The following is a 58,801-nucleotide window of genomic DNA, read 5'->3' as shown; positions in this document are numbered from 1 at the left end:
CAATGTGCACATAATCTGTCCACTCATTTTCTTTGCTGCACAGCCTGGCATAGGGATTGGTGACTCTGAAGGCCAGCTGAGCTGCTCTTTCCACAATGGCTTGTGGTTCTATGAGGAGCCGTTGTGCGCAGTCTCCGCATAGTAAGACCTGTTGAACATCAGCAGCACTTCAAGTTTCTTGACATTGTGGACCAGGCATTTCCGAAAACCCCTGGGCAGCAGGTGCTTTGTTCTCTTGCTGCTCCCATAACCAGCGTCGGGCATCCAGATCTGGGCCCTTGAATCTTCTCCGTACCCTATTGACGTGTCTCTGGGTTTCAGCCAGTTATGCTTAATTTTGACATATTGGTCTGATTGGTGCTGAATGAACTTCTTGGTCCTCTTCCCCCCCCCCCCCCTTGTGGGAGAGACAGAAAGAGTCAGAGAGAGGGACAGATAGAGACAGACAGACAGGAAGGGAGAGAGATGAGAAACATCAATTCTTCATTGCGGTTCCTTAGTTGTTCATTGATTGATTTCTCATATGTGCCTTGACCGGGGGGCTATAGCAGACCGAGTGACCTCTTGCTCGAGCCAGCAACCTTGGGCTCAAGCTGGCAACCTCATCTTGTTCAAACCAGATGAGTTTGCACTCAAGCTGGTGACCTCGGGGTTTCGAAACTGGGTCCTCCACATCCCAGTCTGACGCTCTATCCACTGCGCCACAGCCTGGTCAGGCTTGGTCCTCTTTTTGACAATCTTAAGTTTCACAAAGGGTCTGAGGATGGCCATAGTGCTGGGTAGGGGATGCCTGCCGCCTCTGTAGGTATCTTCAAGGAAGAGCTATTGTGAAGCTTTGAAAGTAGAAACTGGAGTGTGTGAGTGAGGCGGCTTTTGGCCGACTCAGGGTGCAGGGAAGTCAGGAGCAGCGCGGCATCCAGGTCAGCTGTATTTTTATCAGTCAAGGTCAATAGGAAATGGCAGTGTACCTGGGGGGTTCCTCAAAGGGAATGTAGGCTTGGGCAGTGGAAGAAACCAAAATGGGATGGAGAAGCCCCCACAGGCTGCATCAGGGAGCCATCACAACCCCTAGCCTGAGTTGGCGAGAGGGGAGAATCTACCAGCACTGCAGCATTGGAGAGAGGTTGACCAACAGGAGCTGTGGCCATGACCAGAGAGTGAAGCCACTGCCAAGGCAAGCCCAGGGTGGACAGAGCATAAATACCCTGGCTTCTCTCTCCTCCCAGCCTCTTATCACCTGCTTGTGCTTCCCATTGGCCAAATAAATCTGAGGGAGCCTGAGGGATGAGCTCATGGGCCACAGGGCAGAGAGTGGACTTGGAGAAAAACCAGCATGTCCTTGAATCCCAGATCTGCTGCTTACTAGATGGGTGGTCTTGGGCCAGAGCATTATCATCTCTGAGACTTGCTTTTCATGACTGTTAAGTGGAATGTAAAATAGTACCTTTCCCATAGAGTTATTGTGAACATTAAAAAAGATTATGCAGCCCTGGTTGATTGGCTCAGTGGTCAAGCATCGGCCCAGCGTGTAGCTGTCCTGGGTTCAATTCCCTGTCAGGGCACACAGGAGAAGTGCCCATCTATTTCTCCACCCCTCACCCTCTCACTTTTTTCTCTCTCTTTCTCTCTCTCTCTCTCTCCTTCCCTCTCTCTTCCGCTCCTGCAGCCATGGCTCAATTGGAGTGAGTTGGCCCCAGGTGCTGAAGATAGCTCCATGGCCCCCACCTCAGATGCTAAGAAGAGGTTGGTTGCTGAGCAACAGAGCAATGGCCCAGATGGGCATAGCATCGCCCTCTAGTGGGCTTGCCAGGTGGATCCTGGTTGGGGTGCATGCAGGAGTCTGTCTCTCTGCCTCCCCTCCTCTCACTGAATTAAAAAAAAGATAATGTACATTTATGTCTCAGGAAAGAAGCTTTGGGAAAAGAAAAAAGTTTTCCTTCTGATGTTGAGAGCTTAAGACATAGTGGGCCAGCTGGAAGTGTCAGCAGTCCAAATTGGAGTCCTATTTTTCAAATAAAAAAGATCCCTAATATAGTCCTGACCTAGTCCTGAATCACTACCTCCATGTAGAAGCATAGCAACTATCTATATATTTTGATGGTTTATAAAGGGCAGAGACTATGAAAATGCTACTTTCTGTGGTTTTGGCTATATCTCATTTGATGACTATTGAGGAAATAATCAAATGTTTGCAGTGGACAGGAAACTGAAAAACTATACCTTGTTCCTGTCACTGTGCTCAGTGAAAGACTTCACCACATTCCCAGACGCACAAATCAGAACCTCAGGAAGCGTCCTTGACCCCACTTTTCACCCTTATGTCCAATTCGTCTCCAAGTCCTGTTGACTTTATAAAAGCAGCTCACTTCCATTTCTTGAACTCTAGTCCAAGCCCCCGCCATCCTTCATTAGGGTTCCATTCCTCCTATTGGTTATCCATGTAGCAGCTAGTGTCTCTGGAATTCCAAACTTAGCGTGTCATGTTCTGTTGAAAACTTTTGATGACTTCCCATTGCTCCAGAACGCTTGTCCTTCCAGGCCTCTCCTAAGCTGGTCTTGTTCATGTCTGTGGCCACCTGTCTGAACCTGCTCACTCAACTAACACTTGCTTCCTTTTAATTCCCCAGACCCAGCCCTCTCTTTGCCCTGAGCCTTCCTGCAGCCTGGACTGATTTTCTCTACTATCCATCCTCCTTCCCATCTCTCAGGTTGAATTCCCACTTCCTTATGGAAGCCCCCTGGACTCCCTGACCGGGCCCCATCCTCTGTTACATGTTCTCCTGGGCCTGTTGTGTCTTCCTTTACAGCACTTGTGTTTAAGTGATTGTATGCGTGATACGTGGTTTGGTGGTGTGTGGCCATTTAGAATGTTCTGGTGTCAGTAACTATGCCCACTGTTTGCCACTGCTTAGCATAGTGCCTGACGTATAGTAGGTGCTCCAAGAAACATTTGTTGACTGACTGATTGACTGACTGTGTGAATACACTCATGAATAAGTGAAACAGGCTTTCCAGGTGCCCCTTCAGTCTCCAGCTCCTAAATCTTAAAATTCCTTGTGTCAACCTACGGAAGAGCTGACACTAGTTTTCTCTTTAAGAGAGTTCATATCCAAGGCTTTGGTATTGAAATGGGAGAAATTACTCACAGACACAGTTGTGACTCCTTTATGACTTTTTAAAAAGTCATAACCATAAATCATAGGCCCCTGTGGACCACACATGGACGTTGCTAAGTCAGCTCGGGAGCTCCGGTTCAGGGGCTGCATTATCCCTTGCACATTCACTCCAAGGTGAGGTGGTGGTGCTGGTTTGGTGGGAGTAGCAAATGAGCAGAAAACAGAAATGAAAAACGTTAATTTTTGTTAGCACTTAAGAAGAGCACTGTTCAAAGAGCTCCACTCATTTAACACCCACATTATAAGGTAGGTCTTACCATCCCCATTTTACAGATGAGCAAACTGAGGCCAGGTGAAGACTTAGCCCAGGTCACACAGCTAGTGGATCTGCAGAGCTTGGCTCCTTGCTTTCTCTCCCTCCTTACCCAGAGGCTCTGAGGTCTCTGGTTGAAGGCGTGTGCATCCCCACCAGCTTTTTGATGCCATAGGCCAAGGGGACTTTTGCCCCTAAATTCAGCGAGTTCTGATCCTGGTCATGAGCCAAACCTACTTCTACTTTCTTTGTGTTTCCTTCCTTTTCTCTGTAGCAGAGGGCAGTTATTAAGTACATTGATTCCTGAAGCAAATGCCCAGGTGTAAATCCCAGCTCAGACACCATTGTGTGATTTCGAGCAAGTCGGTCAACCTTCCCATGTTTCGGTTTCCTCAGGTATAATACTTGGATGGTGCCTGAACCTGCCTCGTAGAGTTGTGGATATGATTAAATGAATGAATGCTGGAGAAGGGCTCAGATCAGTGCCCTGCACGGGCTGAATGCAGTTTGTGTGTTTGATATTATTGTATTTTAAAATAACAATAAACATATTTTCCCAAAGAACAGACTCTGGTTTGAAAAATTCTTTTAATGGGTTCCTGGGTGGCCAGACAAGCTGCCTGTTCTCTTTAGGACTAGGAGACCCAAGCTCCAGCCTCAGCCCTGCCCCTGCTGGCTATGTGGCTTTGCATAAACTACTAGCTCTTTTGGAGCACCAGTTCTTACATGTGTGAAATCAGGTGTCCTCCTTTCCCAGGATTCCTCAACATTAAAAAAAAAAGAAATCTCTTTTATAACCAGTTGTTTAAGATTCACACAGGCAAATAAAGCAGCAGAAAAGGAACTGTGTTTGTCTGAGCTTGGCGCATGCCAGCATTGGAAAGCCCTGGGGGTCATTAACAGCACAGTCTCAAAAATCCCAGCCGCTGTCTTTCCAGTTTTCCCCCTCGTGGGCTGGTGGGCTGCCAGGGGCTGGAATTGTCATCTCCGTAGTAAGGCTGACCATTGTATTGAAAAAGCATGCCTGACCTGTGGTGGCGCAGTGGATAAAGCGTACACCTAGAAATGCTGAGGTCGCCGGTTCGAAACCCTGGGCTTGCCTGGTCAAGGCACAGATGGGAGTTGATGCTTCCATCTCCTCCCCCCTTCTCTCTCTCTGTCTCTCTCTCCTCTCTAAAAATGAATGAATGAATAAATAAATAAATAATAAAAGAAAGAAAGAAAGAGCATCAGGACGCTCACTCCTGACAAAGAAAACAATATTCCAGTGGTTCTCCAAGGCCCGTCTAGCCTTCACCACAAATGCACTGGCACTTGGGCCACTTGTCTCCACTCTGGGACGTCCCTGTCCCATGACTTTCCTGAGCTGGAGCTTCGGGCAGATCTGGGTCTTTGCAGGCTGGGCTGGCAGAGGCTGGACTGTGCTTCCTGAGGGGGGGGGGATTTTTCTAAGAGTGTGCTTATGGTCTCAGCTTGGCGCGCGGCTGAACGAAAGATGGAAGCAGAACTGCGGGGCCAGCATGCCTGCCGGGAGGTGAGGAAGGAGGCAGGGAAGAGCAGGAGTGGAGAGAACCCTCCTCCAAGGTTGAGATGCTTCTCTGCACACAAGGCTGGGGCGGGGGCTGTCCACCAGCTGTTGTCTCATTTCCAAGGACAGGCTCAGGAGAGAGGGTGACGGGGACCAGAGCTGATCACGGAATGGGCACTTCTAAGGCAGAGCTCCTGAAAGTATGGTCTGGGGACCACCCAATGGTCAAAAGTTGCCTTCCTTAGGTTTCTGGGCAAATGGTGATCGATTCCCTGGATTTTCATTTTTATGTACATACAAGTGATGCTTAGTAGTAACGTAAACATGACTTATTAAGGACAGGTATTATAATCATTAAGTTTGTGTATATGGGACAGGAAAAAATATTTAAAGACTTTATTTATTCAATTTTTTTTCAGAGAGTAGAGGGGGGGAGGAGCAGGAAGCATCCCCCATCTGTGCCTTGACCAGGCAAGTCCAGGGTTTCGGGTTTCAAATCCATGACCTCAATGATCCAGGTCAATGCTTTATCCTACTGTGCCACCACAGATCAGGAGACAGGGAAAAATATTTTAAAAACACGCATGCCCTTCTCCGCCCTTCCAGGTGGGATTGATGGCAGGATTGCTTGATTGGCCTGCTAGCAGATCTTCGTAGTTCTCATCAGGGTAATGGGTTACTGGGTTACAATTCTTTGAGAAAGAGCACAGTGAGAAGACGCAGGAAAGAGGAGAACAGACCTTCCGGGGAGGGAAGGAGGCGGAGAGGAGAGAGCAAGCGTGTTAGGGAGAGACAGACTGGGTCAGAGGCAGCTTGCCACGGGACTCTGGGGAGAGATCTGAGCACAGAGGACACTTGTCATGCTGTGGCCTCCCGTGTTTCTGGAATCCTGTTCCTGTATGTGGAGGCACACCCACTTGACGAGTCCTGAGCTAGAAGCCACGTTGAACTCTGTGCCAGTTCAGGTCCCACGGGAAACAGATGCCCGTTGGAATTAGATGTGCAGGAGACGTATAGGGTGTGACACCACAGGATGGACCTGCGGAGAACTTTCCGCCCACAGTGCGGGTCTGATCCCTGAGAAAGGAGAAGCGAAAGGAAGGAGGGCTGGTGGTGGGGTGGAGGGTGGGGGGTTCCTCAGCCTACAGGGCAGCAAGGAGGAAGTCTTGGCCAGGCTGATGGGAAAACCCAGGGTAAAGGTGACCCTTTGGAGAAGCCTGACATGGGGCCAGAATGGCTGGCTCCAGCAGCCCTGCCTGCTCTGCCATTGGCTAGGAGCAGAAACACTGCTGGGTCCTTTCTTGAAGGGAGATCTGAGCAGTGCATCCCCACGGCCGCCACAAACCTAAGAGCAAGGTTAGCCCCAAAGGGAGCAGGGCTTGGAGGCCACGTCTGCTCCAGGGCCATGGCTGGAAGGTGGGGAGGGAGTCCCCGGATCAGGGCAGCAGGGGGCTTCATGAGATGAAGACAGAAGTGTAGTTTCAAACAGGCTGCCATGTAGGCCACTGTCTCTGCCTGCAGGTTCTTAAAGATGCCCCGGAGATGACCTGTGGTGGCTCATTGGGTAAAAGCGTCGACCTGGAATGCTGAGGTTGCTGGTTCAAAACCCCAGGCTTCCCTAGTCAAGGCACATATGGGAGTTGATGCCTTCTGCTCCTCCCTCCCTTCTCTCTCTCTCTCTCTCTCTTTCTCTGTCTCCTCTCTCTAAAATGAATAAATAAAAATCTAAAAAAAGAAAATAATTAATTTAAAAAAATAAATAAAGGTGCCCCGGAGCCACAAGGCCAAGTGCCCTCCCACAAAGGCTTAGCTAGCACGGCACCATCAGTTACGCACCAAGGTTCTCAGTGCTGCTGTGCATTGAGATGCCTGAACCCCGCCTCTCAGAGCCTCTCATCGGTCTGGGAGCAGCCTGGGCATCATCAGTTCCCCAGGAGAATCCAACGCACAACCCAGCTGAGAGCCACTACTCTGGTCGACACCAAGAGCAATGGGCAATTTGACCTTTCAGCTCAATTACCTATTGCATCCCCCAGACAGCACATCAGTCCGGGTGTGTCTGTCCGTGCATGGGCCCCAGCTCCAGTGACCCCCAGCACTTGAGCACTGAGGCTTTGGAACACTCACATTCAGGGTGTCTTATCAAATCAAGGTCCTTTACTGTCCAGTGTTCTATGTTTTAAAAAACACTGTCAGATGAATATCCTTTTATTTGGGGCTAGATCATTGCTGGCGGCCTCTCCCGGGTGTTAGCGCCCCAGTTTATTTCATGAAATTTGCAGGTTGGCCTGTGGGGCCACGTCTCAAAGCCCAACCCCCACCTCTGGGGGAGGTGCTGTGTCTGTAGCCACCGGCTGCCCCTCACGGGCCCTCAGTTTCTGGGTGAGGGTGAACAGCTGTGGGTGGTGCTGTGATGGAGGCTGTCAGTGCCTGTTTTGGGAATGAAGGCAGCTTTCCTCCACAGCTTACAGGAGACTGAAATCTCTTAAAGGAAGAAACAGCCTTTCTTCCTCCAAGATGGGAGAGGAGACCTAACAAACACAAAGCCCCTGTGAGAGCAGCGACTCCATTCTCAAGGCCGTGTGAGCCACAAAGCAGACCTGTGGTGGGTTGGATAGTGGCCCCTACAAGATATGTCCAAGGCCTCAGTCCTGGTACCTGTGCACGTGAACTTATTTGGAAACAGAGTCTTTGCAGATATAATTAAGGATCTCAAGATGAGCTCATCCTGGATTAGGGGGCCCTAAATTTAATGATTGGTATCTTATAAGCAACAGAGGAGAAGTCAGAGATTCATTCAGAGAAGGCCAAGTAATGACAGAAGAGAGACTGGGGTGACACAACGACATGTTTAGTAACACCAAGGGTCACCAGCAGCCACCAGGAGCTGGGGAAGAGGCCTGGCATGGATTTTCCCTTGCAGCTCTGAGAGGGAGCCAATTCCACCACCTCCTCCATTTTGGATGCTGGCCTCTGGGACTGTTTGTTTGTTTTCAATCACCCAGTTTGTGGGACTTTGTTATAGCAGCCCCAGGAAATAATACAAGACGCATTCAACACTGGAGAATGCCAGCTCACACCTGTCTTCTGAAGAAGGGGCGGGGCAGGTAGAGGGCTAGGAGGCACCCCACTCATTTACTATGTGCATTGTGCCTTTAGTGAACCCTGGATTGAGGGACAGCCTCGGGCAACGCCTGGTCTCAGAGGATCTTGTTGAAATGCACGTCCTGAGTCCACAGCCTGGGGCAGCCTGAGATCCTGCATCTCTGACAGGCTCCCAGGTGATGTTGGTGGTCCTCTGAGCAGTGAGCCCTCAGGACTGTGTCTCCGTCAGTGCCCTTTGGGTTACGTGTACCAGCACCACCTGGGATGTCATCCCTGACCTGTGGAACCAGACTCTCTGGGACTGAGCCCTGGGCTCTGTGTTTAGCCACCTGCTCAGGACAGCCTCACACCCTGGATTTGTGTGTCCAGGGTGGTCAGGGCTGGGAAGACAGTGGCCCCTGAGGGAGTCTGAGTCCCTTTCCTATTGGAGCAGGGGAAAAAAAAATCCATGTTTCTTAAAGAACCTCTTCCGTGCCCTGCTCTGTTAGAGTAAGCCTTACATTAATTAATATATTTAATCATCAGAACAGCTCCTGGGAGGCGGCTTATATTCTTACCCCCATTTTGCAGATGGGGAGACTGAGGCCTAGAGAGACAAAGCATCTTAATGTCCTATAAACAGATGCAGCACAGTCAGGCCCACAGCCAGCTATCTGATAACACACTGCCCCCCAGTTCACACTGTCTGCCTGCCCAACTCTTTGAGTTGGCACAGCTCTACTTAATTTAGGTCAATGCTTCTCAAGTGTAACGCGCCTTCGAATCACTTGGTGCAAATGCGGGTCCCGGCTCCCAGGTGATGACACTGTTGCCCTCAGAGGCAGCATCCATGCCATGGATTAGGGGCCTTCTGCACATACACGTAAGAGATGAAAGACCAGCCGCCTCCGGAAGGTGGGGCAGGGCCAGACCGCAGGCCGGTGCCATCCTGTTTTCCAGCCATTTTAACACCTGGACACCTGGATAATGGGACCACCAGAGCAATCCAATTACAGAGCAATTGGCACTTAATACAGCTAAGAGTCCACGAACACCAGTTAATGAAGTCTTTGAAAATGAAACCGCTGTCCAGTGGTCTCGTTAATCTCATTAGGCACCTGGTTGGAATGATCTTTTCCCAAGCAACTCAGTGGCCCAACCTAACGAGGACGGAAGGCTCGTTCTACATTAGGAACACCTGGGGCCACAGGGCCCCTCATTAAAAACAGAATGGGGGCAACCTGGTAGAGCCTTTATAAAATAATCCCCTGGGGGACGTGGGTGAGTGAGCGACTGGAGCGGGTGAGGTGCGTGCGTGTTTGATCCTGGCTCCCTGCTTCCCTGGAAGAAGGCTGCTGAGAACCAGTCCACGACGGCATCACTGCAGGTCTGTAGTGACAGAAACACCGGCGTTCTACGAAACCACGCATTCAATTTCTTGCCTTTTAAAAACCCTGTCTTTCTAAGACTTATGTGTTAAAATTATTTTACTTTATGAGACAGAGACGGTGATAAATGCATTACCTTAAAAAAAATTTTTTTTTACATGTCCTTAGTTGATAAAATAAGCGGGCCAGCCTTGTTTCAGCCCCATTGAGGTTTTAAGTATAGTTTGTGAAACCCACAAATCTGGAAACCTCAGCTTTCGGCTGTTGGCGCGAAGGTAGACGTACAAGGTGTTCAAGGCAGCGTCACAAATCAAAGCGAAAGATGGGAAGCAACCCGAATGCTCAGGCGTCGGGGCCTGGCTCAGTGATATGTTCTCAGACAGGGGCCTGTCATGAAGGGAGAGGCGTGTGAGCTCCATAGTATGTTGGTAAATGGAGGGAAAAGACAAGGTGTGAAACCGAGTGGGTTGTGCAGCTCATGTGTGGGTTAGAGACAGGCGTGCATATGGTCTCTGGGAAAAGCCACAGGAAGTTTCTGGCAGTGGCTGCCCCTGGGAACCAGGCTGGAAAGGAGATTTCATTTCTGTGACATCCTCCCTGGACTGTTTCAACTTGTTATTGTGTTCGTGTTTTGACAAACAAGTTAATTAACCAAGTGATTGTCTGGGACCGGAGTGAGGTAGAGATGCTGATTAGGAGGTCCAGGAAGGAAACGCCGGCTTGTGGCTGTTGAGACAGGATTTTGCCGCTTGGTTCCTCAGCACAGAGAGAGCTGGTCACTCTTCCGATCCCCGTGCTGGTTCAATGGAGATTGTTAGGGTGCTTGCGGAGCTTTGGGCCCACATCCCTTTCAGGCTCTGCTTCTCAAACTGGAGGTGTAGCTGAGTTGCTAGGAAATCTCCTTAAAGCGCAGCTTGCCGGGTCCCATCCTGGTCTGATGCAGGAGGCCCGCCCGGGGCATGAGGACCTACAGTTCTCACACACTCTCGGGGGATGCTGACTGGTTGGTTCAGGACCCCACACTGAGAACACAGCTTTGAGGGTTCCAACCCTGGCGCTGAGTATTTCTTTCTCCAGGGAGCTTGCTAGCCCTTCCCCATACGTCAACAAGCAGCAGGTGGGGCTTCATGGGCCTTCTAGGTTATGGTTAATGGGAAGCAGAGCAGGAGTCCAGCCCGGCTGCAGCTGGGGTCCCCAGGGAGCATTAAGAGCACCCACGCCTGAGCTCCACCCCAAACCAGTTAAGTCAGACCGTCTCAGTGTGGGCTCGGCTGTGGGTCATTTAAAACACACTGCAGGTGAACTCTGAGTACAGACCGCGCATGAGTGTCCTGTGAGTGCCTTTGCAAAGTAACCACCAACTGTGCGGCTTACACAAAAACATATTGTCTCCCAACTCTGGAGACCAGGAGTCCAAGGTAGCTCTCTCAGCAGGGTTGGGGCCTCCTAGAGACTGAGGAAAGCGCCTGCTCCAGTCCTCTCCTGTCTCTTCCTTCCTCTCTCCGGACGTGTCTGTGATCAATATTTTTAAATAAGGACACAAGTCATCTTGGATTTAGGGCCACCCTCATTGGGTCTGATCTCATCTGAATTAATTACACCTGCAGTGGCCTTATTAATTACACCCGCAGTGACCCTATTTCCAAATGAGGTTACATTCTGAGGTCCTGGAGATAGAATTTTAACCTGTGAATTTTTTTTTTTTGGGGGGGGGGGGAGGGCACACAATTCAACAAATACCAAATTGTGTATAAACTTTTGCTTCTCAAACTGTAGTGTGCACATGAATTACATGGGACCTTGGTAAGACTCAGAGTCTGACTCAGTCGGTCTGGGGCAAGGCTTGGCCCTGCGTTTCTAACTGGAGTCCAGACTGTGGGTCCGATTATCGGAAGCAGCTATTAGTTTCGTTGGGTGTGATCAAATAGGTGTGACCTATTGTAGTTGGGTAAGAGTGTGTCATGTTTTACGAGATGCAGACAGACATATTAGGGCTAAAATGTCAGGATGACCATCGTGTTCTGTCAAACACTCCTACAAACAATGGGAAATACGGTGAAGTGTTAACCCTTTGAGTAGTACAAACATTTCATGTACGTCCTCGTGCCTCTTGACTATCCAGAGTACGATTGTACATGTGTAAGGCAACATTAAAAAAAAGGCAAATGTATGTTCTTCTTGCTTCCGTAAATTGATTAGCAAACAAACATAATTTTTTTTTTTTTTTTTTTTTTTTTTTTTACAGAGACAGTGAGTCAGAGAGAGGGATAGACAAGGACAGACAGACAGGAACGAAGAGATATGAGAAGCATCAATCATTAGTTGTTCATTGCACATTGCAACACCTTAGTTGTTCATTGATTGCTTTCTCATATGTGCCTTGACCGTGGGCCTTCAGTAGACCGAGTAACCCCTTGCTTGAGCCAGCGACCTTAGGTTCAAGCTGGTGGGCTTTTCCTCAAACCAGATGAGCCCGCACTTAAGCTGGCGACCTCGGGGTCTTGAACCCAGGTCCTCTGCATCCCAGTCCGACACTCTATCCACTGCGCTACCGCCTGGTCAGGCTAATTTTATTTTTTGAAGAAAAAAAAACAAACCTTGCTCCCGGGGTCAGCAAGCACGAAAAAAACTAAAAGTGTTAATGATTGTTAAATCAACATGTTGGGCAAAAGGAGGTTTGTTTTGTTAGTGTGCTTTTCCTCATGTTAGAAATTTTTTATTAAGAAAAGCAAAGCGCCTGACCAGGCGGTGGCGCAGTGGATAGAACGTCAGACTGGGATGTGGAAGACCCAGGTTTGAGACCCTGAGGTCGCCAGCTTGAGCGTGGGCTCATCTGGTTTGAGCAAAAAAATTCAACAGCTTGGACCCAAGGTCCTTGGCTCCAGCAAGGGGTTACTCGGTCTGCTGAAGGCCCACGGTCAAGGCACGTATGAGAAAGCAATCAATGAACAACTAAGGTGTCACAATGCGCAACAAAAAAACTAATGATTTGATGCTTCTCATCTCTCCGATCCTGTCTGTCTGTCCCTGTCTATCCCTCACTCTGACTCTCTCTGTCTCTGTAAAAAAATAAAATAAAATAAATAAAAATAATTTAATTAAAAAATTAAAAAATTAAAAAAAAAAAAAAAAGCAAAGCTCTGCCTGACCTGTGTTGGGGCAGGGGATAGGGCATCGACCTGAAATGCTGAAGTTGCTGGTTTAAAACCCTGGACTTGCCCGGTCAAGGCACATGAGAGAGGCAACTACTATGAGTTGATGCTTCTCGTTCCTCCCCCTCTTTCTCTCTCCTCTCTCTAAAATCAATAAATTAAAAAAATATATATTTTAAAAAAAAGGAAAAGTTTTTCAGGTGACTCTAGAGGTAGTGGGGGCTAGGTAGCTCTGGGAGGGACGGAGAGACGGACGAACAGACAGGGCACGCTGAGCATCGGCTCCACGGCCACTCCTGAGCTGTCCCCTGGGAACAATAGCTGTGAGCACTAGTGCCTCTGTGTGCCAGCACTTTATTTTTATGGCTCTACCTCTATTACTTTTGTTTGCCTCTGAGTGTGTTCTGGGAGGTATCAGGAAGAGGATGGGATTCGGGGAAACCCCTGCCCAGTTTACCCACTCTGGGGGGCTCAGGGCAACTTAGGTTTCTGACGGCAATCTTTGTTTTTCTGTCCCCAGCCCTGAGCATAATGCCCAGCACATGGTAGGTACTCAGTAAATTCACCGAATGAATGAACAATTGCACTCACCCTAAAGGCCTGGCCTTGTCCAGAGGAGCCAGGCTCGGGGTCAGGCGACATGTTCCTAATGGCTGAGCTGGGTCTGAACTTCTAAGACAGTGCTGGAAATAGGATGCAAGCTCATCCATGATTCTAAATTTTCTAGGAGCCATATTTTAAAAGTGAAAAGAAATAGCAACATAGTCTCAATGATACATTTTATTTAACCCAATATAGCCAAGATATTATTTCCACATATCATTTCTATTAAAATTATGGAATGATACACTCTGGCTGGGTAGCTTAGTTGGTTAGAGGATCCTCCCAATACAGCAAGGTTACGGGTTTGCTTCTTAGGGCACATACCAGAATCAACAATGAATGCAAAAGTAAGTGCATTCTCTCTCTCATCCTCCCTCTCCCACCCCTTTTTCTCTAAAACAATAAATAAAAGTTTTAAAAATTATTAAAATTATGGAGCGGTGGCAGGGGAAAGATCTGTGGCAAGGGAGTAATTCTGTCTTGACTGTAGTGATATTTATACAACCCTATGTGTGTGACAAAAAAGACATGGAATTCTACACACACATATGTCAGTTTCCTGGAGTTTTTTGTTTGTTTGATTTTGTTTTTTGTGGCAGAGACAGAGTCAGAGAGAGGGGCAGATAGGGACAGACAGACAGGAAGGGAGAGAGATGAGAAACATCAATTCTTTGTTGCAGCTCCTTAGTTGTTCATTGATTGATTTCTCATATGTGCCTTGACCGGGGGGCTACAGCAGACCGAGTGACCCATTGCTTGAGCCAGAGACCTTGGGCTCAAGCTGGTGAGCCTTGCTCAAACCCAACACTCAAGCTGGCGACCTTGAGGTCTTGAACCTGGTTCCTCAAATCCCAGTCTGAAGCTCTATGTACTGTGCCACCGCCTGGTCAGGCAGGTTCATGGTTTTGATATCCTACAATAACTTTTTTAAAATGCTTATTTTATTACTTTTAGAGAGAGAAAAAGGAAGGGGGAGGGAGAAAGAGAAACAGAAACATCAATCTGTTCCTGACCAGGGATTGAATCGGTAACCTCTGTGCTTTGGGATGATACTCAAGCCAACCAAACCATCCGGCCAGGTTCATACCGTATACTAATTATGTAAGATGTCACCACAGAGCAAAACTGTGTGAAGGTACATGGGCCCTCCACGTGCTATCTTTGCAACTTCTTGTGGACCTAGAACTATTTCAAAATAAAATTTTAACATTTTTGAAATATTTTACAATTAAATATAATTTTTTAACTTAAAGTAAAACCAAGTCTCTGAGCTCCAGTGTGCATATCTCAGTTCAAGTGCTTGGAAGCCACATGTGGCTGGTGGCTGCTGCCGTGGACAGCACAGCTGTTGCCTTCATCTGTCCCTTCCCACACAGTGTTCTTGGGGGTGGATGCCTAGAAGCCTGCTCTGGTTGTCTGGTGTTGAGCCTCAGTTTTCTTTATCTGTTGAGTGGGACTAATAACAGGTCTTATTCTACCTAGTTGTTGTGAGGTGTGAAATGAGCTACTACTGTGCCCTAGGCAGTGGTGAGAGTCAAATAATTTAACAACTGGTTTTCTGCCCTAATGACTATTTTAAGTTAAAAAAATGATATACCAAAAGTCACTTTATTATTTCATGCATTTAATACTTAAATAAGAACAATAAGAGGTATAAAAAACTAGATAAGAGTTTTAAAATATTAATGAAAAAATGTTAAATAATACCTGACAAAAAACAATAAAACTGTTATTTAAGATATTTTCATATTGCTTCTTGATTAGTGTTCTCACTTGCAAATTTTTTCACCTATGGACGGAGTGAACATTACTACCGATGCTTAGAATACACTGTTGTGCAGAGGAATGTTAAAAAAGAGTAAGGAATATAAATGTGTGATTTCCACATTGGGCAGCTGCACAGGTGCCCACCTTAGAGGGAACCCTGATTACAAGTGCCATTTTAACAACTGGTTTGCGGAACTAAAAAAATATTGGGTACCCCTTCTGCCGAACCGGTGCAAACTGGCTGAATCCCTCCACTGTGCCGGGGCACTTACTAGCAGCCAGCATTTGCAAGTCCTGCCTTAGCTGGAACCCAAGATGGCAGCTTCCTCTGGTTCCCCTCACATTACAATACCTATTGCCTCTGTCTACTGGTCTTCCTCAAACGACACTCCCTCCTGTGTCTCTTCGTTTTAGCTGCTGGGCAGGAAGTAGGATGACATCCCCCGAGTATCTTTGGCACCTTACCCCTGGTGCTGTAGCTACCCTGCCCCTTCCTGAAAGGTAGCGAGCTGGCTGTGGGTTTGGCGGCCAGACCTTCTGCTAAGATCCTTGCAAAGCCGATTTTGAAAGTGAGGACTTCCTTTGTGAGCCTGGGGCTGCACTTCGCACAGGGCGGCTGCCTTTCACCATATATGGCAATCCCTTGACAAGCGGGTGACACAGGTGAGCCAGCCACCACACTGCAGGATCTCGCTCAGCTAAGCTGAAAAGGCGCCTCTGGCTGAGCGTGTGCACAGTGGGCTTAGCAGCTAGAAGATTTTGACGCCTTTTATGGTTTTAGAAGAAGAAAGACCTGTGTACCACAAAAGCAGAAACACAGAGCTTTAACACAGTGAGAAACGGTGGGTTGACCTCATAGCGACATTTACTGCAAAACCAGGATGTACTCTCACCACAGAGCAGGTGCTCACAAAATACCCTGAAGGAGGCTGTCTGCCCCCGGGGTTCCTGCGGGGTGGCAGGGGGCAGGCACAGGAATCAACTGCAAAATCTAACCTGCAGTTTGGGGGTGGAGAAGGGGGACTAATTAGGCAATAAACCTACTACCCCTGCCCCCACCCCTCACCTCTCCTGAACCTCAGGTCTCAACCTTGTGCTCTTCCTGGCCCCTGACCAGATTAGGTTTTATCCCCTCACTGTCCTTGAACCCTGTTATGTCTTCAAAGGACTTCACCTCTCTCTGCCTCCACTTCTTCCTCTGAGTATCTGATGTTGGGGGTGGGGAGAGAAGAGGGAGCAGAAAGGTCTCTGGGAGGTGGAATTTGATCTGAGGCTTGAGGGGTGAGTGCAGAAAGTGGGGACAGTTTTCCAGGTGGAGTGGAGGGGCCTATGTGAAGGCTCTGAACTGGGGAATCGCGTGTTTTCGGAAGTTTACCACCATGTGTGCACGAAGAGATGCACAGGGGGCAGCTGAGGGGCCACCCGGGACAGTGGGAGGTTCCTGGAAGGGTTTTAAGCAGCTGAGAGACGCAGTAATATGACTAACTTGGGAACTCGCTGACCACTACAAGTTGGCTGGCCTAAAGGAGGGAGGAACAACCATTCATTCATTCATTCATTCATTCTCTCATTCCTCTCTTGAGCACCCCCTGCCGGCCAGGCACCAGGACACAGATGCAGTAGTGCCCTGCCCTCAGGGACACTGTATCCTGATGCTGCTTACAGGGCAGGGTGATGTCTTCCCTTCGCCCTCCTCACACTGTTCTTCTCTGGCTGTCCTCCCTGAACTCTCCTTCCTAGGACCCTTTGATGACCCTGAGGAAGTTTTACTCGGATAATTGCAGAGGCAGGAACCCCAAGTAATTGTCTTATGCTCCAAACTTCCAAATCCGTTGGACTGCAAGTCTCCACTTCATTTTCACATCATGTGACTAGAACTCCCTGCCCTTTATACTCTGCTAACTGAATGGGCTGGCGGGGGGGGGCGGGGGGAGTAGGCAATAGTTTTAAAAAAAAGAACAAACTTTCAAAAAAAATTTACATGATCCAAAGAGCACAGTGGAAAAAGGAAGGAGAAAGAGTGACTGGACAGGGGAGAAACCAGACAGCACTTCAGCCAGAGATCAATTAACACCGACAGTAGTAAGTTAGGGGGATGGCGTGCGCCCTTAATATAGAGTGGTGAGAAGGCTGCGCTCCCTCTGGGGTCATCATCTGCCAAACCCATGACCTCAGTCTAATCAAGAGAAAAACATCAGTCAAATCCCAATAGAGTGGCGTCTCACAAAACACCTGACCAGCACTCCCCCAAACTGTCAAGGCCATCAGAAGCACGAAAAGTTTAAGAAACTGTCACAGCGCAGTGATGTCTAAGGAGACATGACAACTAATCGTAAGGCGGGGTCAATATTGGTTCATTAATGGTGTAAAATATGAGCATAAGATGGTAGGGGAAACTGGGGGTGGGATACACAGGAACCTTCTATATCATATTCTCAACAATCTTGTAAATCTAAACCTACTCAAAAATTTGTATTTTGAAAACCATGATCCTAGGCACAGTATTTTACGGTGATCGTGAGCGCCACCTTGTGGGGATACAGCTACATTAGCTGTGACGAGTCTGCAAAACAAACTCAAAGGCAAAACTCTGGGTTTGGGAGATAGAAAAGGCTTGTTTCCTGCCCTGCAGGTGGCTCCTAATCCAGTTGGGCAGGCGTTGTATAGCAAATAAATACAGAACTCCTCATCACAGCTGGCATTTTTCTGCACCGTTACCTTGGGCTGGAGACTGAACTGATCCATCCTACTGTCACTTGTCCAAGACAGACAGCCTGAGGGTTGTGATCATGACATCAGCTTTATTTCCTGTAGCCCCTTGAACTTGCTGGGGGATGGGGGGAGGATACAGCCACGCTCTCCTCCCTGGATAAAGATCCCAGAACTTCCCCATTTTTTTAATGTCCATTCTCAGGAAATTGGGTCAGGAGAGGAGGTGTCTCAATTCATTCATTAAAAATGCCCAGTTCTGGCTAATAAGGCTGGGACGTTGATTTAATATGGACTCTTCTCCCCTCCCCTCTGGAGTCTTCTGTGGACAGCATGAGGAGTATGGTTTTTTCTCTTCATTGTTTCTTTTTTTCCTTTGCAGCTGCTGTTTTTGGCTGAGGTTGCCAGATAAAACCAGGATGCTCAACTAAATTTGTATTTCAGATGGACAATGAATAGATATTTTTTAGTATAAGTATGCCCCAGGCAATATTTGGGGCTATTTATACTAAAATATTATTCATTGTTTCTGAAATTCAAATTTAACGGGGTGTCCCGAGTCTCTGTTGTTCCATCTGGTACCCCTGTTTCTGACCCTTCCAGGTTTATGGAGGAGGGGAAGGAGGCGGGGTGGTGGGCGAAAGGTTTTACTTGATGTTTGGTGCTTTATTGATTTCCCATTGCCATGGTGAGAAATTACCACACATTTTGTGGTAAGTGGCTTAAGGCATTAATTTATTCTCTTAGTATTCTGGAGCTCCGAAGCCTAGAACCAAGGTGTTGGTAGGGCTGCCTCCCCTCTGAAGGTTCTAGAACAGTCTCTTCCCTTTTCAAGTTGGAGGAGTCCTTCCTCCATCTTTGGGCCTGTAGTATAGAATCTCTTGGTGTCCCATCCCATCCCATTCATCCCCCTCCCACCATCACCTCTCCTTCTCTGCCTCTGACCCTCTGACCCTCCTGCCTCCCTCTGGCAAGGACCTATGATGACACCGGGCCCACTCAGATAATCTAGGATCATCCTCCATCTCAAGGTCCTTAACTTAATTACATCGGCAAAGTCCCTTTTGCCATCTAAGGTGACAGTCACATGGTCTGGGAATCAGGACATAGATGTCTTGAGGTGCTGTCATTTGGCCTTCCACAGGTGGCAAGCTGGCTTCCGGGCCTCTGGGCCTGGGCCAGTTTCAAGGTGACTTTGACCTTATGGCCACTTCTGTGCATACTTGGGAGGCCTCCTTGTCCCCCAGATACTCCCCAACTGGGCAGGTGTCAGTGCTCTGGGCTGCAGTTCCCAGGTCGCCCTGGTTGGCTGATGCCCTGCGGCCTGTCCCTGCTGGGCCCCGGAGAGAATCCCCTTCACCATGGCTCCAGGCTGCCGTGCCCATCGGGCATTCTGAATCCTGTCACAGGTCCCGCACCTCTCACCAGCAGCTGGGTGGCAGTTGGGTGATCCTTGACAGGAGCAGACCCCACTCTTCTGCCCCCACACCTCAGCTGAGCTGCTGCATGTGTACGTGGACGTTGGCTGCAGCTCTCAGAGGTGCTATTATTGCCCCCATCTCCACTACCCTGGGGTGAGAGGTGTACTCCTCATTGCTTCTGGGGAAATGGACTCAGCCATCCAGCAAGTCTTTCCCCAGATCCTCCCTCATTTCCACAACGTTAAACCTTTTACACCATCCTTCTTAAAGGGATTAACCCTCCCTGGAGAAGAGATGTGAGCTCATGGGAGGGCAGGTAGTGGAACGGCATGCCAGGCAGTGGGAACAGCATGTGCAAAGGCATGGAGCTGTGAAAGAATTGCTTGGTGGGACTAGAGAAGATGGTGAGTGGGTGAAGGTCCCAAGAGAAAACTGAAAAATGAATGGGACCAGGTGATCAGGGCCCTTGCCCTGGAGGACAACTTGAGAGAAGGGATAAGTTGTGTGTTTCTGGGTCCACGGTGAGCTGTGGGGTGGGAGAAGAGAAGATGAGCAGCCTGGGAGAGGGCCCCCCAAACCGAAGGTGTTCTCATCAACAGTCACTGAGTGGCCCTCTGGTTGTAGGGCCTTGGCACGAGCGCTGGCTCAGCTGTGTTCTAGCTGGTTGACTGCAGCCAGGCCAGTACCCCTCCAGCCCTCAGTCTCCTCATCTGTAAAATGGGGGTGGGAGATGGTGATAAACTTACCTAGTTGTTGTGGGTGTCCATATAGCTAATCAATCATGTAATGACTCTAGCGAGTGCCTGGAATACAGTGAGTGCTGTGGATGGTAAGCTGTCTCATGGCCACTTTCCTGTGGCAGCCCGTGTCGAGTGTGCTGGAGGTAACTGAGCCAGCAGCTGCTGGGTTGTAGCTGGGAGAGCCAGGATTAGCCTGCGGGCGCTCCGGGCAGGGTCCAGCACAGAGAGAGGGTTTGCTGGGGTTTCCTGCTTGGCAGTGGGGATCCTACGGGCCTTGCCCAAGAGCTGGTCCCTGTAGCTCAAACTGTGGGGTTCCCTGCATTGTTCCAGAGAGGGGCGTTTGGAGGACACAAAGTGTGTGGGGGACAAGAGATGGCAAGATCAGTGGGGTGTCAGAATTGGATCTGAAGACCTGGCAGGGTGTCACTGGCAGAGACCACCATGGACAGGACAGTGAGCGTGGTCAGGACTTCTGGGCACTGAAGAGAAATCACCCAAAGTTGACCTCAGAGCAGGAGCTGGCCACCAGGCACAGCTGAAGAGAGTACCAATGCCCGGGAAGTGTGACTGGTTGAATGGATGAAATGCATGGATATCCGATAACAACAAAGTCTCACTTCATGTGTAGAATTTCAAATAATCTAAATCTCCTCCAGTTAAAAACAAAACGAAAATGCTTTCCAAGGCTGGGAGCAGATGGGATCGCCAACTCTTTCTGCTGTGGCTGCAAGACGGTGTCACCGCAGGATCTGTCGAATAGCACCTCTCTCCACCCTAACACCTGTGGCGATATTAGTCTTAAATTACCTGCTGCCTATAGGCCGGGTTGTACTTGGTGCATTTGACACACAAAATGGATCACTTATAATGCTCTCCACTTTATTTAACAAAATTATTTCAGTTATCATCATAAAATGAAATGAATAATTATAATGGTCAGGAAAAAATGCAGAGTTCTTTTTAAAAATTTTTCTAAAAGTTCTGTTTTTAAAAAACTTTTTAAAGACTTTATCCATTTTAGGAGAGAGGGAGGGAGAAAGGGGGAGGAGCAAGAAGCATTAACTCCCATATATGCCTTGCCCTTGACCAGGCAAGCCCAGGGTTTCGAACCAGTGACCTCAGAGTTCCAGGTTGATGCTTTACCCACTGCGCCACCACAGGTCAGGCAAAGTGTTCTTTTATTGAGTTTTATATGTTTAATCATTCCAGCGAAAACCTTATACAATAAAATATTACAGATGATTAATAATTTATAATTACACTCATGTATTTTTTTTTTAAGAAAGGGGAATAAAACTCTAATATTCATATATTTGTGTTGCAGAGTTAATGTGGCAAATTTGAGACTACAGTCCTATCTTTAGAAAGGCCTGCTTACACAGCTGGCCTGTGGCTGACATCTGGGAACTTGGCACATGAACTATTCCCTGCATTTCCTAACTGAGAAGGGTGGTTCACTGTCCCTAGACTGTTTGTACAAACAATATGGCTTACACACAACATGTGCTTGCCTTCCGGGAGTCTGGAATTTGGGTACCTGCCAGGCAGAGGGTGCCTATGTGACCAGCCCCTAATGAAAACCCTGGGCACTGAATCTCTAATGGGCTTTTCAGGGCAGAAACAGTGTGCGTGGTGTTGCATTTTTCATTGCCAGGGGGAGAGGATGCTCTGTGTGGTCCTGCATGGGGAGAGGAGTGTGGGGAAGCCTGGTATGGATTTCCCCAGATGCCACCAGTGTCTTGTTCCTCAGCTGATTTTACGCTTTCATGGTAATAAAATTAGCCGGGAGGTCAACTATATACCGAGTCCCTAAATCCTTCTAATGAATCACTGAGTGTGTGAATGGTCTGAGGTCCAGGAAATACTATTCACTAGCAATAATAAATAATATTTTGGTTTCTGTTTAGAGCCTTAACTGCCAGTTTGTCAATCACTTTGTTGAAACTAACATTCTTGGCATACACACATTCAGCAATATAGCCACACATCGATCTATCTTTGCCAGTAGTTGCTGGAAGAACACATTTTAAACTTTATTTTCACAAAAGTTTAGATTTATAGAAACAAAATTTAAAATAGTATACAGTTCCCATAAACCCCACTCCCAGGGTCCCATAGTGTGAACTGCTTATACGATGATGGTACATTTGTTACCGTGAATGAATCCTTAGTTCTACATTGTTATTAACTGAAGTCCATACTTGATTCAGATTTCCTTGTTACCTGTGATTCTTTTTCTGCTCCAGGACCCCATCCAGGATCCCATTTCACATTTAGTCATCGCGTCTCCTCAGGCTTCTCTTGGTTGTGACAGTTATTTTGACTCTTCTTGTTTTGATGACCTGGACAGTTTTGAGGAGTGCTGTCAGAAATTTTGTAGGGTGCCCCTCAATGGGAATGTGACTGATGTTTTATCTCATGGCGAGACTAGGGTTATGGGTATTGGGGAGACCCCACAGGAAAAGTGCCATTTCTAATTCATCATATCAAGCGTCCAAATGGCCAAAGTACTTTATTACTGCTGATGTTGACCTTGATCACCTGTCTGAGGTAGCATTTGTCAGGTCTGTCCACTGTCCAGTTAATGCCCTCTCCCATTGCATTCTGTCCTCTTTGGAAGGTGGTCACTGTGCACTCCACGCCAGAAGAGAGGGAGTTACACTCAGAGGAGCCACACAATTATTGGGGTTCTTTTGAAAGGGAGATATGCCTCATCTTTCACATTTACTTATTTAGTCAGTTACATATATATGAACATGTATTAACTTGACTCTCCAAATTTCTCTGTGTGAAGCAACAGCTATACACCGAGAAAAAGCCTTAAAAGGAAGGCTATGTGGGACTGAGACTCATACACAGTTCATTCCATAGTACCTTCCAGAAACTGGAGAACTGTTCATGCCTTTGGGATGCATCCTAAAGGCCTTTAGATTGCTCTGTAGTTGAGAATGTTGAACCGTGAAAAGTCCAAGAGGGACGATAATGACAGCATTGAAGTAGCCTGAGGTCTGTTTCTCGGTCTTTACAATCACTGCGCTTCCGGGGTTCACTTCAGATCTATTCTCTGAATGCAGGACGGGTACCGAGGGAGGAGCTGAGGACCCACACTGCACACTGAGCTCGGGAAGTTCTGGATATTTCCAATTTACTCTTGTGATAAATGCTCCTATATCGGGGGCCGAGATCTGTATAATAATAACCCAGTTTTTGTTTTTAATTTATTTTATTTATTCATTTTTAGAGAGGAGAGAGAGAGGGAGAGAGAGAGACAGAGAGAGAGAAAGGGGGAGGAGCTGGAAACATCAACTCCCATATGTGCCTTGACCAGGCAAGCCCAGGGTTTCGAACCGGCGACTTCAGCATTTCCAGGTCGATGCTTTATCCACTGCGCCACCACAGGTCAGGCCGATAATAACCCAGTTTTTAAAGAATAGGTAATAAAAATGTACAAATTTGAAGCTTATATAATTATTGTTAAAACACAGCAGTTAGAGCAATAACTGTTAAGAACAGAAGTCAGCAAACCATGCCTTACAAGTCAGATCCAACTGTCTGCCTGTTTTTGTATAGGCAGTGAGCTAAGAAGGACTTTTACATTTTAAATGGTTGGGGAAAAAATTTTAAAATAATATTCCATAATGTGTGAGGATTATGTGAAATTTAAATTTCGGTGCCCATAAAGTCATAGTGGAGTAGAGCCCCGTTCCGTTGCTTAGATAGTGTGTGTGGTGACGGCGGGACTGAGTTGTGGTGACAGACTGCAGAGCTTGAAAAATCTGAATATCTACTCTGTGGCCTTTCACAGGAGAAGTCTGCCAGCCTCGGGTTTAGTGCTGACACCAGCACAGTTGTCTCCCCTTCATCCACGGTGTCACTTTCTGAGGTTTCAGTTACCTGCAGTCAACCCCACTCTGAAAATATTAAATGGAAAGTTCCAGAAATAAACAATTTGTATGTTTTAAATTGCTTGCCATTCTGGGTGGTGGAGGAAATTCCGTGCCGACATGCTTGGTCCTGCCCTGGATACGAACCAACCCTTTGATCAGAGTCCTCACGTTGTAGACACTCCCCGCCCGTTGCAGCTTCATAGTTCCTGGGTTATCAGATCGACTGTCGTGGTATCGCAGTGCTTGTGTTCAAGTCACCCTTATTTTCCTTAATGATGCCACATTCACATAACTTTGACTACAGTATATCCTTGTAACTGTTCTACTTTATTATTAGTTATTATTGTTAATCAATTACTGTGCCTAACTTATAAACTTGATCATAGGTATATATGTATATATAGGAAGAAACATAATATATGGAGTTCAGTACTATGTGGTTTCAGGCATCCACTGGGGGACTTGGAACGTATGCCTGCTAGGTAAGGGGTGGGGCTACTCAAAGGGCTTTTTTAGGAAAGAGAGTATCACTGATGCTCAGAATTGCCGGGTCTTGGTGATACTAAGCAGATAGATTTTTAGTTGGCTCTATTGTGGTGTTTTTGTTTGTTTGTTTGTTGTTTTTTTTTACAGAGAGAGGGATAGACAGGGACAGACAGACAGAAACGGAGAGATGAGAAGCATCAATCATTAGTTTTTCGTTGCGCGTTGCAACACCTTAGTTGTTCATTGATTGCTTTCTCATATGTGCCTTGACTGTGGGCCTTCAGCAGATCGAGTAACCCCTTGCTCGAGCCAGCAACCTTGGGCTCAAGCTGGTGAGGTTTTGTTCAAACCAGATGAGCCTGCGCTCAAGCTGGCGACCTCGGGGTCTCGAACCTGGGTCTTCCGCATCCCAGTCGGGTGCTCTATCCACTGCGCCACCGCCTGGTCAGGTGGCACTATTGTGTTTTAATTGTAAAACCAGGGCACTTCCTCTCCTCGCCCCCCCTTCCCCAGCCTGTACCTGGATGGTGACTGCTGTTCCCCACCTGTCCTTGGTGTGCTTCAGCCAACGGGAAATCAGAATGCAGCTGTCTCAGGTATTACTGGAAGTATACACAAGGTTGTGTGTGTGAAATCCACACAAGTACACTGATACCTTGGTTGCAGGTGACAGAAACCTAATTCAAAAAAGCTGAGCTGAAGAGCTGGGGTTATTCACTTCTGTCACCGGAGGGTGGGGTTGGCTGGGCTTTGGGACACTTCCTTATGAAGCTGCTTGCCCTTGGCCCTTGGCCTTGGTGCTCAGAACATTTTTTTCCATGAGGGACCATACCTTACAAGCTGTCATCAGCCAGGCACTGTCCTGGGGTAGGAGCAGGTGGGAAGGGGTTCTCTTCTGGTACTTCCAGCTTTGGAAATGGCCAAGAAGCCTCTGATTGGCAGCAGAGTGGGGATGGAGGTGGGTAGAAAGAGCTTGGAAAGGCGGCAGACCCTTGACATAGGCAAGGAGATGTTCAGATGGCCTCTGAGTTCTTCTTAATCCTGGAAATCCCTGTTTATTTCTTCATATCCCTCCTATTTTCCTGTGACAGCCTCTCACCCTCAGCCTCTCACTATCCTTGTTTTTTGTTCCTTTTATCTTTTCCAAACATCTCACCCACAGCTACCCTCCAACCATCCTCTCCCTTTAATTTAATCATCATTGGCCAGCTCATTCAAGGACTGGAGATTGGTATGAACAGGGACTCTGCCAGTCACTGCTGTGTCTCCAGCATCTGGCATGCAGTAGGACAGGGGTCGGGAAACTTTTTGGCTGAGAGAGCCATGAACACCACATATTTTAAAATGTAATTCCGTGAGAGCCATACAATGACCCATGTACGTTCCTTACACATTATCCAATAAAAATTTGGTGTTGTCCCAGAGGACAGCTGTGATTGGCAGCAGCCACCCGCAACCATGAACATGAGTGGTAGGAAATGAATGGATTGTAATACACGAGAATGATATATATATATATATATATATATATATATATATTTTTTTTTTTTTTTTTTTTTTTTTTTTTTTTTGTATTTTTCCGAAGACGGAAATGGGGAGGCAGTCAGACAGACTCCCACATGCGCCCGACCGGGATCCACCCGGTATGCCCACCAGGGGGCGATGCTCTGCCCATCTGAGGCGTTACTCTGTTGCAACCAGAGCCATTCTAGCACCTGAGGCAGAGGCCACAGAGCCATCCTCAGCGCTCGGGCCAACCTTTTGCTCCAATGGAGCCTCAGCCATGGGAGGGGAAGAGACAGACAGAGAGGAAGGAGAGGGGGAGGGGTGGAGAAGCAGATGGGTGCTTCTCCTGTGTGCCCTGGCCAGGAATCGAACCCAGGACTCCTGCATGCCAGGCCGACGCTCTACCACTGAGCCAACCGGCCAGGGCCTGTTTTATATTTTTAATGTTATTATTTTTTTTATTAAAGATTTGTCTGCGAGCCAGAAGCAGCCATCAAAAGAGTCACATCTGGCTCGCGAGCCATAGGTTCCCGACCCCTGCAGTAGGAGCTCAACGTGTATTTGCAAACTGAAGGCACAGCCTGTCCTTGCCCTTTTGGACCCTATTGTTGTCCTAGCCCCACTAGCTCACCACTGTCAGGATCAACCCCATAGTCTGACAAATTAGGTGTTAGCTTCTTGTACCAGGAACCCTGGGCAGCTCACTTGGCAAAGAGCTTTCTTTTTTTTTTTTTTTTTTTTTTACAGAGACAGAGTCAGAGAGAGGGATAGACAGGAACAGACAGACAGGAACAGAAAGAGATGAGAAGCATCAATCATCAGTTTTTTGTTGCAACACCTTAGTTGTTCATTGATTGCTTTCTCATATGTGCCTTGACCGTGGGCCTTCAGCAGACCGAGTAACCCCTTGCTCAAGCTAGCGACCTTGGGTCCAAGCTGGTGAGCTTTGCTCAAACCAGATGAGTCCGCATTCAGGCTGGTGACCTCGGGGTCTCGAGCCTGGGTCCTCCACATCCCTATCCAACACTCTATCCACTGTGCCACCGCCTGGTCAGGCGGCAAAGAGCTTTCATAGGATTTTGTGGAAAGGTGCCATGACGTGAAGCAGTGTTTCAATAGGCTCTGTGCAAAGCAGGGCCCTATGTGAAGGGGCCAGCACCAGGTCTGGGCTGCAAAGTAGACCTGGCTCCCATTCCCTTAGGAACCTTCAAGTCAGAATAGCTGTGGGATGTTGTGTCTAGGATGTTGTGCTCTGCACATGTGCTGGAAATCTAGGCTCTTTATTTATTTTATTTTTTTTACTAAGTGAGAGGCGGGGAGGCAGAGACAGACTCTCACATGCAACCTGACCAGAATCTACCTGGCAAGCCCCCTACTGGGCAATGCTCTACCCACCTGGGCTTGCTGCTCTGTTGCTCAGTCACTGAGCTATTTTAGTGCCTAAGGTGAGGCCATGGAGCCATCCTCAGTGCCCAGGGCCAACTTACTCCAAGCAAGCCATGGCTGTGGGAAGGGAAAGGGCGAGAAGTGTGGAGCAGCAGATGATTGCTTCTCCTGTGTGCCCTGACTGGGAATTGAACCTGGGACTTTCACACGCTGGGCGGCCGCTCTACCGCAGAGCCAACTGGCCAGGGCCGGAAACTTAGTCTCTTTTCTGACAAAGTGACTTATATATACCAAGAGGAAGGTAGAAGTTTCACTCATACCTGGAATTTTAAACAGTAAAGTTTCTGCTAATCTATCATTTTACAGTTCAAAGTTGTTTTTGAGTAAAACAGTCATTACTTTAACACTACTGCTTCTGCTGGTTGTCCTTGAGAAGTGCTATCCCTGTGAACTTTGCAGCTGGTTTTGTCTGCATCTGTCATTTCAGCCTAAGGAGAACGACTGTGACGTTCTCTCAGTCGAGGGGGCCGGGGTGCAGCAAGTCTATATGTTTGGTGTGGGGATGGGTTGGAGGAGGCAGAAGCCAGGAAGGAGGCTGTTACTTTGGTCTAGGTCTAGCCTGGATCTCTATAGGGAAAGTGGGTAGATGCAGGAAATACCCTGGAGGTAAAACAGAGTTAGTAAGAAACAGAACATGGGGACAGAGGGAGGAGGACACATCCTGGTTCCAGGTCTCTGACTCAGGTGTGGAAGGGGGTAACCAGCACTAAGGAGAGAGGTGAACAGAAGAAGCAATTTTTGGAGAAAAGAGGCTGCATTTGACGTACAGCCTTGTAGAGATGTCTGATAATTGGGCATACCTGTCACAGTGCGGGCGTTTAGACAAGCTGGATGTGCAGGTTTGGGGGCCAGCACAGCAGAGAGGTGGTACTTGAAGTCACACGGAAGGATGTTATCTCAGGGAAGATGCACGGGGTGAGAAGAGGAGGTGGCTGTAGGGAGCTGCATGAAGAAAGAAGCCAGGAGGGACTAAGTAAAAACTTTACGGAGAGAGGGAGAGGAAAGCCAGGAACCAAGCAACAGGAGGCCTGGGAAGGAGGATTTAATAGCGAGGCAGGAATGACATCTGGGAGCCACTGCATATCAGGGCTCAAAGTGCTAGTTGAATTTAGTGGCAGGGCCCCTGGGGCCAGGTTTCAATGATTTGGGGACTGAATGGAAGGTGAAGAAATGGAGACAAGAGTCTTGAGGCATTTTGGAGGGGAGGCAGGGTGGGTACTAGCTGGAGAAGGGCATGGGGTCAGGGAAGGTTTATTTAGCACATTTAAAGGCTACTGGGAAGGACTAATAGGAGAGAATGCAGGCAGGACTTGGTTTCCAGTGGGAGGTAAGGTGGGCTGCGAAGCAGATGTCACAGGGGGCCGGTAGGAGCCCAAGCTCTGATTAGTAGGCTGTACTTTCTTCGAGGTGGGAGGGGACTCCTGGCCTAGAACTAGTGGTGAGGAGTGAGGCGTGTCAGAAGACAGTTGTCTAGGTCTTAATCCATGAGGGCCGAAGCAGTGGAGGGTCCTACAGCTGGGTTACTTGCCTATCTTTTCTTTTGCTACATCTCCATTTGGGCCCAATCTCCTCCCCTTATCTTCAACCCCCATGCTCAGCCTGTTTCCCACCTAGATCCTCACCCCTAGCCACACCCCTCCTAGCCACACCCCCTCCTAGCCACACCCTCTTTCAGAAGCATCGTCTTTCCAGCCACACCCCTTTCCAGCCACACCTCCTTCCCTGCCGTACCCCTGCTTCTCCCGCAGCCCAGCTTCTGTTCTCTACTCCAGCCCAGACACCTCATCCCTCCCCAGGGTGGCCTCCCTGGCTTCTCCCCTGAATCACCAGCTTCTATTTTTCACTGTCTTGTCTCCGGGCCCCTCCCAGTTCCTACTCCAGCTGCACCCGCATTAATCCCTTCCCTCCTACCCGCAGCTTCCTGTCTGCAGCAGTCTGCTGGGCCCACCTACATCACCTGCCCCGCCCAGTGCATGGCCCCGCCCCTACCCGACAAGGCCAGCCCACGTCCTATGCAGTGCATTGCCATTGGCTGACTTCTGGCCCTCTCAGCTTCCACTTCTGCGATTGCAGCAGCTAGACGTCCGTCAGCACTGTCGCCTGCCGACGGGGCTGGCCGCTCCAGAGGAAAATCCTTGGCCAGCCCGACTGGAAGGCGAGTCCAATTCGGTGAAGCTGTGGGGGTGAGTCCAGTTTGGTGATGACGGAGGGCAGAGATGGGCTGAGCAGAGGCCTTAGGCCGGTGGCCTGGAAGCCAGGGTAGGGATCGGGGGAGATGGCCCTGGTCTTGGGAGAGAAGGTGCCCAAAGTCGCCTGGGCCCTGCACCTTCCTGGCTATACATGCCTCCGGCCCCTAGGTGGGGGGGGGGGGAGGGCGGGGAAGAGGTTGGGGGCATGAGGGGGGTACAGCTTCAAAGGATGAAGGGTCTATCCATGGGTCAGTCATAGCACAAAGTCACCCCGCAACTTCAGCCTTTCCAGTGCTGGTGTAAGAGGGTCCCAGCAGGTGCCATCCCAGGGGTGAGGCCAGCTGTCCGGCTGTCTGGAAGGGAGAGCAATAAAACTGGTGTAGACGTGTGTGTGTGGGGGCGGTGGGGGAGCAGGGGAGCATCTGCAGGAGAAAGAGTCGAAGGTTATGGTGGAATGTGGGGGGTGAGTGGAAGGAGGGACCTTCCTTCTTGTATTCTGATCACAACCTACTTGCTTTCCCCCAGGTTAGTGGAATCTGATCACTAAATTCAGGGCAGAGGGGAGAGGAAACGAAAGCATTCCTAGGCTGACAGCTCTACAGATGAGTTGGTGGGGTTCTCTGGAGGGAGGAAGCCAGCCTTGGGCAGGACAGGTTGCCTTCAGGGCAAGGGACTCTGCTGCCTGAAGTCTGGTTTAGGCTCAAACTGACCCTTTGCAGAAGGACTGCTGGTTCTGGAACATACACAGCTTGAAATGCTTCTGTCTAGATGAAGCAGTTGCACTCTTCCCAGAAAGGGGGTACTGAGGGCCAGGTCACCACTCTCACGACAGTGGCCCCTTGGAGACTGGGGTTAAAGGTTGACAGGCCAGGGTCAAGAGCACCCCCAAACAGGAGCCTGTTGGAGAGGCTCTGAGAAGCTGTTGACTGAACTATCCTAGCATGCCCATTCAGCAGAAAAGAGCTCGTGGTCCCCTCCCCAGCTCGAGGGGAGTTTGTTCCTTCCAAGCTGGGATGTTTCTCTTGTTCTAAGGCAAGAACTCAACCTTCTGCTGTTGTGGGTTCATCCATTTCTGTCTCTGGCTTCAGAAAGCAGAATTAACTGCCCCATGTTATCTCATTTAATCTTTTTCGCCTCATTACATGGTTGATGGCACTTACCCCATTTTACTAAGGTTCGAAAAGGCTCAGTAACTTGCCCCCAGACATAAAACTAAGAAGTGTCTAGGATTCAGTGAGTTCAGTGTGGACTCTCCCACTCTGCCCCATGGCCCCACATCTGTGGAAGCCAGGGTTTCTCACCCTGTGCTCCACTGACATTTGGGGCCAAGTATTTTTTGTGAGGGAGGCCTCCTGTGCACTGTAGGATATTTAGCAGCACCCCTAGTTGCTACCCACCAGATGCCAGCAGCAACCTCTTCCGCAGCTGCGACAACCAAAATCATTGCCAAATGTCCGCTGGAGCACGAAACTGTCTCCCAGTTGAGACCGCCTGGTGTGAGCAATCTTAGAGTAACATTACGGTGTGTCCTTCTGAAAGAGAACTTGATATAAGTAACCCACAGAAGACTCAGGCCAGCGGAGGGTGGTTGTATGCACAACCTGCCAGGAAAAAGTCTGTCCTACGTGGGGAGGTGCACCTGGAATAGTCCCATAAGAGAGCCACTGCTGGGGACTGAAAGAAAGCTCAGAAACTTGCATTTAGGGCAATGTAAGGATACATCCAAGACCTGCATGTCCTTTCCAAAATTGATGAGAGAGATTTCTGGCATGGTTCAAGCAATCAAGACTAGGGTGGTGAACCAGGCAAACCTTGTACCGTTGCCATTACTTCAGCTGGCCTTGCAGAAGCTCTTTAAAACTATCTTCCGAGCAGTTTTGAGATGCATCCCTTCCCCAGTGCCCTGCAGACTAAGAATGCTGGGGCAGGGGTAGGGGCAAGTTTTTAGAGGCTGCGCCTCCTCTCATAGGCCTGAAGTTCCTACTGGACACGGCTACACGCACTTCTCTCCTCCTAGAAAAGCTGCTCTGGCCTCTGGGTCTCCTTCTGGTGTCTCCTTCTGGAGCTGCCCTGTGTCCACCCCCCCCCCCCACCTTCCACGCTGATGGTTCCCACCTCTCCTGTGCATTACTGCCCTCCTTTGGCTGCTTGCCCAGCCTGCTCCTTTCTCGGTGTTTGGGTGCCAGGCTGTTCCATACTGACTTGTTTTCAGACAACAGTGGAGGAATCCATTTCCAGTGGGACAGAAGAAGAGGTGGGGTAGGCTGGAAGTGAGGGGCAGACAAGACCTCCCTTGCTCTGTAGCCCCTTCTGGTACCTTCCCCACACCAGACCCCACCTCAATGACCTTCGTGTTTAACCGGCACCTTTGTGCGCACTGCCCCCACTTTCCAGGTAAACCACCGGAAGACCCAGCCACAACATGTCTTAACTCCTGTGTTCTTCTCACCCTGATTCCCACAGATCCTGCAGTACTTGTCTGTCTCTCCCTGTTAAACCGGATGTTCCTGAAGGCCCAGGCCTGCCCAAGGCTTCTCTGTCACCTGCTTTCTCTCGGGGGCCATGTTGGGCTATTTTTTGAGGGCATAGATGCGGGTGTCGATGTCAGAAAGTGTCGTGCAGGAAGAGGGACCTGTGGCTCCTTAGTGGTACTGATTCCTCAGTCGTCGAATATGTGGGAACTTCCGAGAAGTGGCATTTAAATGTTGTTGGTGTCTTAGCCCCAGTGACTATGGCAGAGGATGAGAAGCTGGTGTCCCCTAGTAGAGCAAATCCGTGATTTTGAGCAGAGAGGAAGCTTTCTCAGGATTCTGGGGATCTGAGGTGCAGCATTGAGGTGTCTTCATCTGTTAAGGAAAAGCCAGAGGTGTCCTCTTGAGATCCTGTCCTTGCTGTGGGCTCTTCTTGGTGGCCTCTGGGCTTCACGCTAGGGCAAATCACTTTCTTGTGTGTACTGAGTCCCTGCCATGGCCGAGGCTTGGTGGGCCGTGGGGTACAGAGGCGAGGCTCCCTGGGGCTGTCCTATTGTGGAGGGTAGACAGAGCAGCACTGGTCCAAGCAGCACTGGGCCCCTGGAGCGGGTCCCATAGGAGCCGAACGTGGGATGCGTGGGCCTTCTCAGGACGTATGCCAGACCCGCCTCCTGGGATTTGCACATGGAAGCCCTCAAGGTGGTGGGAGAGTGGCCAGCTAGGAATGACGCAGACATTGGACCACACGTCCTGTGCCTGTATGCTCCAGGTTGACTTAGGTGCTGGGCAGGTGACTATAGGGCAGAGTCTTTTTGTGACTTTCAAATTCTAGCCAACCAATTGGGCCTGGACCTGGAAGAGGGGGCTGAGGGGGCAAGCGGAGTGAGCAAGGATAGGCCTGTCTCCGTTTCAGTTAAGGCAACAGTCAGTTCTAGGAAAGTCACAAGTGCCGGGTAGTCTTAGAACCTGAAGGTGCGTGATGGTGAGGAGTGCAAGGTGGGCGGAGAGGGCCCTCTGAGCCAGGCCAGGTGCAGAAGGGAACTGCCCAGAGGGAAAGGTGTCTGGTGCCCCGAGTGGGCCACACACATCTGTGAGGTTGGCCTCAGGAGCCTGCCTGCAAGCGTTCAGCTTTGGTGAAGCTATGCTAACGTCCCCAAAACCTTCCTCTCCCAGGTGTTGGGAAGACCTTCCTCTTCTCCAGTGTTTAGGGAAGTCATGAGCCTCCTTATGTCACAAACCGTAAAGTTTCCTAGAGGAAGTGCATGAGTGTAATCTTTGGTATCAAGACCCTATCTAACAATGAAATGAATTCCCTAGGGTACATTTTTAAGCGTTTACCATTCTCCTAATTTCAGCAGAATAACAAGATAGGATGCAGGGTGACAAATTTCCTGGAGACCTGAGAAATTAACACAGCTGTTGCGTGATCTGAATCTCCCTGGTTGTGGTGTGTGTGGAGGGGAGTATGAATGTAAGAATACTTCTGACTGAAGCTGTTATGATCTACCAGTGATATCCGATATCCCTAAAGCTGTGACTGAAAGGAGCCAAAGCAGAACCATGCTGTGCAGACAGATAAGATCACCGTGCAAGCCCCCAAACAACTCCCAGCCCCCTTTCCTGGTAAACGTGAGCAATGCCGTATCCTTCCTAATGATAACTTGAGCCCCTTGCTGTTCTCCCTGCGTCTTTGTTAAAAATTAGGAAGACACAGTCACAGACTCGCACCTAATCCAGACTGAGCCCTCCCTTCTTTGAGCCTTCCAAGAAGGCAGACCCAAACCCCCTCATGTGCTTCCTCGCTAGAGCAACTCAGAATTGCAGCTTTGACCACATGGGTTCTTGCGTTTCTATTTATAAAGCCAGTGAGCATGGACATATTTTCTATTGTGATTTCCCCTGGGCGTTGCCTTATGACAGTTCATAATGCGTACAGTACATAGCATGTAGGAAATTAACTGCAGAATCCATGATGTGCTCGCCCTCCTTCTCCCTGGGCTGTGCGTTCTTTCCTACTCTCTGCTGGGATCAGTGGTATTTAAAAACCAAGTGATAATGGCTGATCTAATCGAGTCCTAAATGATCAGGTTGTTTCTTGGGGCTTTTGGAAGAATTGACAGAAAAGGATGGCTCTGTCTTGGAGTGGCTGCTTGGACTGCGCCTCTGGAGTTGACCAGGAGCCAGCTGGTGCTGTCCCCCCTCCCCCTGTGTCTTAGAGATAAGGAAAGCCTCATGCAGGCTGGACCTTGAGCCCGGGGCGGGAGGTTTCCTTCTTGGCTCTTACTCGGCTGAGAAACCTGAGGAGTGGAAGCATTTAGATCAGATGGCCTGTGAGTGACAGCTGTGAGCTGGGTTGCATAAGCCCACATTTCCAGCCCGCTATTGTGAGTGCGAGGGCACCGCAGTTTCTCTTCAAGGACCCCTCTGCTGGGGCCTTCCTGTTCAGGGCAGAGGGGTGCCCCTGCCATGATGGAAGTGATTTACAAAAAAGATGGAAAAAATAACAAGAAAGTTGGAGAGGATACAGCAAAATTGGAACACTTGTGCTTTGCTGCTGGGAATGGAAAATGTGAAACAGTTCGGTGGTTCTTCAAAAGTTAAATAGGAGATAGGATCCAGCAATTCTACTCCGAAGTCTATACTCTCAAAATTTGAAAGCAGGGACTCAAATCCATGCTTGTGAATAGTGCTGCTGTGAATATGTGTATACAATACCCAAAAGGTAGAAACAGCTTAAATGCCCATCAGCAGGTGAATGGATAAACTAAATGTGGTATCTCCACACAGCGGAATATTACTCAGCCATGAAAAGGGGTGAAGTGCTGCCACATGCTATAACATGGATGAGCCTTGAAAACATCATGCTAAGTAAAAGAAGCTAGTCATAAAAGAACACATATATATAACTCCATATATGTGAAAAGTCCAGTGTAGACAGATAGATGCCACAGAGACAGCACATTAGTGGCTTTTGGGTGTATTGAAAATGTTTTTGAATTAGGTAGAGGTGGTGTTTGCACAATATTGGGAATGTACTAAATGCATTGAGTTGTATCCTTTAAAGGGGTGCCTTTTATGTTAGGTGAGTCTCACTTCAGAAAAAGATCCTAACTGTACCCCATTTCCCCTTGAGGTTTTGAACATCCAGGACTTGATGGGCCTGTTATTCACACTTCCTGCCCTCTGAGATGGCCTCCCTCTCCCTCACTCTCCTGGTGGGAGACTGTTAACACTTGTGTTGACTTAGTTTATGGAGTACTTGTCTCTCTAGCAATTTCACCAATGTGAGTTTCCAAATTAAGTTTTAGGATGAGAATTAAGAAGTCCCAGCACTTACCTCTTAAGAGAATTTATTATTTTCATTTGACTGTGCTTTTCTGTTTGACCTATGGATCTGTGTGCCCTTGCTGGGTAGCTCAGAGGGTTAGAGTATCATCTTTTTTTTTTTTTTTTTTTACAGAGACAGAGAGTCAGAGGGATAGACAGGGACAGACAGACAGGAATGGAGACAGATGAGAAGCATCAATCATCAGTTTTTCGTTGCGCGTTGCGACTTCTTAGTTGTTCATTGATTGCTTTCTCATATGTGCCTTGACTGCGGGCCTTCAGCAGACCGAGTAACCCCTTGCTGGAGCCAGCGACCCTGGGTCCAAGCTGGTGAGCTTTTGCTAAGCCAGATGAGCCCACGCTCAAGCTGGCGACCTCGGGGTCTCGAACTTGGGTCTTTCCACATCCCAGTCCAACGCTCTATCCACTGCGCCACCACCTGGTCAGGCTAGTATCATCTTAATACGCCAAGGTTGTGAGTTCAACCCCCCATCAGGGCACATACAAGAATCAACCAATGAGTTCATAAAGAAGTGGAATAACAAATGGATGGTTCTCTCTCTCCCCCTTCCTCTCTTTCTAAAAAAAAAAAATAATAATAATCCATGGCTCTCTTGGTGTTTGATCCCTTTCTGTAATGAGGTCTGTGACAATGAACAGAGGTCATCAAAGGTCACCAAAGGTCACCTGCCTTTGGGTACTAGTCTCTGAAGACATTCCTGAGCTCATTGGCTAGATAATATAACTTGTAAATTATGACAGTAATCTCTGTGGTAGGGCTGTTATTATCCCCATTTTAGAAAAGTAGAAATCGAGGCACAAGAGTTTCAGTACCTTACCCAAAGTGGCACAGCCTGTAGGAGGCAGGGCCAGGCTCACAAAGGCACACTTGTCAAATGGCGTGTTCTCTTTTGTCCATGATATTTTCAAGGTGTTGATTTTATTTAAATACATATGATCATCCAGGCAACAAATTTATTTCAACTCAGGTTTAAAAAAAAAAAATTTAGATTCAAATACTGATTTTTCTACCTTTTAGTTGCATTAACTTGGGAATTGTGTTCTTTTTTTTTATTGTTTATTTTATTGATTTTAGGGAGAGGGAGAGGTTGAGACGGAGAAGGAACTGGAACGTCTATCTGTTGTATGTGCCCTGACTGGGTATCGAACTGGCAACCTCTGCACTTCGGGATGATGTGGGAATCATGTTTTCAAATAGAGAAATCTAAACTGTTTGACAATTGTGATGTTTTCAGAGGTCACAGGAATCAGGACTGCGTTTTCATACTTATTTGTATTAAGTTCTACGACATTGAAACGGCAGTATGTGACTGCATTTTGCAGCTGTCAGTATCTATTAATTTGATCACCTTTATAGTGAGAGAAAGACAGAGACAGAAAGGGGGAGAGATGAGAAGTATCAACTATAGTTGCGTCTCTTTAGTTGTTCATTGATTGCTTCTCATTTGTGCCTTGACGGGGGGCGGGGGAGAGTGCTTCAAGCTAAGCCAGTGACCTTGGGCTTCAAGTTAGCAACGTTGGAAACATGTCTGTGATCCCATGCTCAAACTGGATGAGCCCTCACTCAAGCCGACGACCTCAGAGTTTAGAACCTGGAACCTCAGCATTACAGGTTGATGCTCTATCCACTTTGCCACCACTGGTCATGCTACAATTATGATGTTTTACAATATTTTTCCATTGATTTGAGAGGGGGGGGGGGGAGAGAGAGAGAGAAGCATTCACTTAGTTCTTCCATTTAGTTGTACACTCATTGATTCCTTCTTGTATGTGCCCTGACTGGGGGATCCAACCTATGATCTCCGTGTGCTGGGATGACACTTTAATCACTGAGCCACCTGGCCAGGGTCTATGATTATGACATTTTTAATTTTTTCTCTAACCTGGAATCTTTTCTTTTGCAGAGAATCCTGCTCAGAAATAAATAAGATGGGGAACGGCGAAAGCTGCTCGGGCCAGAATGTTCGTTCGCAGTTCCTTCCCGAGGAGCAGGCTGAGGTGGACAGATTGTTTGATGCTCTGTCCTCGGAGAAAAGCGGCTCGAACGCCTTGCCCCGGTCCTTCTCTCTGAAGGCACTAAAGGCAAGAGTAACCATCATCAGTTAATGTTTAGTCCAGAGTAGGAGTCTGTAAACTATGGCCTCCGGGCCAAAATCGGCTCTCCGTTTTTGTAAGACTAAACTTTAAAATGTTTGTTTTCTGTAAAGGGTCAGATAGTACATATTTAGCTTTGTTGGCCACTGTGGTCTCTGTCACAGCTACTCTGCTCTGCCTTCATATCCCTTCTTTCCCTCCCTCCCTCCCTCCCTTCTTTCACAGAAGCAGTGAAAGAGAGGGTGGGGGAAGGGAAACATTCCTTTGCTGTTCCACTCAGTCATGCGTTTGTTGGTAGTTTCCCCATGTGGGCCTGACTAGAGATCAAACCTACAACCTTGTTGTTTTGGGACAACGCTCCTAACTGACTGAGCTAACTGGCCAGGGCTCATGTCCCATTCCTAATTGAGGTTGCACAAGGGGCCTGCCCTGCTTCCCATATCTTGACCATTGTCCCCTGACTTCCCTTTGGGTAACATACCACCTTAGTGGGATTCATATGTAGGTCAAGTAACCACAAAGTTTCAAGTGTTCCTTTGCCTTTAGGATTTGTAAGTGTTCGATGTCCTAGGAATTTTATGGTACTCCAAACAAAATAATGATGTTTCAAAGTCAGGGTTCACCAGACAAGGAGTTAAAACTGCCTGTTTCTCCATCTTTCTGCTGCATTCCATGGAACTTAACTGCCTGTCTGAGTGCTCAGACTGAGGCGAGACATAGGCCAAGAGACAACATCAGCGCATCTCCCTGGGCTGTGGCAGGGAAGGCAATGGGCGAGGGCGTTCCAGCAGCCGCCTCTTATAGAACACGCAGAATGGGAGCTGATGGTGCATTGGGGATCCCCAACATACTCACTTTACAGATGAGGAAACTGGCCAGGGAGGTTATGTGGGTCACAACTGTGTTGTATACATGCATCTGTAGGTGCACACATGTGTGTGCATACATGTATGTACACGAGTATCTCCACTAGAGCAAAATCACCCCCCGTCTGCCTGGTCACCCACCACACTGGAGCCAAAAAGACCAAGAGCTTCACTGCAGAGCAGTTGGCAATGTTCACGAACGTTTATCAAGATAAATGTGGCTAAAGTTGCTCAGAAAACCTTGGTGACTGTATAAAGTTTCCTTTGGGAGGGAATTCAAGATTGCTTTTCTAGTAGAACTTCAAAAACACTGACAGAAATAGATAGAATCTTTGAGTGGTCAGTAGGGACCAGCTTTACAAGAACTGCAGATTACCGATGTCACAGTATAGGTAGAAGTTGTTACAGGAGAATCCACTGTTCAGACCCTACTGTGGTGGAAGTTCATGATTTGCTTTCTCTCGCCATTTATTCTTAATTCCTGGACCAAATCTGACCTGATGTTGGTCCAAAGGAAAGCAATGTTTACAGAATGTTATTGTCAAGACATTACTTAAGAACTAGATTTTAAATTTAACTAAAAATTAATTAAAAATGCATGTTGAGCAAAAAGAGCTTAGGTAAGAAGTGAAAGCTAGCTAGCTAATATATTTGGAAGTCCCTAATATAGAGGAGACCAAATTAGATATAAATAGACACATGCACCATGTGTTAATAAATGCAGACATGCACATGGCAGCTGTCAGATCATCTGAGTGGAGTGAAGAGGTGATGGTGGCCAGATGTAGGAATGACATGGCCAACCAAGGGAAATGGGAGAGCTTGGAGAGATGGGAACAGATTGTGGAAGAATCTGATGGCCAGGATGAGCCACAAGCCAGGACACGTTATGTATGTGGGTCCTTGGGTGATACGATGCCCTTAGGTGGGGGAGAGATGATATGCGTGGGAACATTACATGCTGGTAGAAGGGAGCATCGTGGTGTGGCAGTGGTTGGTCTAGGTCCCCTTGTTACCTCACTTAACTTGTACCCTTTTCTCCTTCTTGTCCTTAACAGAGCCACATTGGGGAAGCTCTTCCCCAAGATATGGTTACCAGACTGTATAATGGCATGTGTAGGGTTGACCTGACGGGACAGGTGAAGGGGCCCAGCGAGAGCATCTCCCGGGGGCAGTTCACAGTGTCAATGTCCCACCTGCTGAAAGGGAACTCCAAGGAGAAGAGTCTCATGATTCTGAAAATGATTTCTGCCACAAATCGTCCTGTGAAAGCAAGAGAAGTCCAAAAGGTAGAGAGGCCACAGGAACCATTGCAACCACCCCAAGTAGCCTTGCTGTCCTTAGGTGGGGGGCTCAGGGCAATCAAACTGCTGGGGAAGCATCATAAAGATGTCCACCATGGGGGAGCCCTAGATCACATAACTGGTTGAGGTCAGAACTCCTGGACAAAGCCAGTGGTGAGATTTAGCCGGTTTGCACCAGTTCGGCAAAATGAATACCGAATTTTTTGTTGCTTTCAGCGAACCAGTTGTTAAAATTGCACTTGTAATCAGGGCTCTTTCTAAGGTGGGCACCTGGGCAGCTGCCCAATGTGGAAATCACAAATTTACACTCCTTTTTTTTAACGTTCATCTGCACAACAGCGTATTCTAAGCATCCGTAGTAATGTTCACTCTGTCCATAGGTGAAAAAAATTTGATGAAGCTATGCTTGTAATATTTATTCATTTCATAAAACTCATTAGACCTTTGTTGAAATAGTAGATTTTAATTTCCTCACATTTCTTACTTCAGTAAACAAACGTAATGTAAAGAGAAAAAGTGTCAAACAACCAGGGGTTGACAAGCTGTCATTGGAAATATCTTAAATAAAAGTTTTATTGTTTTTTTGTCAGGTATTATTTAATATTTTGCATTAATATTTTAAAACTCTTTCTTATCTAGTTTTGTGTACTTCTTATTCTTAAAGTATTAAAAGCATAAAATAATAAACTACCTTTTGGTATAGCGTTTTTTGGTACTTAAAACAGTCATTAGGGCAGAGAACCAGTTGTTAAATTATTTGAATCCCACCACTGGACAAAGGCCTTGGCAAAATTAGACCAGCTATGGGTCATTAGAAAAATGAATAACTACCCACGTGACCTTATCTTTCCTCACATTGTGGCCACTGTAGTTGGTATTAAAGAGATAAAACGCCCTTTGCCTGTTGATATGGTGTAGGTCATTGGTCATGATAGAAATGTTATTAATGGTAAAATTGTAATCTTTTAAGTTTACAGAGGATCTTGTTGGCTCAGTAGTGCATGTGCTAAACCACAGACAGGAGCTGAAAGGCTGGGCTCAGAAGAAAGCTCCAGGTCCCCCACCCAGGGTACAGATTCTGGCTGCTCAGCTGCTCTCTGAGATGAAGCTTGCAGGCAAGTGCCCTGAGTGTGCTCACACCTTGAGACCTTGGAGGCGTAGTCTAGTACTTCACTGTCTCATTTATTATAGCCTTGCAGTAAAGTTTTGAGATCAGAAAGTAGTGTAAGTATCTTGGGAGGAGTATTTAGATTGTCTAATTGGTCGGCATATAACTGTTCATAGTATTTCCTTATAATCCTTATTCTGTAAGGCCAGTAGTGATGTCTCCGTATACATTTCTGATGTTAGTCATTTGAGTCTTTTTTCTTGGTCACTCCAGCTAAAGGTTTGTATTTTGTGTTGATATTTTCAAAGAGCCAACTTTTGGTTTTGTGGATTTTCTCTGTTGTTTGTTTAGTCTCTATTTCATTTATTTTTACCCAAGTCTCTTCTTTCCTTCCTTCTGCTTCTTTTAGGTTTAGTTTGGTTGTCTTTTTAATTTCTTAAACTAGAAGACTAGGTTACTTGTTATTTATCAATATAGGCAGTTATGACTATAAATTTCCCTCTAAGTACTGCTTTAGTTGCATCTCATAAGTTTTGGTATGTTGTGTTTTTTGTTTTCATTCATTCTCAGTTTCTAACTTCCTTATGATTTCTACTCTAGCCTACTGGTCATTTAGAGGTGTGTTATTTAATTTCTACATGTTTGTGTATTTCCTAAGTTACCTCCTGTTACTGATTTCTAATTTTATTATTTTTTGGTTGAAGAAGAACATATGTTACATGGTTTCAATCTTAAAATGTATTGAATCATGTTTTATGATATTACATTTTATTCTGGACAGTGTTTTATGTACAGTTGGGAAAAATGTGAATTATGTTATTGTTAAGTAAGAAACAGTATATGTTTAAATTTACTTGGGATTTAAAAATACTGTTGGAAAGTCTCTGTGCAAAGTAAACATGTTTTATAAAAGTATTAGCATTTTATTATAAAGCTGGATTTTTTTTAGTAAAGATTGAAAATAGGTTATATTTCAAAAATTTATTTAAGTGAGGTATTTGGAACTTAGAAAGAATAACATAATATATGTAAAGTACTAGTAGTTTGTCTTCTGGTATTACCACCCTGTCATCTTCATTCTTAGTAGGTAGGAGCTAGGAAACAGGATCAAAGATGCTGCTTTCAGTCAGCTAAGCACCATTTGTAGTTAATGAAACCTGCTCTTCCGATAAACTAGAGTGGTGCCCAATAAATTACCAACCACTGCCCTGCCTTGCTGGAGAACAACGCACTTCTAAATCCTTTACAAATGACTTTGTTAGGACAGAAGCCCTGGGAGAATGACTGGTGCAGTGCTCCCAGGAACAATTGCTGAGAGTTTCGGGGCTGGCCCTGGGGTGAGGGTATGGCTGTCTCTCCTGGGCCTCTGAAATGCAGCTTGGAGGGGAGAAAAAGATAAGAGTGTTGATGTGGAATTGTTTAGAATCACCCCATCCAACAGATAAAGTTCAAACACCAAAACAAAGACACACAAGAAATTTTAAGTATCCTAGTGGCCATATTAAAATAATAAATAAAAACAAGTGAAATTGACATTAATAATACATCTAAAAGATAACAACATTGGCAATCAGTCAATCCAAAAATGATTGAGGTAGTTTACATTCATTTTTTCATACCAATTTTTGAAACTGGGAGTGCATTTCACACTGTGCATCTCCATTCAGACAAGCCATAGGTTGAGTGCTCAGAAGCCACATAGGACTCCCACGTTGGACAGCACAGGTCTAGAAGCACAGATAGAAGGAGAGGTAATCACCAGCTAATACTGTTTTCCCCTCCCCTAGATGGCAAGAAGCTGGTGGAGCCACAGCAGCTGGACTGTGACTGTGACCAAGCTGTGATTGAGGACTGGGTGTTCAGGGCCCACCTCGTGTCCACATTCCTGAGTGTGGTCATCCACAGAGGCTTTCTCCTGCACTCATCCCTCAATCTAGCCACTCTGGTCCCTGAGCGTCAAGTTGACCAGGGGCAGGAGTTTGAGAGTATCCTGGATATCCTGTCAGTCATCTATGTCAACTCCCACCTGCCCCAGGAGCAGCAACACCGCTGGCATCTGCTCTTCTCGTCCAAGCTCCATGGGCACAGCTTCGCCCAGCTCTGTGGGCGCATCCCACACCGAGGGCCCTGTGTGGTACTCCTCGAGGACCATGATGGCCATGTGTTTGGTGGCTTTGCCTCCTGCTCCTGGGAAATCAAGCCCCAATTTCATGGTAAGACTTGGTCACCAAAACCCAGTGTTAGCATGGTATTTGCTAGGAGTTCTGGTCAGAAGGCTGCGGTGTGCAGACCTTTGGAGCACCGGCAAAGGATGGGAGTGTTAAAAAGGACGTGAGCATTTCTTAATCTCCTTATCCAAGTATTTGTCTAGATGTGTTTGGGAGGAAAGTCAGACATGCTGCTGCTTTATGGTGAGTAAATGCTTCACAGATTCTGACACGGGGTCTGATAAGCAGAACAGGTATCCTCACCTCAAAATTTTAGGTTTATTAAATGGTGCCAGGTCTGTCCAGGCTGTGGGAGAGGCTGGGCTGCGGATGCCTCTTAAGGTAGTGAGTTTCAACGTTTTTACACTTGGGAACCAGTGAAAATGGAATTATTTCAGGGACTACTAAGGCAGAAATCACCCTGAGCATAAGCAAATTCAACTAAGATCATTGGTTCTATAATCTTCATACACCAGCAGGGTGGTTAACTCGTGGATTGGCACAAAATTTCTGGCGGACTGGTCCGTGGACTGGTGGTTGAAAAACACTGTCATAAGGGACCAGGAGATACTGATTCTTTCAAATGGGACATTTTCTTTCATGGACTGTCTTTCCTTTCCCTGTGTGTCCGCTTCGCTGCTTCTACCATGGCTTTTGGCTTTGTGATTTTGTTGGAGTTTGGAAGTTCTTTGAGGGATCTCGATGGCAGCACATGAATGGCTCTAGGTGAATTCTTCCCCCTCCACAAAGAAAAATGCTCTGATAAACATTTTTAAAGGACCATTTTTGAAAGCATTCATCTGCTGGGCATACTCAGGGATGAAACTCCTTCTAGGGGCTGTTATCACTGCATGTCCCCTGATGCCTGGCTGGCTGCCCGAGTCTGTGTTCTCAGTAGGGCTCCTCAGGGCCAGCAGCATTGAAGTGGAGGGCTTTCCTCATGATTCTGAGGGACCAGATGTATCCCAGCTCTCACTCCCATGGACTAAATGAAATCTGAGCAGGGTACCTCCCACTAAGGGGGCAAGCTTGCCTGGCTGGCAGGCTCAGTGGAAGGGAGGATCCAGGGACCTGAGATGCAGAAGGCGGAGCAGAGAGGCCTCTTGGACGGAGGCTGTGCATCCAAACCAGACGGCCATCAGTTCCCAGCCCTTCCACCTGCGGCCCTCCCGCCTCCTCTCTCCATCTCACTCTCAGCAGCGTGTGGAGCTGCCTTCTCACCAGCCCTCTGCTTTTAGTCTCACTCCTCCTGGAAACCCATTAACAGACCCCCACCACCTTCAGGGCAGTACACAGTTTATCTCCACTCTCACGACCCACTCCTGTCCCCTTGCAATTCATGTTCAGTCCCACTGATCTTCCTGCGGTTTCCAGAACACACTGTGCTTCCTCTCATCTTAGGACTTGGCACATGTTGCTTCCTCTCTCTTTCACCTGTTTGCACAGCCAGCTTCTTGTTGGGACTCAGACCAGGGTCACCTCCTTCAGGAAGCCTTCCTAACCACACCAGTGCCGTGTGCTCCCTGTGATCCTCAGTCATACTGCATGCCTCTGGAATTGTTCCTGTCCTTCTTTTGCTGGGCAGAGCTTCTGTGGGCTGGGGCGCTATGTCCAGGTGCAGAGTTGCCATTATTGGAAAGGTTTTAGCAGTGGTGGGTGGCCCTTTTCCTGGGCTGGGTGGAAGGAATCAGGAGATGAAGGCTGGGTACCTCTATTCCAGAGATCTTGTTATTTCTAGGATTTTATTATCTATTTTAGAATGTTCCTGATCTTCAATCCAGATGCTGCTACCAGCTCTTCCCACTATGTCAGGGGTCCCCAAGACCACCCACACATCATTGATTCACTAGCAGCACCCAGGGAGTCTGTATATGGCTGTGCTCACAGCCATGATTTACTACCCTGAGTGGAGGCAGACAGGATCAATGCAGGAAAAGCGTGGGGCGAAGTCCAGGGAACCAGGCGCCAGGTCCCAGAGTCCTCTCCTTGTGCGGTCACACAGGACGTGCTGAACTCCTTTGCCAACGAGCTGTGACAGCGTGTGTGAAGTGCTGTACACCTAGGGAGTTCATTTGGGGATCATCGCCCAGGGTTTTATTGGGGGCTGGTCATGTGAGCACCCTCTGCCCAGCATGTAGCAACATCCCCAACTCCCATGAGAAAAGGGGTTGAGCACCAATCACTCTGTTTGTATAAACAGTGTAGGCATAGGGAGCCACTCCGATCAGTCTGGGAGTGGTGGGGACCTTTCCAAAATCCACGTTCCCAGACATTGGCCAAGCTCCAACCTTGGAAGCGGGACTCTCTGGGGACTGCGGTCTCAGGCCTGCAGCAGCCCCATTCTGCCACCCACCTTTCCCTGTCACAGAGTCACGGGGAGTGGCTCATCCTCCCCTCTGCCCTGTCTCTAGGCTTTGTGCAGAACAAGGAGTTGCTCTGTCTCTGTGTGGTTAGAGGCTGTGCTTTAGGACATGGAAAAAAACCCGAGAATCAATATTGCAGATAAAACATTTTCTTCTTCCAGATCCTTTAATATTACTCCAGGTTAGCACTGCTGGTTCTAATGCATTAACAAGCAGAAGTATTCTTCCTGAAGAACAGCAGGAGAATGCAATTGCAGAGTGCATTCTGTTCTGAAATGAGGATGGACTTCCAGCAGAGGGCAGCCTTGCATCAGTCCCGTCAAATTAAGAGCGCGTGCCGGTCCATTTGTCTTGGGAACCTTCACTTCTATGTCTGAGACTTGAAGTGACAGCCCACGGGGTCGCTTCACTTTTGCTCTGTCTTCTCTGGTGCAGTTGAAGGGCCTGTGGCTTTGGCCTGAGCACAGAACCTCATGAGTATGAATCTGGTCCTGGGCAAGGGGCCTGATTTCTCTGGGCCTTGGTTTCCAGAAGAGGCCTCCCTGCTGAGGGCAGGCCCCCTGGTGGCCTGGAGTGGGGTGGGACCATTGCAAATGAGGGGGCCTCTGCTTTGTGGCCCTGTCATCTTGCTTTAGCATCAGGACCACATAAATGTTTGTCAAAAGGCAGCCTGAAGATTATAAAGCAAAGTGGTACTATACCCAGCACTGGGGTGGCAGAGTGGGAACAGGTAGTTCATCACTTCTAAAACTGTCCCCAATTTGCTGGGGCCACCCAAGGCCATAGATTCAAGCCCGAGTCTTTGTCTGCTGTCATCGGGCTCCAGGTGACTGCTTCAGGCTCATGTCCCTTTTCTCCTTGCCCCAGCGCTCACAAACCCTTAGTGCTTATTCCCTGCATGTCTGGTCCCTGTGGGTGGCGGGTGGAGGGTGTCCTCAGGAGTGGCCCTCGCCCCAGCCATCTCCATCTAGGATGTCCTTCCCAAAACTCTGCCTCCTGAAGCTCCCAACCACCCTGACTAGACCTGTGGGTCCGTCTGGATTGAGCCCAGAACACTGCTTGCCCAGCTCTGCCTATCCTGCCCTTCTCGCTCCGTGAGGCCCCTCGGGGCTTGAACCCCCCTCTGTGTCATCCCTCCATGTCCTCCACGTCCTCCACGTCCTCCACATCTGTGCTCCCACTTACTTCCCGGAACTTTCCTTCCCACCTCATGAATTGCCTGACCGCAACGTACCATGAAGTGGATCTTGTGTTAGCTTGTACAGCTTGTTTTGACATCAGGTGCCCTTCACGCTGTCCCTATGGAGGGGCAGGCCTTTGGGCTGAGTTCTCACAACTGGGGGAGGGGGCATCTCTGGTTTGGCTGCCCCTGAGCTTGCAGCTCCCTGAGGGTGAGGTGTGGTGTCTATCACTCTCCCCAGTGCTGAATGTGATCCCTGGAATGAATGAACCAAGGAAGGAAGGGAGCTGAGACAGGACACTGTTCATGTCCACAGTTTGACTGGTACCATCCTTCAATGGCAGCATGCCCACGTTTGTGCCCTTGGATGAAGTTAGACGGTCACCTTTCACTGCCTGTCCCCTTCCTGCCATGGTGGGCAGCTGTGTATCTGCAGGTTTTGTCTCGCCTCTGGTGATGTGCTTGCTCCGTTAGGCTGCGGGCAGCCCTACAGCCTCAAGTGCAGACCTGAGGAGACTCTGCCAACACCACGCTACTACCTGGAGTGACCGCTGGCCTCCTTGCCCCCGAGTTAAAGGACGCCCGCCTTTTCTGACTTGGATGCCTGCTTCTGAACAGCGGGCAGACTTCCCATTTCTGCTTCCCTAGCACGAGCAGAAGTGCCCCCAGCAAGGAGATGCCACTTTTCTTTTTAGTTGTTACTTTCACTCTCGAACCCTCAGCTCATTCTCTGGGGCCCTGGGCAGCCATAAGGCCTGTCTTTGGAGGGCCTGGAACTGCCCACCAGTCTGTGGTGGCCGAGCCCCTGGGGGTGTGTGAGCTCAGGGCACATCTGAAGACCCATGCGATGGTCCTCACAGTTCTGCCTTCTGAGTGGTAGCTTGTTTGCAACCTCTGCTTGCAGTGCCCAGTTCAGATCTGTAATCCTCTGTGCTCTTGTCACTTTCAGGGGACAACAGCTGCTTCCTGTTCTCCATCTCCCCCAGCATGGCCGTGCACACCTGCACAGGCTACAATGACCACTACATGTACCTGAGTCGCGGGCAGCAGACCATTCCCAATGGACTGGTGAGGACGGGGGAAAGGCCAGAATGTCCCGCCTGAGGGCTGTCCATCCCCGATAGAACCAGTCCCAACACCTCAGGGGTGGCAAGTCCTCTGGGCCCTGGTGGTACGTGCTTTCTGTCCCTGCTGTTAGCCAGTGTAGCCCCCATGAGAAAGCCATGCGGTGGGAGTCCGGACACCTCAGTGATTATTCTAGTAACTTGTAATGGGATATGTAAATGGATGTTTAAATTATACCCATCTATATATTTCAGAGTTAAAAAAAGAAAACTACATTCACTTCTCACCTACCCTCGGCAGACTGGGACCGAAGGCTGGTGTGGGCTTGGTGTCTGATATTCAAACTGAGGAGTCACTGATGGCCTTCCTTCCTTCGCAGGGCATGGGAGGGCAGCATCATTACTTTGGGCTGTGGATCGATTCCGACTTTGGGAAAGGACACAGCAAGGCCAAGCCCACGTGTACCACCTACAACAGCCCTCAGCTGTCAGCGAAGGAGGACTTCCGGTTTGAAAAGCTGGAGGTGTGGGCGGTTGGAGACGCCTCCGGGTCGCGGCTGGTGAGCGTGTGGGCGTTGCTCCGCTTTACCCCTTTTACTAGATGGAAGCCATCTAGAGACAGTTTATAACAAATTTGTTTCCAGTAGCTGTTGCTGGCTGGAGAAATGCCAGTGGGTGTGCGGCAAAGTCCTGTCGGGGTCTGTGGGGTGGGAGTTGGGTGATGTGTGTGTGTGTGGATGACTTGCAGAATGGACCCTCTTCCCTGGGAAGTGGGGCCTGCCCGAGGTGGGAACTGGGGTGCTTGGGTGGCCCCATCTGCAAGATGAGGAGGGTCAGGGTGCCTCCTAGTTCTGTGGTTTTGCGATGAGTCATTGTTGCGATGAGTCATTGCGATGGCCCCTGCATCTTGTCACCTGCTAACAATGGCATTGCCAGGGTAGGGGGACATCAGCGAGGGAAGCAGAGACCACCACATTTCCTTGTGGCAACAGTGGGATATTGTTCTACTCTGATAAGCTTGAAACCAGCAGAACATCACTGCCTGTCCTGGGCTGCACAGCGTGGTCATGAACACACCCACTTCTCTTTTTCCCAAGGCCAACGGCAACAAGAGCATTCTGGATGTGGACCCGGAGGCCCAGGTCCTGCTGGAGATCAGTGGGCGGAGTCGCCACAGTGAAGGGCTCCGGGAAGTCCCTGAGGAGGAGTGAGAAGGACCCCGGAGCAGGTCGTCCTGGAGCTGGTCCTCCTGGAGCTGGAGCCTGACCCCCTCCCCCCTGGACAGAGCACACAGCCTGCAGACCTCTCCCTGTCCTGTGCGTGCTTAACTTTAACATAGAGCTGCATTGGTCTTGTCCGGGTTGTGCTGGACCTGCTTAATCAGAATAGAGTAAAATTCCTGTGATGTCATATACTCATTAGTGGGTGTATCTCCTGGAAATCCTGAGTGTCATGTTAGCCACTTAACTCATACTTTGCTAATCTTGTATCACAGAAATGCAAAGACACTGAGACATTTAAGACTTATGTTGGAATCAACATTTGATGGGCATGTAAGGTTTTTGTTTGTTTGTTTGTTTGTTTGGTTTTTTTTTTTTTTGTATTTTTCTGAAGCTGGAAACGGGGAGAGACAGTCAGACAGACTCCCCCATGCACCCACCAGGGGCGACGCTCCGCCCACCAGGGGGCGATGCTCTGCCCCTCCGGGGCATTGCTCTGTTGTGACCAGAGCCACTCTAGCGCTTGGGGCAGAGGCCAAGGAGCCATCCTCAGCGCCCGGGCCATCTTTGCTCCAATGGAGCCTCGCTGCGGGAGGGGAAGAGAGAGACAGAGAGGAAGGAGAGGGGGAGGGGTGGAGAAGCAGATGGGCGCTTCTCCTGTGCCTGGTCGGGAATTGAACCCGGGACTTCTGCACGCCAGGCTGACGCTCTACCACTGAGCCAACTGGCCAGGGCCAAGTTCTTGTCTTCAGGAAATTCCCTCTGCTGGGGGTCACTTGGCCTCTGCCCAGGCAGTCCCAGTTCAAAGTCCCTTGGCATTCCGTTTCGATTGGTTAAGGACGGAGGCCTTTGGATGGGAATATCGATGCTTTTTGATGTATTAATGGAGGCAAATAGCTGAAGATTTTGGAGGTAACAGCAGCATGGGTCTTTAATAGGTGTTTATAATAAGGGTCCACATCTGCCTTCTCAACTGTTTTGAAGAGACCCTGTACCATGTGCCCTGAGCAAATGGGAAAACGAGGAGAGCGACAGAAAAGCAAAGTTGTATTTCTGTTACTAATCTAAGGTTGGGGACATTTGGAGGCCCTAATACGGCCTGTTGCATAAATCAGTACTGAGTAGCTTGGCAGCAGTGGCCTGGGTTCCTGGCCTGACACGCACCTGTCAGTATCACATCCCTGCCCAGTGCTGCTTCCAAAGGAGAGGGCTGGTCATTTCGGGCTTGCTTTACACAAAACCTTGTGATAGATACTGAAATGCTAAGGTGGCCCACTTAGGTGGGCTGGGCTTCTAAGCAGAGCTGAAAATACTCTGTAACCACACTGTACGAATTCCCTCCTTCAAGGAGCTGTGGTCGATTCTCTCAGACAAATACCTTGTTTTCTTGTCTTTTGCTGTAAACTGACATTTTCTTAATAGAGTTTGCCCTGATTATAAGCCATAGCAAACTGAGCTGTTTGCATTTTGCAGGTTCTGCCTTTTCTACCAGGAAGCTCATCAACTCTGCACTTAGCAGTGCCCTTGACTGAGCAGAAGGCCTTGCAAATTAGCCTTCAAAAGAAAAATGCACACTCAGACGGTACACAAATTCAGTCATCATTGATTTTCCTTATAAAAAGCTAGTTTTAATAGCTTCTCAGGTATATCATGTGACTTCCAAACTGATGGGGTATCAGTTATAGGATATTGGGATCCTGAGATATCCTTACCGTGAATGCAAAGAATTAGGTCTTAAATCTTCAGTTTGTTGTGTTATGTTTTTTTTTAAAAATCAAGTGCAATTTAAATACCTCACTAATAAAAGGTCCATTGGTGTCCATACCTTGAGTACCATTTACTGCTGCCTCTGTGGCTGTCAGGGAGGCTTAGATTTTATCTGTCTGCATGCTCTGCCTTGTGCTCGTTCTAACGAGAGTACAGGTCACAAATAGGGCTGTTTCTGAAGACTGCACACTTACAGGAGGGAAGGAGGGAGCCCAGACGGGGTGCTTGGTAACCCGGAGGATGCTGCCCTCTTGTGGTTTTGAACACACAAACCTCTAGGGCAGTGGTTCTCAAACTTTTTGAAGTCGGGGTGCATTTAAAATCCTACAAATAATTGTAGGCACACTATATACAAATTTCTGAGAAATATGTTATAATAATTCAGATATTAAAGAAAAAATATAAAGTTCAGGCATGCTTTTATGGTAAGTAAATGAAATAAATACAACAAAATTAAATTTATTCTGACATTATAAAACACTTTTATGTTAGTTTTTGAGTTATGCTTTTTAGAATTTGTTAAAAAGGGGTTAAAAAACGACAAAAAGTTATCTTTATATATATATAGATACATTCTTTTTTTTTTTTTTCCAAAAGGTAAATTTCTGTGTATTCACGCCTAATCTTTAAAAGTCGTGTAAACAATTTTTCTCCCTTCCTCCATCATTTGCACAATTTTTGTCAAGGCCAAACGTAATTTAAAATGAGGTAGGTAGTTTCTCTCTATTCGTGCCTTCGTCTTTGTGGTGACTGTTGAGGCCTGTACTAGTCTCCCATTTACGGGAGTGCCAAGGGTGGGCACCACTGACGGGTGGAGCTTCTCAGTTAGCTATTTTCTCAATCTCGTCCAAATCATCCGTGTCCAGTCTCTTTTCTTATTAAAATGCTCCTGGATTCTGTTGAGGATGTTCACTGCCAGGCCCCTCTTGCCAAAGCGGCCAGTGCGCCCGATCCGGTGCAGGTAGGTCTCGTTGTCCGGGTTCCCATCCTTGTCCACAGGAAGGTCAAAGTTGATGACAACAGACACCTGTTCGACATCGATACCATGGGCACACACGTTGGTGGTCACCAGAACCTTCTCTTTGCCCTCTCAGAAGCGCTCAATCACCGCAGCCCTCTGTTCCACCGTCATCTCACCACTCAGCAGAGCCACCTGGTGGCCTTCTTTTGAGAGCTCTGCTGCCGGCCAACTGGCCGTTTTGCTGGTATGGCAGAAGATCATGGCTTGAGCAATGGTGATGGCCCCATAGAGGTTACACAAGGCCTGGAACTTCGTCTCTGTTATTCCACAGGACGTAATACTGCTTAATGGTGTCCAATGTCTCCTCCTCATGCTTCAGTTTGATAATGTTTGGGTCTGGGACCACTTTCTGGGCAAATTTCCATCCAGAGTCTTCAAAGGTGGCAGAGAAAAGCAGCATCTGGCAGTTCCTGGGCAGCATCCTTTGGATGCGGATGCTCTGATCTTGGTAGCCCTGAGTAGCTATCATCACGTCAGCCTCATCTAGAACAAACACCTTGATCTTCTTGGGGTCAATGAACTTGAGCTTGGCACACCAGTCTAAGACATTCCCAGGGGTGTCAGTGACAATGTGCTCACTGATCTTCTGACCTCTGTCCAATTTATTGCCTCGAACAGCATAAGCAAGCTTTAGTTCTGGATGAGATTTGCCCATTTGTTCAATCACTTTTCCTGTTTGAAGCGCCAACTCGTGTTGGGGAGAGGCACAGGCACTGGGGGTATCTCTCTGCTGGTTCCACTCGGCTGAGCATGGCCAGGACGAAGGCAGCTACTTTACCAGTACCAGACTGAGACTGGGCACTCAGGTTCTGTGGGCGTTCAGCAAGCATCATAGGCAATGCGTTCTCTTGTATCTTGGACGGCCGGTTGAAGCCCATGGCATAGACTCCCAGGAGAAGCTGTTGTTTCCTAATAAGAAATGTTCCTGATATCCAGAAATCACCTGTCAGCCAATATTTTATTGAAAGTTAGCCGAAGCTCTTCGAAGGACTTCACTGAGTAGAGAGGGGACTTTGGATCTCGCTGCAGGACTTCCACTTGGTTTGTGTTAATCGACGAGGTTGCTTCTGATCAGCTTGTTGAGTAAGGACAGGGCAGCTCTGTCCTCATTGGTATCTGGTTTAACTTTCTCTTCCTTGATCTGCAAATTACTGATCGACTACAATGGTCCCTCATCTAGCGTGGGGGTTAGGTTCCAGAACCCCCTGCGATAGGTCACGGAGTAGCCTATAGAGATACATTCTTAGTAAGATTTAGTAAATTCGGCAGGTCCCGGTGTGAATGTGTTAAGTGTTTTCATTCTTGTGTTTATGAGAAACATGAGCCCAATGTGTCCTAGCGATTTCTTCAATGTTTGGGCATATATTTGAAAAGCAAACTCTCATTTCTTCGTCAATACATTGAAGAATTCCTCTTTTTACTCTTAACTCTGTTGAGTGCAGAAAACCCCCACCATACATATCATCTTACCTTTACACCAAACAAAGGATAGAAGAAACTTGCCTCCAGTCTTTCTGGGGAACATGGGGGGTAGTGTAAACAATCCAGCGCCACAGTTTAACAGCCTTTTGCAACCTAATCAGGGAAGTGAGGTGGGGGGTTGGGCAGACTGTCAGCTTACAGCCAATTCCCCACACCTCTGTCCCCCCAAAACCCTGTTGGTATTTTGGTCCCCAACAGGCACATATTTCTCTGGAATACCATAGGGCGCACCTGGAAATCTTCTAGGGCTCACCAGTGCACCCTGGGGCACACTTTGAGAACCACTGCTCTAGAGTGTCAGCCATGGCCCAGCCACTGGTCTGAGGCACAAGCTCGTGCTGGGACCAGGAAATCTGCGATGCTAGTTTTAACAAATGATGAGTTTGTTTTTTTGTGAAATGGGGATAACAACTCAGGTTATAAGGACCAGTGGTCTCCCTATAGGTGAAAATTGATCAGTGAACAAAAAGGTGCTAGAAGGAAGAGGTGAAAAAATGCAGACTATTCTTTCTCCAACAGAAGGCCTTGCAAATTAGCCTTCAAAAGAAAAATGCACTCTCAGACGGTACACAAATTCAGTCATCATTGATTTTCCTTATAAAAAGCTAGTTTTAATAGCTTCTCAGGTATATCATGTGACTTCCAAACTGATGGGGTATCAGTTATAGGATATTGGGATCCTGAGATATCCTTACCGTGAATGCAAAGAATTAGGTCTTAAATCTTCAGTTTGTTGTGTTATGTTTTTTTAAAAAAATCAAGTGCAATTTAAATACCTCACTAATAAAAGGTCCATTGGTGTCCATACCTTGAGTACCATTTACTGCTGCCTCTGTGGCTGTCAGGGAGGCTTAGATTTTATCTGTCTGCATGCTCTGCCTTGTGCTTGTTCTAACGAGAGTACAGGTCACAAATAGGGCTGTTTCTGAAGACTGCACACTTACAGGAGGGAAGGAGGGAGCCCAGACCGGGTGCTTGGTAACCCGGAGGATGCTGCCCTCTTGTGGTTTTGAACACACAAACCTCTAGGGCAGTGGTTTTCAAACTTTTTGAAGCCGGTGTGCATTTAAAATCCTACAAATAATTGTAGGCGCACTATATACAAATTTCTGAGAAATATGTTATAATAATTCAGATATTAAAAAATATAAAGTTCAAGCATGCTTTTATGGTAAGTAAATGAAATAAATACAACAAAATTAAATTTATTCTGACATTATAAAACACTTTTATGTTACATTTTTTGAGTTAGCTTTTTAGAATTTGTTAAAAAGGGGTTAAAAAACGACAAAAAGTTATCTTTTTATATATATAGATACATTCTTTTTTTTTTTTTCCGAAAAGGTAAATTTCTGTGTATTCACGCCTAATCTTTAAAAGACGTGTAAACACTTTTTCTCCCTTCCTCCATCATTTGCACAATTTTTGTCAAGGCCAAACGTAATTTAAAATGAGGTAGGTAGTTTCTCTCTATTCGTGCCTTCGTCTTTGTGGCGACTGTTGAGGCCTGTACTAGTCTCCCATTTACGGGAGTGCCAAGGGTGGGCACCACTGATGGGTGGAGCTTCTCAGTTAGCTATTTTCTCAATCTCGACCAAATCATCCGTGTCCAGTCTCTCTCTTTTCTTATTAAAATGCTCCTGGATTCTGTTGAGGATGTTCATGCTGTGCTTGCTGTCGACCACGTTCACTGCCAGGCCCCTCTTGCCAAAGCGGCCAGTGCGCCCGATCCGGTGCAGGTAGGTCTCGTTGTCCGGGTTCCCATCCTTGTCCACAGGAAGGTCAAAGTTGATGACAACAGACACCTGTTCGACATCGATACCATAGGCACACACGTTGGTGGTCACCAGAACCTTCTCTTTGCCCTCTCAGAAGCGCTCAATCACCGCAGCCCTCTGCTCCACCGTCATCTCACCACTCAGCAGAGCCACCTGGTGGCCTTCTTTTGAGAGCTCTGGTGCCGGCCAACTGGCCGTTTTGCAGGTATGGCAGAAGATCATGGCTTGAGCAATGGTGATGGCCCCATAGAGGTTACACAAGGCCTGGAACTTCTCGTCTCTGTTATTGCACAGGACGTAATACTTACTGCTTGATGGTGTCCAATGTCTCCTCCTCATGCTTCAGTTTGATCATGTTTGGGTCTGGGACCACTTTCTGGGCAAATTTCCATCCAGAGTCTTCAAAGGTGGCAGAGAAAAGCAGCATCTGGCAGTTCCTGGGCAGCATCCTTTGGATGCGGATGCTCTGATCTTGGTAGCCCTGAGTAGCTATCATCACGTCAGCCTCATCTAGAACAAACACCTTGATCTTCTTGGGGTCAATGAACTTGAGCTTGGCACACCAGTCTAAGACAGTCCCAGGGGTGCCAGTGACAATGTGCTCACTGATCTTCTGACCTCTGTCCAATTTATTGCCTCGAACAGCATAAGCAAGCTTTAGTTCTGGATGAGATTTGCCCATCTGCTCAATCACTTTTCCTGTTTGAAGCGCCAACTCATATGTTGGGGAGAGGCACAGGCACTGGGGGTATCGCTCTGCTGGTTCCACTCGGCTGAGCATGGCCAGGACGAAGGCAGCTGCTTTACCAGTACCAGACTGAGACTGGGCAGTCAGGTTCTGTGGGGGTTCAGCAAGCATCATAGGCAATGCGTTCTCTTGTATCTTGGACGGCCGGTTGAAGCCCATGGCATAGACTCCCAGGAGAAGCTGTTGTTTCCTAATAAGAAATGTTCCTGATATCCAGAAATCACCTGTCAGCCAATATTTTATTGAAAGTTAGCCGAAGCTCTTCGAAGGACTTCACTGAGTAGAGAGGGGACTTTGGATCTCGCTGCAGGACTTCCACTTGGTTTGTGTTAATCGACCAGGTTGCTTCTGATCAGCTTGTTGAGTAAGGACTGGGCAGCTCTGTCCTCATTGGTATCTGGTTTAACTTTCTCTTCCTTGATCTGCAAATTACTGATCGACTACAATGGTCCCTCATCTAGCGTGGGGGTTAGGTTCCAGAACCCCCTGCGATAGGTCACGGAGTAGCCTATAGAGATACATTCTTAGTAAGATTTAGTAAATTCGGCAGGTCCCGGTGTGAATGTGTTAAGTGTTTTCATTCTTGTGTTTATGAGAAACATGAGCCCAATGTGTCCTAGCGATTTCTTCAATGTTTGGGCATATATTTGAAAAGCAAACTCTCATTTCCTCGTCAATACATTGAAGAATTCCTCTTTTTACTCTTAATTGTGTTGAGTGCAGAAAACCCCCACCATACATATCATCTTAACTTTACACCAAACAAAGGATAGAAGAAACTTGCCTCCAGTCTTTCTGGGGAACATGGGGGGTAGTGTAAACAATCCAGCGCCACAGTTTAACAGCCTTTTGCAACCTAATCAGGCAAGTGAGGTGGGGGATGGGCAGACTGTCAGCTTACAGCCAATTCCCCACACCTCTGTCCCCCCAAAACCCTGTTGGTATTTTGGTCCCCAACAGGCACATATTTCTCTGGAATACCATAGGGCGCACCTGGAAATCTTCTAGGGCTCACCAGTGCACCCTGGGGCACACTTTGAGAACCATTGCTCTAGAGTGTCAGCCATGGCCCAGCCACTGGTCTGAGGCACAAGCTCGTGCTGGGACCAGGAAATCTGCGATTCTAGTTTTAACAAATGATGAGTTTGTTTTTTTTGTGAAATGGGGATAACAACTCAGGTTATAAGGACCAGTGGTCTCCGTATAAGTGAAAATTGATCAGTGAACTAAAAGGTGGTAGAAGGAAGAGGTGAAAAAATGCAGACTATTTTTTCTCCCCACCATGTTTTTGAATTTGAAAAATTCCCATGTGTGTACATGGTAAAAAGGTCAAAGTACAAGGATATAACTTGAAATGGAAGTCTTCCTTCTGTGCCTTCCTCACATTTCCTTCCTAAGAGGCAAAAGCCCTCCTGATAAAGCCACTTAGGCCTTCTTCCAGAGTTGACTCCTTGCATACTCAGCGTAATTGTGTTTTACAGTGTGGTATGTCCCTCCCTTTTTATCGGGTGGAGACGCTCCATGCTTACCCATCCCTTGCCCCCTTTGTTTGGCTATGGGACGGCTTGTAGCTAACCGTGGCTGCAGTGAACATCCTTTGTGTGTCTATGTGGTTTTTTTCTGGAGGCTAACCTCTTAGAAGTTGAATTGTTGGATCAAAAGGTACGTGAATTTTTATTTAGATATTGACAAATTAACCTTTTGAGCTCAATTTATACTTTTAACCTATGAGAGTGCTTGTTTAAGGTATTTTTACCAACCCCATATTAATATTTAGTTTCTGTTTACCTGATACATGAAAACTGCAACTTATTTTTGTTTTTTTTTATGCAGGACAGTGAACAACTGCCTTTTTCAAAAGCCATCTGTATTATGTCCTTATCTGGTGTTCTAGGGTGTCAGTCTTTTCTAACTGATTTGCAAGAGTGTGTTTTAAATGAGGCAAATTAGCATTTGAGGTATGGCAAATATTTTTTCAACTTTGTTTTTCCTTTACATAAATTTTGCATTTTATATATTATATTTGCCAGCATTTTCTCCTAAAGCTTCTGAGATTTGAAGTTTTTCCTGACTTTGAGATTAAAAAAAAATCCACGTTTTCTGCTATTCTGTGCTTTCCATTTTTACACCTACATATTTGAACCATTCAAAATGTATTTTAATAATAGACTGCTATCTTATCCCAAAGTAAATAATGAAATTACTTTCCCACTGACTTAAAATGCTATTTTCTCATGATCTGAATTTATGAATGAACTTAAGATTTTTGTCTCATATTTTTAATTACTTAAGTTTTATGATAAAAGAGCTATTCTGCTATGACTAGTTTTTTTGAATTTTCCTTCGTATGCTTGCCTGCTTATTTTCTGTCACCTTTGGGAGCATATTGACGACTTCTAAACAGTTTGATAGCATTTCCGAGATTACATTAAATACAGATTAATGTAGGAAGAACTGACATTTGTGATTCCTGTTATCCAAGGACAGGAGTACATAAGTTTGCTACATAAATCTTGTCATTGCCGGCATTGTAAATGGACTTTATTTTTACCCTCAGATGATTGTTTGAACATAGAAAAGCTCTTAATTTCCTGCATAGTTGTGCACCCAGTTGCCTTGCTGAAGACGTTTACCCAGTGGTTCTCATGCCCGAGCCTGTATCAGAATCATCTAGCGGCTTCTTCATGCAGATGGGGGGGTTCCACTCTTTTTTTTTTTTTTTACAGAGGCATTGATAGGAACAGACAGACAGGAATGGAGAGAGATGAGAAGCATCAATCATCAGTTTCTCGTTGCGCGTTGCGACTTCTTAGTTGTTCATTGATTGCTTTCTCACATGTGCCTTGACCATGGGCCTTCAGCAGACCGAGTAACCCCCTGCTGGAGCCAGCGACCTTGGGTCTAAGCTGGTGAGCTCTTTGCTCAAGCCAGATGAGCCCGCACTCAAGCTGGTGACCTCGGGTTCGAACCTGGGTCCTTCTGCATCCCAGTCCGACGCTCTATCCACTGGTTCCACTCTTAGCGTTCGATTCCATGGGTCTGGGAGGGAAGGACCCAAGAATTTACATTTCTAATAAAATCTCCAGGTCATGTTGTCGTCTCTGTTCCTGGGACCTCACATTGAGAACCATGGTTGTTCATTGTTCTTGATTGTTTATGAAATCTGGGAGTTTGTAGGTGTTATGATTTTTTTGATCTAAAATCTTTATTTTGCCTTCATTTTTTTTTAATATTTTATTTATTGATTTTTAGAGAGAGAGGAGAGAGAGAGAGAGAGAGAGAGAGAGAGAGAGAGAGAAGGGGGAGGAGCAGGAAGCATCAACTCCCATATGTGCCTTGACCAGGCAAGCCCAGGGTTTCGAACCGGCAACCTCAGTGTTCCAGGTCGACGCTTTATCCACTGCGCCACCACAGGTCAGGCTTGCCTTCATTTTTGAAGGATTGT

The 58,801-nt window shown here is 47.6% G+C and overlaps 2 protein-coding genes and 2 pseudogenes across 3 annotated transcripts in view; 1 reads left to right on the top strand and 3 right to left on the bottom strand.

Moving 5' to 3' along the window:
- The window catches only part of LOC136381459 (large ribosomal subunit protein eL32-like), a 2,085-nt gene extending 1,293 nt beyond the window's left edge, over nt 1-792 (bottom strand). Inside the window, 3 exon segments of the mRNA XM_066350202.1 lie at nt 1-105; nt 108-372; nt 706-792. The exon segment at nt 1-105 is cut by the window's left edge and continues 19 nt beyond it. Coding sequence (XP_066206299.1) covers nt 1-105; nt 108-372; nt 706-771 — 436 coding nt within the window. The 5' untranslated portion in view covers nt 772-792.
- A 28,431-nt stretch (nt 793-29,223) lies between these two features.
- Nucleotides 29,224-49,444, top strand: MEAK7 (MTOR associated protein, eak-7 homolog). Of its 2 annotated transcripts, XM_066348941.1 has the most exons (9): nt 33,381-33,447; nt 35,416-35,463; nt 37,059-37,236; nt 39,173-39,403; nt 40,389-40,533; nt 42,314-42,739; nt 47,226-47,344; nt 47,721-47,900; nt 48,438-49,444. In XM_066348941.1, the coding sequence occupies exons 3-9, from the start codon at nt 37,084-37,086 to the stop codon at nt 48,549-48,551; spliced, it is 1,368 nt and encodes a 455-aa protein (XP_066205038.1). In that variant the 5' UTR covers nt 33,381-33,447; nt 35,416-35,463; nt 37,059-37,083; the 3' UTR covers nt 48,552-49,444. The 2 variants fall into 2 exon arrangements, with proteins under 2 accessions (XP_066205037.1, XP_066205038.1); XM_066348940.1 differs by lacking the exons at nt 33,381-33,447; nt 35,416-35,463 and adding an exon at nt 29,224-29,329.
- A 1,069-nt stretch (nt 49,445-50,513) lies between these two features.
- Nucleotides 50,514-52,372, bottom strand: LOC136380800 (ATP-dependent RNA helicase DDX19A pseudogene; annotated as a pseudogene).
- Nucleotides 52,373-53,850: 1,478 nt separating this feature from the next.
- Nucleotides 53,851-58,016, bottom strand: LOC136381026 (ATP-dependent RNA helicase DDX19A pseudogene; annotated as a pseudogene).
- Between the last annotated feature and the right edge of the window lie 785 nt (nt 58,017-58,801).

The sequence above is a fragment of the Saccopteryx leptura genome, chromosome 9 (genome assembly GCF_036850995.1).
Source record: "Saccopteryx leptura isolate mSacLep1 chromosome 9, mSacLep1_pri_phased_curated, whole genome shotgun sequence".
NCBI classification, from domain to species: Eukaryota; Metazoa; Chordata; class Mammalia; order Chiroptera; family Emballonuridae; genus Saccopteryx; species Saccopteryx leptura.
This window is presented reverse-complemented; position numbering and strand designations above follow the sequence as displayed.

Coding starts and splice junctions, on each gene's coding strand:
- MEAK7 (XM_066348940.1), top strand. CDS start 37,084: ATGGGGAACGGCGAAAGCTGCTCGGGCCAGAATGTTCGTTCGCAGTTC. Junction 40,534..42,313: donor CTCTGAGATGAAGCTTGCAG/GCAAGTGCCCTG, acceptor CCCCTCCCCTAG/ATGGCAAGAAGCTGGTGGAG. Junction 47,345..47,720: donor AGACCATTCCCAATGGACTG/GTGAGGACGGGG, acceptor CTTCCTTCGCAG/GGCATGGGAGGGCAGCATCA.